The 72,089-nt window shown below is 49.0% G+C and overlaps 1 protein-coding gene across 1 annotated transcript; it reads left to right on the top strand.

Annotated features, from left to right (window-relative positions):
* The first annotated feature begins 32,348 nt into the window (after positions 1-32,348).
* On the top strand, positions 32,349-35,876 carry LOC147667166 (cerberus-like). The gene is made up of 2 exons (XM_086948878.1): positions 32,349-32,873; positions 35,497-35,876. Exons 1-2 carry the CDS (start codon positions 32,349-32,351, stop codon positions 35,773-35,775), a joined length of 804 nt encoding a protein of 267 aa, XP_086805004.1. The 3' UTR covers positions 35,776-35,876.
* Positions 35,877-72,089: the final 36,213 nt, after the last annotated feature.

The raw sequence follows: 72,089 nt of genomic DNA, 5'->3' as shown, positions 1-72,089 counted from the left end.
TGCTGGAGCAGCTGCAATACCCGCATTATCATCACGTTGTACTGCTTCGCGCCAAATTGGAGGAACTTCCCTCATAGGATATTGGCGACTTGGCTTCATTCTACCTTTCTCTAAATCTCTCGGCGAACGAAGAGATGGATCATTCCTAAAACTCAAAATGAGTTCCATCGCTTCCTTTATATTATCGCCCACTATCATTCCAGCAGCAAACTCTTTTTGAATCTTAATTAAATCTTCCAAATCTGATTCGACATCGTCTTCTTCTATCTCTTCACGTAACAACGAGCACATCTCGTCGAAGACGTATCGTTGCGTTGGCTCTCCCCATTGCATAAATGTCTCTAACACATCTCTCGTACTATATCTTCTAACTTTTGTAATCCATCTGAGAGCTGTGGAGTCTAAAACTCCCCGTTCCTCAGTACTTGGAAGCTGACTCCGTCTCTGAACAGAGTCAGGAGTAGGAGTCTTAATCAAGGTTTTATATATAGGAGACAGCATATTAGTAACGGAATCAGTAATTCTTCGACGAACAGAAAGTGGAGTTAGTACACTCGCAGACATAGAGAACGCAGTAGAGGTAGGAATAGATGACGAAACAGTAGGAGTATCGAGGAAAATAGTTTGAGGACCAATAGGTACAGTGGTAGGTATAGGAGCGGGCAGTGCGGGAAGAGGAGGAGCTGTAGGAACATTTACATTCACCACAGGAGGTATAGGAACTTGATTCTGAGGGACAAGAACACCAGGTTGTCCAGCAACCGGCAATTGAACATTCGGGACGAGTGGAGCCGTAGCACCTTGTGCATACGGTGGAGGCGACCGTAACAGATAAGATAGCAGAGGATCGTTTTCGGAGTCCTCCAGTATCTTAGCCATTTTCGATGGCAAGGCAGGATAGCACTTGTCAATTGCTAGGTTATGCTCTCTAATGGCTACATCTATGACCTTCTCACACTCGTTAGCCTGCAACTGTTTAGTCGCTTGCTCTAGAGTTAACTCTTCTAGTTCTTTTTGCTCTTATTTCAACCTTTTCATTTCTCTCTGTTTGGATTCTTTCCGCCAATAACGAAAAGAGTCAAACATTGCCGGCCGGGCTTTCTTCCTAAACAATTTCGCTTCTAAGTTGTCGAGAATCTCTTGCTCAAAACTACCATGCAGTGGCCAACTAAGGACACCATCCTTCTTACAATAACGGACCCATATCTCATTATAAGTTATAGGACCCACGCCATACTTACAATATAGGTCATATAGGGGAGTCCCAATCGGAGGAACCAGACAGGAATCCTCTAATTGTGAGTCACTGTTGCAACTAAAACAAGACAACATTTTCCGACTTACCATTTTCAGTCTGGAACACAAAACAAACAAACACGAAACAAATATGTGCACTCGAACCAAGAACTTAGGCCTACCAAAACGAACTGATGTATCGATACCCAAAACTGAACCAAAATAGATTATCGTAACTAGAACAACCAATGATAATCTTACAAAACCAAACCAAACCAAGAACCGATCAAGGATTTTTAACAATCCTCACAAAAGTAACCAGCTAGCTATCACTAAATACTTAACTGAGGCACTGAAGACGTCACCAAGGAGAAACCCGTCACGTTTCGCCGTACTAAGGACTGCACCACTTCGGGTCCAAGACAGGGCGACGGTCAAGGCAACGGCCCACTGCAGCCGTCCTGAACGGGAAACCCTCGTGGAAGAGAACTTCAGGGCCACTTTTGCGATATGCCGGGATCGATGAAGTGGGGCGCCTCCCTCAGGAATCTTCACACGAAGCTTCTCGAACTCTTCAGGCTTTTGGACCGGTACCGAATGACGTCGCCCCACGTTGGGCGCCAATTGGAGTTCTGGACTTTTTGGTTCCGTCCAGAGGTGTCAGGGTACAACACCCAAAGACCCCGGAGTCCCACCTGCCTTGGTGCACAAATGAACAGAAACACGGGCTTCTCGATGGTGGCGTCAAAGACCAAAGGTTTATTACTGCAGGGACACAGAAGTCACAGAATCTACACACGGGCAGAATCTAGGAGACTGTTTCATTTGTACAAAGTGGGTTGCTCCTTATATACTAAAAATTGTGCTCTAGGCAAATATTTCACATGTCGGTACATTCCCAAACCTTTGTGTCTCTAAACAATAAATATTTGGCGTTACACAGGAACTGTCGATAAAATCTGATACCAAACATCTACGAAGAGGGGTTCCCACTAGTTCATCACAATCCCCTGTCAATATTGCATTCAGGACCCGGACCGCCTCATCGTAAAGTTCGTTACCTCCCCCTAATAAAGGCCCAGAAGGAAAGGAGCAGAGCCAGGTGCAGAAGATAGAAAACGGGATAAGAGATGTTTGTGGGTTGTAAATGGGCAAGGCTACCGGCTTCGGCCGCCTAATCATGATCAGGTACAATGGACAGGAAAACCAGTTCAGGTGGGCTGGCCTCGGGCAGAGGAGGCAGCCTTTGTCGAGTCATGCAGCTTCAGCGTGATCTGGTTTAAGGTGCACGTGTCATGTAAGAGGTGAATCTCCGGCTAAGGCTACGTGTCCTTAATCAAAGTGAAGTGAATGAAATGATCAGAGGCTATTGCATATGTGAGGGCAAGGAACCACAAAATGGCGGCCACGATCTAAGATGGATGCCGTGGGTATATCAGAAATGTGTCAGTGGAAGGAGTGCTCTTGCTCGTAGCGTAGCGAAAACACTAGGATATACTAAATGGATCATTTGCGGTTCGCTGATAACCGTCACGGAACCTCAAGGGTCTCAGAACAGTCTGGCAGATGCCTTGTCTTGTCGTTATCCAGATGTCCAACTCTACAACAACAAAACATAATCGAGCCACAACAAATCATTGGCACAGTTCAATCATTCCTAGACAGCATCCAATCAGAGTATACCTCCCAAAACCAAGAAGAATGGAAGAAGCTGAATGACCAGATTAAGCGATATGATAGATACTGTTACTATGGAAGAGCATTATTCCTCCCAACCCGAAAAGTACAACTTGAAGCCTTGCAGATGTGTCATGATTCTCCTGTTACTGGTCATCGTGCTTTCAAAAATACTCTAGAGGTATTACTTCTCTCTTTTTGGTGGCCATAAATAAGAAAGGATACTGAGATCTATGTATCCTTCTGTACTGTCTGTACCCAAGCCAAACTACCTCACACTAAACCTATGGAGTTACTCCAGCCCCTACCTGTTCCACCTGCACCATGGCTCACTGTGTACACTGATTTTATTTCCTCTCTACCTCCTTCTGCAGGTAACCAAGTCCAGTTCAGAAAATGCTTTATTCGATTTTTGCATACAAGTTAAAAAAAATCATAAAAGCAGCATTAAAATGTAAGCAAAATTCATACTTAATCCCATTTTTATAAATTATTCCAAGTACTTGTAAAACTTTTCCCCCTCAACAATAATTAACATATCATAGCGTTCCATTTCCTCATGATACTGTTTAAAAAACAAATCATGGTACCAATACAATATTCGTTCTCCAACTGTTGCAAAAATAAGAACGCTGGACGGTATTGCCGCCATGCTCCCTGTTTCAAAAGTGGCTTAATCCATCTTCTGCGTTCCTTTACATATATTTTACAAAATAATACCACGTGGATGGTAGTTTGCAGGGACAGATTATCACATGGGCATAGCACCAAATTTCTCGACCAGTCATTTTTAGTTGGAAATGTTACCAGGCGATGAAAGATCTCAAATCTCAGCCTGGTAAGGACAAATCTATCAAAGCCCCTTATGCAAAAAGCCAGATAAGGTTGGATGGTATAACACGTTAGGCTCATTTGATGTTGTGTCACGGTTTTCTTATTGACTTCCCCAGATAACCTAAGTAATTCAAACTGGCTAATACATGCAGTTTTCAATTATTTTCTGGATAGAGAAGAAATTGTCTCTGGGTTTGCATAAAATTCTGGTCTGTTTAGGTCATTTACTAAGTTTTTATATAGTTTAGCCACGGTATTTTTCTGGCAAAATCCAGAAGCATTATGTCTGATGATTTCTTGGTTTAAGACCAGGGAGGGCGAAGACCAGACTCTCTGCCATAGTAAGATTGTTTGTGTTTTAATGAGATCTGTGATATGCTCAAGACCCAGTTCGCTATGGCAATTAAAAACTGAGGTGCTCTGGGGGACCGCTAAAATAAACCATAAAAATGCATTTTCAACGACTTGTAGAGAGCCTACATTATAAAAACCCCAAATACCTGCCCCATAGATTGCTATGCTTCTGCATTTTGCTATGTACATTTTTAGTAAAATCTCTGGGGGTCCTTTTCCAAGTTTTTGAGCGTAATTCATTAGCGCAGTGGTGGAACGTTTAAACAGGAGAGTCCTGCTCTTGACCGCGGCGCCCATGATCCTGATTCCTCGATAAGTATTCCAAGATAGGAAAATGCATTAGTGGAACCAATTCTGTTGTCACCTACTACCAGATTTTTACATTTGTTCCCGCCTTTCCCACACGTCATCATGACGGTTTTCTTGGCATTGAGCTTTAGGCCCCTACTGGCCATGAACTCTATGTAGGTGGAAAGTGCTCTCTGTAAAGCAATCTTAGTTCTGGCCATTAGCACAGCATCATCCGCGTAGAGAAGGGAGACCATCTCCTTGCTGTTGTATCTTGGTGAGTCTCTTACTTTTGCCCCCAGTTCCTTTTCCAAAGCATTGGTGTAAATGGAGAAGAGGAACGGGGCCAAGACGCAGCCTTGCCTTACACCCTTCTCCACGCTGAATGACTTGGTACACTCTCCCATAAGGCCATATCTAACCTTCGCGGTAGGTCCCATATATAATTGTTTTAAATATTGCACGATTGCGGGTTCTACCCTTATCTCGTCCAGGGTTTTCCATAGCTTGTTGTGATCTACGCAATCGAAGGCGGCTGTGAGGTCAGCAAATACTGCGTACATGCGACCTGGTTTTGCTTGGGTGTATTTTCCTTGTATTAAGATAAAATTTAACACCTGTTCTACGGTGCCCATCCCTTCCCTAAAGCCATACTGGACAGGGCTCAGAATGTTATTGTCCTCTGCCCAGTTATGGAGTTTATTTAACACCACCCTTCCTGCAACTTTCATTAAGGAATCCAAGAGCGATATTGGTCTATGGCTAGTGGGGCTGTCCCGGTCGCCTTTTTTAAAGATCGGTATAATAATTGATTCCGACCAGGTTTTTAAAAATCCTGTTGAGCAACATGCCTCAAGGACACGAGTAAGGAGAGGGGCCCAGAGATCGGTGGTCATTTTAAATAGATCAATAGGAATCCCGCCCGGGCCCGGGGCTTTACTTCCTTTGCTCAGATTAATAGCCATCAGTACTTCCTCATGGGAAATCTCGATGTCGATCGGGAAATGAGCTAGTTGGCCTCCATGCTCCTCCACAGGGTCTTGGTTGCTTATGGAATCGTCCACCTCAATGCTATAGACTTTAGAGAAGAAGTTGACCCAAGTATTATCGTCAATTACAACTTCTACCCTCGCCCTCTCCTTATTAAAAAGGAAAGGGGCATTCACTGCCTGCCACAAAGACTGTGAGTCTCTACGCTGAGCGGCCTCATAAAGATTATCCCATGCCTGCACCTTTATTTCCTTTTTGCGGTTTTTCCTGGCTTGGCTATAGGCCTTTCTGCAGTTTTTAATTTCTACATAATCCCTTAATGGCTTGCTGAGGGCGATCTTAAGGCGGGTGTGGGTCTTTGTACATTTTCTGTCAAACCACCCATTACTCCTATTTTGCGGCTTCTTATTTGGTTTGGACAATATATTCTGTACCTCATTAGTGATCTGTTTGAAAGCTTTTAGGGTGACATCATAGGGAGTATCTTCTCCTAAACACGTTAAGATCGGGGTTAGGGCCCTGGATATGATTTTACTATTTAAAACTCTTGGATCTTTTTTCCCCCACCGTAAGGAATAGCCATTTTGGCGGGCCAACACTATCTTTTGAGTCCATACCAGGCTCTCTATAGTGGTAGGGGCGTTTTCATCAAATACTATTAAGTTCATACTAAGTGGGAGATGATCACTTAGGCCATTTGGATGAATCATAAAGTTTGTCACCCTATCTGCATATCGTGTAGGAATTATAATAAAATCGATCACTGATTTAAATCCTATTCCTATATATGTGGGATCAAAGTTCACCATTGGGGAGCACATCAAATTTGCAAAGCCCAGGTCATATATGGCCATGATTTCATAAAACTTTTCCCCTCTAACAGTGTGGATAAAGTGCTTTGAGTGGCCGTTTTCTTCTCGTTCGTTGTCCTCATAGCCACAATCAGTGTTATTACAAACACTAGTATTAAAGTACCCCCCCCCCATATCAAAATCATATCACTCCCTTTAGAAAGACTCTGGCTATTTAGATCCACATTAAAACTGTTCATGACATTCACAAAGTTAACTTTATCAATGTTATTGTAGAAATTTACTACCAGCAGCTTTACCAATGAGGGCAAATAGATGGTATCCATTTCATAATAAGCAGTACTTTTCACCATCTTAATATCCATTACCCTCAGCATGTTAGATATGTATACACAGATGTCCCCCTTGTGTCTGTTTACATCTGGAGGGATATGGAATGTTTTATATCCCTCCAGATGTATCTTGTTTATTGAACACGTCTCTTGGAGACAGAATATGTCAAAGTTATGGATAAAATCGCCCCATGTTTCATCCGTAACCTTTGAAGCAAGGCCACAAATATTCCAGGAGGCAATTCTAACCACACCTAACAATAAGGCTGATTGACAGGCTGTCTCATGCATTTTGTCTTACAAAGCAATGGGTGCCATCGCCTGTAACAGATTTTCCCCACAATCTTCAACTACAGATAGAAAGTCAACAGGTTCTCTAATTTCACTGTTTGTCTTTCCAGGCGAATAGTTACCATGGTTGCTATAGAGGGTGGGTCAATCTCACTCTGTGGTTCTGGGTAGCTATTTAATTTTTGCTGTTTAAATGGTACTACACTTAGTGATTCTCTACTCGTCAGATCTTCAAGGTCTTGAAGAGTTCCCTTAGTGATAGCCCCAATACATGAGCATCGATCATTATTAGACTCCCTCTCCAGGTTTCGAACAATGGGATTCCCCACCTCCTCTGCTGCATTAACTATACATCGATTACCATCAGATACATCCCCCATTCCATCACTGTGCCCTAGATGGTGGTTTATAGCCTCGCACCCTAGCACGCTTGTAGAACCGCACATTTGCATGGGCACTATTGTAACAATAGATGTTATAGCCCCAGCTCTCCTGTTTCAACATACGGTTGTTTATGGGTTACAGGGAAACTAGTAGCTGTGGATGTCAGTCAGTCCACCATATCCAACACACTAAATCTGTTACTGAGGGGTACAGTTGATAACAACTCTCTACTCCCCCACCTTTCTCTATCAGTATGCAGTACAGTCCTGCTGGGCCTACCCATGGTCATTCCTTGATGGCCAAAATTAGACATTCGGTCTGTGGGAGTATAAAAGTAACTTAGGTCCCGGATCTGGATAGTGGATCTCAAATTATTCGTGGGACCCCCACAGACGTATTCCACTGCCCTGCAATCATTGAAACTAATGACAATAGAATTGCCTAAAGTGTTTTTGAGTCTACATGCTACCCAACTCACTCTACGTACGAACAGGATCTGGCATTGGGCTTCTAGTTGGAGTGGTCTATTTTTATTTAACCAGTAAATCGTTTTGTTTTTTAGTTCCTCATAATATTTAACTTTGCCATTTCCCAATTCTGGAACACCAGTCAAAACCACAACATAAGGTGCACAATCAGGGGTTAGGTCGAAATGGGGCAATAACTTTTTTACATTATTGCCATGGCAGTTCCCCTTGGGAGCAGTTTTTACATTTTGCTGCTGATCCTCTCCCAGCAGTTGTTTTGCTTCTCTTCCCTCACAGTTATGCACACTATTACGCCGGGCCTCTACGCCATCTGTATTGCTCGTACTCTTTACTTCAACCCTAGGCGTTATAGAGTTAGGTTGATGTGCTTCAATGCCTAAGGTCGATGGAACATTAGGGGCGGTGGAGAACGTAAGACCCTGTAATCCATCCCTTACCAGTTCAAGGGTCTGTCCAGAGTTCACCATTTTGTTATTAGAGGATCCCAAGGTTGACACCATCTGTTCTTCAAATTTTTCCAGCCTATTCTCTATTAATAGGAGTCTTTGTAGTAAGGACTGGAGGTACGATGTTATGAGGCCTCCTATTTTTTGCCAGTAGACTTCTTCAAACTGAGGAAATAAGGCAACAGAATCATCCATGCTCGTGCTGTTTAAGGCTGACATACTCTCCTGTGGAGCTTAAATAATAAAATGTTCATTCTTTCCCTGGTCAGTAGCCTTATTAAGTTTCGGTATCTTAGGCTTTTTCCCCCTCATGGCGGCACCCCTTCGTTTCCTCTTAGAGGTCGCCCCCTGCGTGGGCTCCTTAACTTGCGTAGAATCTGTACAGGCCGGATATATGTCCCCTGTATCTTGTAATGATTGGCGAGGGCTCTGACTCGGAGACCCAACAACAGGGGCAATCTGTAAGCCTTTTTCCGGGGAACGTGAGTTTACCAGGCACCCCAGGGACGAACGTTTAGCAAAGGCAGGGACCAGGGAAAGACGGCGCTCAGTGATGGCAATCTTGTGCGCCAGGACCGATGTAGCTCTCATTATAAATTGGTCCAGGGTCCCCGCTACATAATCACCCTCAGCAGCTTTCTTCACCTTTCCATCTGGCCCAGACATTTCACAAGCAAAAAAATGGATCCGATAAGTAGTTGCTTTCAACACTTACAGAAAGAACAGCCGATATGATCGTAAAATAGTCGTTAGAGGGAGGGCCCAGCCCAGCCTCCCCCAGGTTCCAACGGGCTCAAACAGGCCCACCCTTGGGCAGGGCTTCGCCCGGCGCGGCCCGCGCGCGTCCCGCAAAGCGGGGGCCGCGAGGAGTAATATAGCAGTTGTGGGCGGGCGGGCACAGGTGTTCGCACTTCCCGTGCTCCTGGACCGTGTAGTCCTCAGCAGCGGCACAAAACGGCTGAAGAAAGCCCAGCAAAGTCCTCTCCTACGAGCGGCTCCCGCAAAGCGGGGGCCGCGAGGAGTAATATAGCAGTTGTGGGCGGGCGGGCACAGGTGTTTGCACTCCCCGTGCTCCTGGACCTTGTAGTCCTCAGCAGCGGCACAAAACGGCAGAAGAACGCCCAGCAAAGTCCTCTCCTATGAGCGGCTTGCTACTCATTTTTAGGTATTACAGAAGTATTTTGAATCTCAGGCACTGTGCGAAGCCTGCATCCCACCAGCCGGAAAAAAAAAATCGAGTTACAACAGGCAATAATAACAATGTCGCGTTTTGTACATGTTATGGAGCACTAATGAGAAAGAGAACATAAAACCGTCACAGCCTGGAACGACCCTTCTGCACCCAAGTCATTATGGTGACAGTGGACTCCTTTTCCAAGGTGGCAAATTTGACTGCTTTGAGGAACTACTGCAAAAGAATTTGGGAAAATCTTCATACAGGAGATTAACCGCCCTCATGGTCTTCCATGGCCCTCAGTATATATCCCGTTTTTAGAAACACTTTTGCAAATTCCTTCATATTGAAGTAACCTTATCTTCAGGGTTTTTAACCCTAGACAAATGTTCAAACTGAACGTTTAAAATAGGGACTAGAAAAATACCTTTGTTTCTTTTGCAACTTTACCCAAAGCTACTGATCCTCATATGTATCCTTAGCAGAATATTCCTATAACAACACTGTCCTAAGTGCCGCCAAGACTACCCCATTTTTCATCCTATCTGGTTACCATCCTAGGACATTTCCATCAGTTTTACAAGACACTACAGTTTCAGAAGCAGCCTCTTTATCCAACATCTCCGAGTGGTCAGATAAAAAGTACACATTAATCTTCAGGAAGCCAAAAAGAAAATGAAAGACACCGCTGACGTCCTCTGACATCAGTCTCCATTATATCAGGTTAATTGTGAAGTTTAGCTTTCCTCAACATTTTTACCTCACCACTTGTCCCTTTGTAAATTCAAGCCATGCTTTTATGGACGCATTTACGGACCCTTTAAAATCACTCAAGTGGTGAACCCAGTGTCTTTTGATCTACCACAATCATGTTCTTGGAAAATACACCCTGTTTTCCATACTTCACAACTAAAACCGTATGTTATAGATCCCTGCAAGAGGGTTTTTTCTCGACCGCCTCCTGTTTTGGTTAATAATGTTCCTGAATATGAGGTCCAGGAACCTTGTGATTCCCGGGTCTTTAGGAACCACTAGCAGTTCCTAATCCATTGGAAAGATTATCCTCCCAGTGATAGGTCTTTTTTTTAAATATTTCTTTTTATTAGAAAAAAAACAAGCAAAGCAGCAACAAATTACATGAAGTGCTTAGACTGCGCAAAGGCGGAACATTATTATATCGACAATGGAATAATTGACACATTGACGGGGGAGGAGAGGAGGGAGCATCAAAAGCCTTAAAGCAATCAAGAAGTAATGCGGGGTCAGGGGGAAAGGGGGACATCAAGGACAAGCGTCGCTGGTGGTACACATATGTCACCTCTATACCGGTTCCAAGGACCCCATACTTTGTGCCACTTCCGGGGACGACCCCGAGCCAGGTATACAGTTTTTTCCCTAAACATACACCAATCCATGTTTTCCATCCACACCTCGAGGGTAGGGGGCCTCTGGGATCCCCATAACTGTGGAATATTACGTTTGGAGATCATAGCCCCTAGGGTCATCCATTGAGTTTGAGCCACGTTATTGTTGATGGGCTCCCAGACATTTAGCAAGCAGCGCCTGGCTTCTGGCGAGAGAGCCACCCCGAGACCTCCTGAATGACCTTGTGAACCTTCCTCCAATAAACAGCAACTTCCCTGCATTCCCAGATAATGTGGAGAAACGTACCCAGCTGCCCGCAACCCCGTTGGCACAGACCCTCTTCAGAAAACCCATGCGAACCAGACGGGGACCCGTGACATATACTCTGTGTAATATTTTGAGTTGAACTAATCTGAGTCGTGCCGGAATCGCGACCTCCTTGGGGGAGATCGCCGACTGCCAGTCCTCATCATCAAGCTCAAGGCCGTCACGGGTCCACTGATCTCGCAATTTCAACAGTAGGTCTGCCCTATGATTGATCAATTTTTTATACACCAGGGAGATGGTACTGTCCGGTATATGACCATCCAACACTCGGTCCTCCAGTGGGGTAGATTCCGGTATCTCCTCCCCAACCAGGAAGACCGAAATCAATGCATGACGAACCTGAGCATAACGGAAATACTCAGACCCACCCAATTCAAACTCAACCTGCAGGGCCGCAAACGAGTTTACCTGTCCCTTGGCCCAGAGGTCTCCCACCTTAATAATGCCAATAAGATCCCACTTGTCGAACCCCCTTGTGTTCCACAATTTGCCAAACCTATCAGATCCGAAAAGCGGGGTCGCCAAGGTCAAGCGATCTTTCCAGCCTAACGCACTAGTGGCATCCTGCCAGACCCGAACGGCTGCCCTCGTCGGATCTGACAAAAACCTCACCACCGATTTAGTATATAGCGCCCTATAATAGTTGCCCCCGGGAAGTAACCACCGATCCATGGCGAAACCAGGGTTTAACTCGGGGCCATACATACCATGGCTGATGGCCCCTAACTGCGATGCCCAATAGTACCTTTTGATGTCGGGAAGAGCAATACCCCCGTCGTACCACGGAAGTGTCAATTTGACAATCGCGATACGGGGCCTGCCATCCCACAATAGTTTCCTCTGTAAACCCTCAACTATCCGAAAGTAACTAGCAGGAACTATGTCAAGCGTGTTCTGAAGGGCATACAAAAAACGAGGAAGAGACATCATCTTAAAAAGGGCAGCTCGCCCAAGCAAGGAAAACGGAAGCTTCCGCCAGCTCGCAACATCTCGCTTCAACAAATTCAAGGGAGGGAGAAGGTTTTGCTCATATCGAACCCGGGGGTCCATCGAAACATAAATGCCAAGATATTTAAACCCCTCTTGCACTATCTGAATGGGACAGTTATGCGGCAAAACAGGAATGTCACCACAGAGGACGTAGAGATAGGATTTAGCCCCGTTGATAATCAGGCCCGAGTTTTTACCGAAGGAAGTCAAAACGTCACACAAAACTATCAAAGACTTCCTAGGGGAAGTCAAGTAAAGCAGGATATCGTCTGCATATAGGGAGATGCGATCTTCGTACTCCGGTGACCAGTAAATACCCCTCATGGAGGGCTCCCAACGGATCCAGGCAGCGAGGGGCTCCAGGGCCAGTGCAAACAAAAGGGGGGAGAGCGGGCAACCCTGACGGGTACCCCAATCGAGACAAAACAGAGCTGAAACAGGACCATTAACCACAATCTGTGCGAGGGGTCCGCATAAAGAAGCCAAACCCAGCTGATAAAATCCGATCCAAAACCCAATTTAGCAAGCACCGCCCACAAATACGGCCATTCCACAGTATCGAACGCCATAGTGGCGTCCAAAGACGCCAAAATGGCCGGCTCACGCAACGTCGCGGCCCTCACGAGAACTCCGTGCAGACGCCGAAGGTTCAACGCTTTGTTTCTATGCGGGATTAAACCAGACTGATCCCGATGGATTAGAGCACTAATGGTTTTGATCAATCTATTAGCCAGTAGCTTGGCAAGAATTTTAGGTTTGGCATTTAACAGAGAAATTGGTCTGTTCGAGGCACACCTATTCCTCGGTTTCCCTTCCTTGTGTATTACAACTATCGTCGCTACCCTCTGGTCGCGTGGGAGAAAACCACGGTCCCGGGACTCTAGGAACATGTCCCTTAAATATAGAGCAATCTTGTCAGGTTGGAGCTTGTACAATTCTATCGGTAGACCATTGGGACCCATTGCTTTACCGGAACGTAGGGAATGTATAGCTAACGCCACCTCATCGGCAGTAATTGTAAGGCTGACGCCAAAGCTAGGCAGAAACCACCATTCTAATCAGGGCAAGGGAGTCACACGCCAAGATAACCCCTGCTCACCCCCTGGCAGCTTGGCACGAGCAGTAAGGCTAAACTCGGAGGCAATGTGTAAAGCAGTTGCGCCAGCACACAACAGCAACAACATACTAGGCACACCACAAAAGGAACTCCACACAAGGTTATTATAAAACAACTTTCGTATTGTAAAAAACACATCAGATAGTATCACACAAACCACATGGTGCCAACTGGCACGGGCAATATTCACAAGGGATTATGTACACAAGACAGGGCCACGTGGGCCACTGTCAGAATCAGAAATAGCACTTCTAGAATAAATAATAAAGAATAAAAATCATAGTAGCACAAATTAGCAACTATAGGCACACAACCAGTAACCACTGGTAACAGGAAACAGGCCTTCACTAGGACCACCTGTACTAAAAAGAACAACCACCTAAGTATCACACAGCACCTAGGGGTATAAACAAGAACACATTACCCATGATGCATGAAACACATTCAGAGGAGTAATAAAGGAGAAACACATGATGCCTAAAAACATTCAGAGGTGTAAGACAAGGGAAACACATGATGCATAAACCTACACATTCAGCGGTGTTCAGAACAAAGCACATGATGCAATAAAATGCATTCAGAGGTGCAGCGCAAGAAGACACATGATGCCTAAAACATTCAGAGGTGCAGCTCAGGGAAAAGGAAGACACATGATGCCTAAAAACATTCAGAGGTGCCAGAACAACACAATAGCGCAAAAACACACAGTAGGCAATTACTATTAAAAACATAGAAATCACATTGCGCAGAAATCACACACCAGCCCCCATCTAATAAAGGGACTAAAAGAGCCCTGTGTCCAGAATGTCAGGGCCCGCTGCCATGCAGCGCCAGTCAGGGGTGCGCCACTGGCGCAAAACCTAAATGTAGCAGGTGCCCCCTACTTGCTGGGCACCTGGGAACACTCACAAGGGCCTAAACGCTGCAGCTGCCCACTAATTGCTGGGCAGCTGTGAATCCAAACTGCAACAGGGTCCTCACTGACCCTTAGGCGCAAACTGAGCCAACTGTGGGAGCCACACAGGCTCTTGCCCCACACTGCGGCCAACTGCAGGAGCCACACAGGCTCTGGACACCACCCATGTCGCAAACGTTGGAGCCACACAGGCTCTGAAACAAATATGCCCCATGGAGCCCTCAGGCTCAGACTACAAATGCTCCTCGAGGGTTTCGCACAACTGCTCCCGATCGTTGGAGCCACACAGGCTCTTAAACAACTATGGCCCGTTGTTGGAGCCATCTGGGCTCGGGAAACACACCTTCCCTCAGGGAGCCTCTCTGGGCTCTACAATGTTGGGGCGACCCGCTGCCAATCGGGGCCGCCCTGACTCTGCCTCTCAACCGGCACCCCTGGGCTTCTTCTGCTCACACGGGGAGCGAAAACAGATCTGTCCCATTCTGCCCAGCCCCCACATGGCTGCTCACACTGCTGGAGGAGGGGGCGGGCACCGGCAATGTGCCCCGACGCCCCCCCTCGGCCATCTCAAGGGAGCCCCACTCACCGGGAGTTTTGTCGCGCCGGTCTCTTCTTCGCCGCCGGCCTCCTCTCGCGGACACGGGTTCTCCTCCTCAACCCGGGGCTCCCTCAGCATAAGGGAGCCCCGCAACAGGCCGCGCTACCTCTTCTCTTCCCGGGGCACCCTCCAGGTCACGGGAGCCCCGGGCGGCCATCCCTCCTCTCCGCCTCTTCTCCCAGCCGCCCTTCCTCTCCCTCGGGTTGCGGGGGCGGGACTTCCGGCCGGCCGCGCTGCAATTGGCCGGCCGGCCAACCACTTCCGGGTCGCTGCGGGCAGCGCAGCGGCCCCGCTTAGGCAGGCAGGCGGGGAATCACTTCACCGAGGGGTGGCCACCCTCGAGGTGAATCAAAAATTCAAGACCAGCGGCATGGCCGCGGGGCAAATGCCGGGTGGGCACCGGCTTCGCGGATCAAAGGACTAAGAGCCGCACAACGCAGGGTGGGCACCTGCCATTCCCCACGCAAAATGCGGGGCGGGGAAGCGCGGAAACGAAGCAAAAAGCGCTCCCCAGCGTTATAAAGACAAATCAAGCGCTCCTAAACACTAGGGACAACGTGCAAGCGCATTCAGGAGCTAGAAACTACGAGTCAAGCGCTCCCAAGCGCTAGCAGACAAAAAGAAGGTCCAAATAAAAATAAAGCGCTCCCAGGCGCTAGGGGGGATCAGGAAAAGTCCAGCAAAGTCATGGGGGGATAGGAAGGAGGTCCAAAGGATCCCAGGGCAAAGCAAAGTCCCCCCCATCAGCCCAGGCAAGGCAGAGGGGTCCCCCAGAAGTCCTCCAGGCATCCAGGGGCTGGGCAGCGCCCGCCCCTGGTATATTCAAGTCAGAAACAAGAACAAATTGGAAGGGGACACAGCCCCTTCTTATACAGAGAAAAGTATTTGAAGTCTTTGTGCCAGCAGTGTGAGAAGCAGCTAGAACTGGTTTTAAGGAACTCTCTTTAGTGTCAGGGACAGAGGTGACAGTCGCCCAGCGGGAGGTGGAGCCAGCATTGTGGTCAGGCAGGCACAGCCCTAGTCACTCCCAGGTGCCATCTCCTCCCACTTCCCTGGCAGCAGATGCAGCCTTTCATCCACGGGCTGACTCAGACAACGTCCTGGGGCTCCCCAGCCCCTGTCACCCTCAAACCAGACAGTCAATCAACAAGCAGGCCCAGGCACTCCTGGACCATGCTCACCAGCCAATCACACGCCAGACACAAATTACACAAATATGCCAACTTCTAAAAGTGGCACTTCTACACTAGACACAGTCATGCCGCATATATCATTTCGCAGCATTCAATCTCACGAGTTCGTACATATCAAACTCGACCCTGCACTCCCCACACATCAGGAACTACCATGGCATACATATTCCCCATTCATTCCTATGGAAAGGCAGGTCACTCACCACACATACACAGAGAGCTCAAGCACTTTACACTGTACCACAGTGAAAAAGAGCGCAGAGGCCTAAAATCACCAACACCAGGTCACAGAAACAGGCTAGGAAAAAGGAAAAAGTCTCTGGGGGAACCTGCCAAAAGGGCCGGGTCCAACACCATCCATAAGTTCCCTGTCTTCCACAGAGAGACACGGTAGGGCAATATCTCGTAACAATAAGCACGAGTCCTCCTCCGGCCTATCAGACACGAAAGAGTACACAGTATGAAAATGATCCGCAAAACACGCCACTGTCTCTTGAGGGTCGGTCACAATAGCTCCACTCTGTCACAATCTCCGGTACCACACGACTCGCTCTATCCTTTCTATCCAACCATGCTATCAACTTGCCTGCCTTGTCTCCAACATCATAAAGACGCCCCTGTTGTTCCCGACTAAGAGCTTTCGCAGCCTCCGTCACCAACATCTTATATTCCAGCTGCTTCAATTGCAGAACATGCAATCCAAAACGGGTCACCTCCCGTTCTAGCGCAAGTTCCAAGTCAGCGATCTCAGTCTCTATCTTTACCACTTCTTCCTCTTTCTGCTTCTTGACTCCAGCAATCAATGATAGGGCTTGACCCCTAATAACAGCCTTAAATGCTTCCCATAAGGAGACCGCGGAGGAAACCGAACCTTCATTCTCCCGAAAATAGTGATCCAAAGCCTTTACAAGTTCACTGCGGGTCTTGGGATTGCGAAGATACCAAGGGTTAATCGGGGCCACCTGCCCCTCGGCACCCGATGTTAATTCCAACCGAAGCCACAGCGGGGAGTGATCGGAAATACCCCGGGCCATATGCCTGATCTCTTTAATACCAAACGCCTGTGCAGCCGGCACCAACACATAATCAATCCTAGAGAGGCTACAATGGGCGCCCGAGTGAAACGTATACTGCCGCTGATCAGAGTGAAGCAATCTCCAGCAGTCCACCATTCCTAGAGTGTCTATGAAGTCAGGTAGCCATCCAAGTGCCCCCCATAGATCCCTAGGGGGGTGTCTATCGAGCAAGCCAGAAACCACAGCGTTGAAATCCCCACCAAGTATCAGAGACCCCCCTGGGGAGATCAAGCAAAACCTGTCCCAAATCAGCAGAGGTAGTGGATTGTAGGCCAGGAGGGACATAGACAGAGACCAGGGAAAGCGTGAGGCCCTCCCACCATCCCGAAATAGCCGCATAGCGTCCCCTATCATCAAGGACCGTGGAGTCTATCTCAAGTGGGAAAGCGTTCTTAATAAGAATTCCAACACCCCTGGACCCAGAGGAGAACCCGGCATGGGCAACTAGACGATAACCCTTCCTGTTCATGGCATGACAGGTATTCCCTACCAAGTGGGTCTCCTGCAGGAGAACAATATCAGGGGAGTGACGTTTCAGGAGCTGCAGTACTACCCCACGCTTAATCTTATCCCCCAGCCCGTTAACATTCCAACTCATCAACCTCAACCCCCTAGCCCCCATCATGAAAGAGAAAGAGGATCCAGCCCCAAGCAGAGTCCAGCACATCAATAAAAAAGTCCAGCAATAGAGCGCCTTGCAAAAACAGCAACCAAAAAAACAAACACCCCCCCACCCCCACTAAAACAACCCATTACAACACCCCCCACCCTGCACCCCTGCATACGACTAGAGAGCCACCCCAACTCGCAGTGTGCCTGTCGCCCCTACATCTAAACTAAACTACAAGAAGTGAAGCTGAGGAGGAGAAAGACCCACCGATATTCCCGCAACCCCCCGTTCAAACCACAGTCAGATACACATCATTAATAGGATCCATCACAGTAGCAATCCCACAAATGTCCCCAGAAACCCGACAAATGGCACTCATTCCTGCATCCCAAGTCCTCCCTCTGCTCCACCAGGCTGACTCTCTGGTTCCTGTTGGGCCGGCAGAGTGTCCAACCAGTAGGCTACCACCTTGGGCTTATCAAAGAAGTGAACCCGTTCATTATATTCGATCCTCAGCTTGGCCGGGAAAAGCATGGCATATTTGAGTCCCATATCTCGTAGTCTTCTTTTTACTCCCAGAAAACTGAGCCTCTGTTTCTGGACCGCCTGCGTGAAGTCCGGGTAGAAGCTGATAGAAGAGTTCTCAAACTTCAAGGGTCCACCCGCCCTCGAAGCCTGTAGGATAGCATCTCTGTCCCGAAAATTGAAAATCTGTGCTATCATAGGCCTCGGCGGGGCTTCAACCTTCAGTCTGCCACCCGGGATCCTATGGGCCCGTTCCACAGTAAAAAACTTGCTCAGTCCCTTGGGAGCTAGATGTTTGATGATAAGGTCCTCAACAAAAAGATCAGCCGCTTGTTCCTCCGCCTGTTCCGGAACACCAATTATGCGGACATTGTTCCGCCGAGCCCTCCCTTCAAATTCCTCCAGGCGACGGATAGCAAAGTCATTGGAGGATTTCAGGGTACGGACCTCGGTCTGCAGATCGACGACATCAGCGGTTAAGCTCGAAATTTTTATGTCCAAAGATTTGACCTTTTCATTGGTTTTTGTAAGGTCCGTACGGATCAGCTTAACGTCGATCGCCACTGTATCCAACTTATGAGCAAGGGTCTCCATTTGCTTTCCGAGGGAAGACTTGATACCATCGATGGCGGCCATCACATCCTGCAAAGTCGGTTCCGTTGCTGGAGTCGATGAACCCCCCGCTTCCTCCAGCGATTGGCTAGGTCCACTGGGCGACCCCTTAACGTGAGCGTAGCGATCCATCACGTTGGTTTGGGTATAGCCACCTCGTCTGGTGGTTTTCAACCTCTGTTTGTCCCCCTCCGATTTATTCGCCATTTCGGGATAATCCCAGGTATTATCCAGATCAAGAGCAGGGGGGGGACACAAGCAGGCCAACCAGAAAGAGGTAGACAGCACCCAACTGTAAGGGATTTCGATCAAGATGCTAGAGCAGCATGGAGTCGAGAAAGCGAAAGTCTAAAATGGCTATCAGGCGAAGGAACAAAAATGGACAAAAAGACAATTTATGGTGCAGTCCAAGGCCAAAACTCCAAATATTATTCGGCACGCCCAAGTACCGCTCAGGATACAAGCTTTCGAAGCGATTGAGGCGTCCTAAGGCCCGGGATCCAACCCAGATGACAAAAACGAAAGCGAAAGTGGAATCAGACCGACTGCCTCAGTTGCCTTAGACCTTTGTTGTTCAACTGCGCCCTGGGCACCGTGCCAACTCGGGCGCCGGGGATCCAAGAGGCGAAGGCCGCAAACTTTCCAGCGCCACAACTCCTGTCTCCGTGGTCCGATCGGGAAATAAATTTCAGTTTTCGCTTCTCCTGTGGTTCATCCACACGAAGACGTCAACAGCGAACAGGATCAGTGACAGGATATCTTAGGGAGGTTACGTGGGTTTCGGGAGCCCTGTGCTCACGCGACCATCTTGGTTGAGTGCGAAGCTCCTCCTCACAGGGTCTTGAGAGTATGCTGACTCAGTGCACGCTCCTGTTCTTGTCCGCAGATTTTTTTGGCTTTTTCCCAAAAAACCTGGGGCTTCAGGAGGGGGATTTACTGGTATGTTGCGAGCCATAGTTTTTTTTTTTTAAAAGACCTTTATTGTTGATATCGCCAACCGTCAGCATAAATTGACATTGCATTTCAAGTGTACAGTTCACAAAAATTCGCGAAGGCCCAGTGGGCAGTTCTGTAGAGCATTATACACAGCCTGAGTACCGGCATCCCGGAGGCCCGGCGGCGCAAGGTGATGGAACAAATCAATATATGCCAGTCTTATCGTACCCTGAAAGGCTGCAGCTGAGCAGTGAGACAGTCGGCAATCATACAATGCAAGTGTAGTAGTGCGGTCTTGCAACAACAAGAAAGGGGAAGGAAAGAAAGGGAAAAAACGAGAAAGAAACTACCCCTAAACAACCCCAAGGCCCTCCCCGTTTGCTATCGAGTACATTGATGGAGTCTCTGTAATGCATCCTATGTGAATGATGTCATTTGTGTCTTAAGTGTGTGCAGCCCCCACCCCCCACCCAAGCTGTCCTCTAGTTCGTATTGCACCCAACCCACCCTCCCCGTGTACCGTCTGCGCCCTCCCTTGTCCCGCTCCCTAAAAAAAAAGCTTCAGTGCTCCTCCTGTGGGGGTTGTCCCAGTTCCAAATCATTCTCCAACTCCTCAGCCTGAAGTTCGTCTACCTCCGACGAGTCAGTGTCGTCCCCCTCCCCCTTTAGTAGGTGTTCCTTGTAGAGGTCCCAGAAGGACTTCGGCCTGCTTTTGGGCGGCAGCAGCTCGCTGTACAATTCCGTTTGGGTGCAGCAGTATCGGAGGTCCCTAAGCCATCTCGTTTTGGTGGGGAGTGGCCCGCGCATCCAGCACGTCGCCACGACCCTTCTGGCCAACAGCAACGCTACATCCACTATCCTGCGCAACGAAGGGGCCAGCGGTTTTGAGAAGCCCAGCAGTGCGAGCGATGGGGATCTCTGCAGTGGCTCCCCCAAAATCCTGCCCAGCTCCGCAAAGACCTCCTCCCAGAAGGAGCTCACCCCCGGGCATAGCCAGGCCAAATGAAAGAAATCAGCGATCCGTGCCCGACAGCGCTCACACTCCGAGGAGCCACGTAGGGCATAGCGGTGTAGACGCTCAGGGGTATAATATACCCTCTGCAGAAATTTAAAGTGCACTAATCGGTGCCTGCCGTTAAGAGAAACTTTACGGGAGTTGGCGCAGCAATAGCGCCACATAGCGTCATCGATGGGGGCTTGAAGATCCGATTCCCACGCCGCTCTAGGAGCAGAGGTAGGTAACGTTTGGTGCGAGGTACCTAGTTTGTTGACCATAGAGACCAGTTTTGTAGGAGTTTTGGTCTTAATAATATATGTCAATTCAGGGACCTCCTCAGGCTCCTGTAGCGAGGGGCCCAGAATTTCTCGGCAGGCTGACCGGATCCTGTGATACTGGAACCTTTGTAGCAGCGAGAGAGCCGGGGTGATAGGGGGGAGTTGTTCCCAGGTTTTCAGGGTACCGTCCAAGAACAAGTCCTCCATATTCTGTACGCCAAGGGCTTTTAGGGCCTCTGTTACCCCCTTCTCATTGAGCGGGTCTAGCCATAGGGCCCAGGCCACCGGCAGCTGTGGGGAGTACATCAAGTCACATCCCCGCTCTCTCATCAGTGCGTGCCATGCATGGTTGGTCGCTTTGAGCGAGTCCATCTGTCCGACCGCTCTGTCCGATGGGAGACAGATCGTGGCCGGCAGGGGAAGTGGGTCAGCGAACAGCCGCTCTAGGATGAGATGTGGTGTACGTGCATCTCCATGGATCCATGAGTGTAAGTGTATCGCCTGTGCCACTCGATAGTAGCGCTCCAAGTCTGGCGCCCCCAGTCCCCCCATTTCGCAAGGGAGTGTCAGCGTCGCCCATTTGACTCGAGGTTGTTTCCCGCCCCAGGCGAGCCTGACTAGGACCTGTGTTAATCGCTTAAAGAAGACCCTCGACAGTACAACCGGAATGTTAACAAAGAGGAAGAGGAACCGGGGAAGCACTATCATTTTCATGAGGGCAATCCTGCCCAACAAGGAGAGGGGGAGTCTGATCCAGCTCTCCACATCATCCACCAGTTTGTTGAATGCGACCCCGTAGTTGTCTCGGATCAGGATCTCAGGGTCCGTGTGGAGGCGGATGCCCAGGTATCGCACCGAGTCGTCAGTCCACTGTAGGGGATATTCCATCTCGAACGGCTTCGTGACTGGGGTCAGGGGGAAAGCAATGGACTTGTCCCAGTTCACTTTGAGTCCAGAAAGCGTTCCAAATCGGACCACTTCCCTGAGTATCGAGGTCAAATTGGTTTCTGGGTCCCGGACATACAGTAAGGTGTCATCTGCATATGTCGAGATGCCAATCTTGTAGGTGGGGAAACTGACTCCTTCCAGGCTATGGTATTCCCGCATGGCACATGCTAGTGGTTCCGCCACCAGCGCGTACAGCAGGGGTGACAAGGGGCATCCCTGTCGGGTTCCCCTACTGATGTGTATCGGGTCCGAAACCCTGTCACCCAGGCGCAGACGGGCCGAGGGGTGGTGGTAGAGTGCCCCTATCCTCTGCAAAAACGGTTCTCCCAGTCCTAATTTTCGCAACACCCTGATCATGAACGGCCATTCGACGGAGTCGAACGCCTTTTCCATATCTAGGAAAATCGCCAACGCGGGATTCTCCTGTTTAACATGCTGAATCGTACCCAGGACCGTGCGGATGTTATAAGTCAGGTTCCGACTAGGCACGAAACCAGATTGCTCCGGTGCCACCAGTTCCGGGACCAGTAGCGCCAGCCTGTTGGCCAGCACCTTAGCATACAGCTTCGCGTCTACGTTCAGCAAGCTTAGCGGCCTGTATGATCCACAGAGATCCGGAGATTTCCCCGGTTTCGGGATCGTAACCAGCAAGGCTTCCCGCATGGAGGGTGGCATCTCTCCATCTTCGCAGATGGTGTCAAAGAGTGCGATCAGGTGCGGGAGCAGGAGGTCTTTAAATGCTTTGTAAAAGCCTACCGTGAGACCGTCAGAGCCCGGGGCGCCCCCCGACCGGATGCTGCCCAGTGCATCTAAAATCTCGTCTTCGTGGAAGGGGGCCATAAGAAATTCCCTGTCTGAGTTCTTGAGGAACGGCATTGAGATGTAGTCCAGGTAATCGTCAATTTCCGTTTCTGCACCCCCCGCCTTGGAACGATAGAGTTCCGTGTAATAACGCCGGAACGTCTCCAGTATCTGGTCTTCCTCAACTACCCTGTCGCCCTCCGGGGTCTGCAGTTCTTCTATCACTAAGGGTCTCCGGGAGCCCTTGACCATGCGGGCCAGCAACGCCCCCGGCCTCTCTCCCTCCCCGTAAGCTCGGGCAGTGGCGTACTTTCCCATGTAAAGGACTTCTCTGTCCGCAAGCGCGTTGTAGTCCGCCAGCAGGGGCTGGAGCGCCTGTCCTGCGTCGCCTTCAGAGTCCGCCAGCTGTCGCCTCTCCAAGGCTGCCAGTTTGTTTTCCAAGTCGGAGAGTTCCCTCCTAATGGAGCGCAGGACGCTGGAGTGTTTGGACATGGCCATTCCTCTAATATATACTTTGAAGGCTTCCCACACAGTGAAGAAGCTATCAACCGAATTAATATTGGTGGCGAAGTAGCGTTCTATGTCTTCCGCCATCTCCCCTCGGAAGACGTCGTCTAGCAGCGCATAGGGCGGGAAACGCCAAGTGTAAGGCGGGATCCCCTTTCTGGCGGTGGAAAGATTGATCAGGACTGGGGAATGGTCCGATAGCGTGCGTGGGAGAACTGTACACGAGCTGATGCCGCCAAGCACTGAAGAGGAGGCTAGCCAGTAGTCTATCCTAGTGTGTATGTTGTGATAGGCCGAGTAATGCGTGAATCCGCCCTGCATAGGGTGTTTTTCCCGCCATACATCCACTAGGTCCAGCTTTGTCATTTCCGCTCTCATATAGACAGCAGATGCCACTGGCCTTCGAGCAGGGCCCGCGGAACGATCCCTGTCAGGGTCAAATACAAAGTTGAAGTCCCCCCCCCATAGCATTTTGGAGTGTGTGTGTGCCCTACAGGTGGCCGACAGGGCTGCATAAAACTCCGGATTATCATGATTGGGACCATAAACGTTCACTAATAACAGGTCTAGCCCCCTCCCCGCACACCTAGCCACTACATATCTACCCTCTGTGTCTACATATATCGGGGTCAGTTTCAATCTCGAGGAGGGGTTAGCCCAGGTAATCACGCCACGCGCGTGAGTGGTGAAGCCCGCTGCCACTATATTTCCCGCCAACCCTCTAGTCTGCAACATCTTACTATGGACAGGTAGGTGTGTTTCCTGCAGCAGGGCCACATCCACGTGATGTCTGTGGAGAAAGCTCATAACCTTCCTCAGCTTGCGGTGGTCGTTTAGCCCTCGTACATTCCAGGTCAGCAGGGTTAGCGTGCGCCGGGCCTGTGGGTGCTCAGACATTACAGCAGCAGACATCGCAGATCACAACGTGTCATAGTGACGCCAGAGGCGGGTGGCATGCCCCAGCCCAGGGCACCCGTACCCAAGGCGGGCAGACATTCACTCCATTCACATGCACTCATTCCAAGCCAGATTCTCATAGCAAACCACGGACCCTTCAACTTCAGAACAATAACGAACCCCCCAAACCAGGTTCCAGAACTCGCCCCCCTGTCCCCTCCCCACCCACAGCTGACCACCCCCAACCCGGCCAGACAGAACCCCCCACAAATCCCCATCAACTCAAGAACCTCAAAGTGTTAGGCAACACAAGTCCCAACTCCCTGGGGAGTGTCTCGACCAAAAGCACAGGGGCAAAGCGTGCCAAGACTGCATAGAACCACTAACGGTTTCAAAGTTTATCTCCAGTTCTGCACCTCTGCCTAGCCCCAAAGCGGTCCAATGCCTAACACTGAGCTCACCCATCCCCCCCGTTCCCCCCTAACCCGTCCCTGATGTCAATACTGTGAACGCCTCTCCGGCACTTGTAGTCTGTCCCTGCAAAAACCGGGCAGCGCGCACCGCGGTGCGGATACTCCTCCCTTCTCACATCAAGTGTCCCAAAATGAATCCGATGTACAGCTCACCTTATGGGGTCGCACATTGTCCTTGTGGCAGCGTGTCAAACGGCACTACCCGCCGAGGGGAGCAATACATACCGGGTGCTCCGCCTTAGTCCTGTTCCTCCAAGGTCGATGCTGCCCCCGAGTCCTCTCCGTGCTGCTGTCGGTGTTCCTTCCGTTCTCTGGCCCACGTTTTCAGCGACTTCTGCAGCTCCTTAGGGTCTGTGAAGAAGTACGATTTCCCACCAGTGTTCATCCTCAGTTTGGCCGGGTAAAGCATCGCATAGTCAAGTCCCAACTCGCGGAGCTGTTTCTTATGCGGTATAAATTGACGGCGCTCCTCCTGCACTTTGGCCGTGAAGTCGGGGTACAGCGATATGTTCATGCCTTCCATCTGGAGCCGTCCTTTTTCCCTAGCCAGCCGCAAGGCCGTGTCCCTGTCCCTGTAGTTCAGTAGCTTTGCTATGATGGGTCGGGGAGGCGCGCCAGGTTGAGGTTGAGGGCCCAGAGTGCGATGCGCCCTCTCCACGATGAACATTGGGGAGAAGGCCTCCTCCCCAAGCAGCACTTTCAGCATGTTCTCTACGTAGAGCTCCATCTTACCAGTCCGAGTCGATTCCGCTACTCCCGTTATGCGAATGTTCGATCTGCGGGAGCGCGCTTCTAAGTCCTCGGCCTTGTCACGGATCACTTGGAGCAGTCTGCCGAATTGCCGACGGTCCTTGTCCCACTCGGCCTGCGCCTCCTCTGCCTCCGTGAGGCGCCGTTCCGCCATATCTAGGCGCTCCGCATGCTTGTCTACTCGCTCCGCCATGCGGTCCATGCGGTACGACAAAGCGTCTATCTTGGAGCCCACCGCCTCGATGCTGTTCTGGATGCCCTTCTCCATCGCCGCCAGCAGGTCTCGAAGTTCCGCAGGTGCCGTTGTCGCCGCAGCCCCTTTAGGGGAGGCCTCCGGTGCTGGTGGCTCAGACCCCTTCGGTCTTCGGCATTCAAACAAAAGTTTGGCCTGCGCTGCATCGTTTTTCCCCATGATGTCCTCCCAGTACAAGGGGGGGCTCTGTCTCTGACAAACCTCCTCGTCGCAGTCTAGGCAGGGCCGCGAGAGTAGTGCTCCGCACACTCCGTCACCACTCCTGGCTGCCGCACCAGCGTTGGTGGAGCGGGTGGGCCAAAATGGCGGCTATGTCGAGAGCGTCACCTCTGGCGAGCTTCTTGTGTAGGCCGCCGCAGTCTGCGGTTTTTATGCTGACCCCTCCGGTTTTGCTGACGACAGTGTCCTTTCAGCGGTGATGCCGCGGTGCGTGGGCGCCCAGGTGAACTAAGGTGCACACGCGGCCGGCGCGTCTCCCAAGCCCCCGCAGCCCGTGTTCGTTCGTCACCGTGCTCGTCCGCTTCGTTGAGTTGTGGCTGAGAGGGGGTGTCGTTGCGTTAGCCCTGGGGAGGTGCGGTGTGGTTGGGAGGGGGCCTCCCGTGCGTCCAGGTGTCAGGGCGCTGATCCCAGCACCGCTCGCCCCGTCTCCACCAGTGTTCGGGGCCGCACGTCGGGTGACGTCGTGCGGTCTACTCCGCAGGGCAGGTCGCGGCTTCAGGCCTGGTCCGCCACCACTCTCCTTCGCAGATCTTCTCCGAGTTTTCTCCGCTGCTATCGGCCGCTCCGGTTCACTCAATCGGGTCTGGGGGTACCAGTGGTCTCCAGGTACCGAACACAGCTACTCCGGCATGCAGTAGGATAGTTTATCAGGATATTTTAGGGGCTTAGGCGAGGAGCCGAAAGCTCACACGTCCGCCATCGACGCTGGCTAGCTCCGCCCCCCGCGAGCCATAGTTCAGCATGCAGCGCTGCCCGCTTCACCACTGCCAGCCGAAATGCAGCCATCGACGCTACCCGGGGCGCCTCCTTCTTCTAGGGTGTGTTGCGGTGCTGCACGGCGGCCCGCTGTCCCAGCATTGCCGTTACACTCCACGATGCTTATATCTAGACGGGCACGATGCAGCACCACGCGGCAGACTGTTAATTCTAATTAAAACACAGTAGGAACACCACAGCTCCAGTTTTGGAGCAGCATCTTCCAGTACTTCTATGGGGCATATTTTCACTCACCTTTTGTTTTGCACATTTCTCTGCGCTTCCAGTATTTTTCCTGATGACATCTTGTTACTTCTTCCCAAGAGTCCTTAGTCCTGTTCCCCAGAGGACCTTGGGAAGGTTTTTTGTTTTATCCTTTCCAAGATGGCGACCTTTCCTATTCTTTACGTTTGCTTTCCCTATCCAAGATGGCAACTGCTTATTTCCTGCTAAGTCACTTCCTGCCTATGGGTATTTAAGGGGCTGAATCCTTCATTTCCTTGTGTTGCAACACTCCTTGCTTCTGGTGTGTCCTGGCTCTTGGTGACCTTTGCTCCTGCTTGGTGTATTTTTGCTTCCTGTTGGCGTACTTTTGTCTCCGATTTGCGCTTCCTGTTCCAGTTTGGATTCCTTGAAGCCTTCTACTCCTAATTTGAATTCTTGCCTTCTATTCTCCACTCCTTGCTTGTTTTTGCTCTTATATGTGGTTTCTTTACTTCTTTACCATTCCTGGAGTCTCCACCCTCAACAGAGGTTTTTCCCTACAGGGTTTTTTCCTCTTGGTACTCCTTTTGGAGGGCACAGTCTGCTCTGGCTTTTCATTGTTGACAGCACTGTGGCTACCAAAAAGGGTTGCCCTTACCTCGGACAGACCAGAAACCTCAAGAACCGAAGTCTAGAACCTCTCCAACACGCCAGAGCTGGTAAGAACAATACAAGTTGTGACAGCCGGTGCTGTCAGCGGTCCTCAGCAGCCATTTGTGGTGACTCGTAATAAGGCGGTCGGAACCGCCGGACAAACTGCCGTCACTACACCACCACCGGCATGAAGATCTATGGACCACCAAACTTGTAATTGGCTCCTTAGTGGTATCTGTGTGGCACAATACTACTAAAAGTAGCAAAGAAGCCCAAAACATAAACTAGACTGTTTATGTAAACTTTCAAATTTACTACATGAACAACAAAAAGAGCAATTATGATCACATGCTAATGGAAACATATAAACAAATGCATAATAAATAGAAACCATTTTATTCTACATTAAGTTTTATTTTTATTCTCTCTGGCTGACAGAGTCAGCCCAGCTAAGTACCATACATTAGGGGTATCACCACATTAAAATACATTAGTCACACACTTATAGCGCCCCAGAGACCACCCTGTGGCATGCATTAAAACAGTGAGCACACAGTAATCTTAATTTATTAATTTTCACTAGATTGTATTATTTAGGCAACGTACAATGCCGCAGGTCGAAAAACCAATTATCTGCCATTTACTAGGCAGTTGAAGTTGAGCTGCCCCGCCCAGCAAAAATGAGCGTACCACATGGTCTCTATCAGTGCTGAAACAATCTGCCAGTGTCATGTGGTCTCTTATCAGTGCTGAAAAGAAACAATCCGGACCTGTCGGCAGAGATTGGCCCCTCGCATGGATCCGGGAACAGGGCATTGCATGTTGTTGTTTTCCATTAATTCAGTTTTAATAATTTCAGCTTTTTATGGGTGTTGTATTCAAACACCTTTGCAAACCTACAAAACATTAAGGGCCCCATTAGGATGACGGGCGGACATTGTCCGTCCTCCACCCTATCGGAGAACGGGACCGCCCGCCATAAGGGCAGGGGTCCAGTGGGGGCAATTAGGATGTGCCCGCCACAGTGGTGGGCACATCCTGTAGTTTTAGCATTGTGGCGGGCGGTGCACTCTGCACCGCCCGCCACAATGCTAAAAGTGCTTTTTCACATTTGCATATGCAAAGCGGCAGGCACCGCGCGGTGCCTGCCGCTTTGCATATGCAAATGTGGGGGGGGGTACCATATGTAACCCCTGTCCTCCCCCACCTCTGCCTACACAAGGGGGGCCCGCAGGGGGCCCCTGCAGCAAACACCGCCTGCCTTTCCGTGGCACGGAAAGGCACCTATAGCTGTGCATCGTAATATGGCTGGCGATGTCCATTGGACACCGCCACCATATTATTCCCTTTCCGCCGCGGTCGCAAGGCGACCGGGGCGGAAAACAGGCGGGCGGTGTTTTTCACCTCCGCCATCCCCCCGCCATCCTAATATGGCGGGGGCATTTGTGCTTGCGATGTCGGGCGGATTGCCTCCGCCAGGCCGGCGGTGGCCACCGCCAGCCTGGCGGAGGCAATCCGCCCGACATCGTAATGGACCCCTTAGTTTTGAATAATAACTTAAGGGAATGTCTGCCAGTCTTCGTTCTTGCAGAGGCCGCCGCACCCCCCCCCCCCCGAAGGGGGGGGGGCTGAAGGGCCGGTGCCATAACCCACGCCGTCCCTACGTGGAGAACCGGTTCTGGGCGCTTCAAGGCGCCCAGAAGCCAAAGGGAGGAGAAACTCGCACCTAAGCCGCCCGGAAGTGGACAGTGCCCAGTGGCGCCAAATAGGCAGCCAATGGGTACGCGGCGCAACCTTTGAACCCCCCAATCAGGGGGGCTCACCTGCAACCTCATGGACAAAATTGGCAATATAAGGCACCGCTCTCCAGGGCAGCTCAGCAACTTTGGCGGGAGCAGGGAGAGCGGCGCACCAACGGACAGTTTTCAGACCCACCCACCCACACCTAAGGAACAGCAGTGTCGCAGGGCTGAGCAAGTGGCAGGGTGATTGTGGAAAGTGATACAATGGTTGGATAAGGAAACACACCGGAGGGCGCTGTGTAGGAGGAGGGCCACTCACTTTTGGATGCCGCACGGCAGGGTGAGGTGGCCGCACCAAGGAGGGGAGTAGCAGGAGGAGACGGCACTCGCGGCCCAGACCCGGCCGGGCGCAAAAGGTAGCGAGCTGGGGGACCTAACTCCAGAAGGAAAAGCTCCCCTCCACCACACGCAAAAGGCGTGGGTGACCAACGAATGGTGATCCCGGAAATAACCTAAAGAGAGGACCACCAAGGACTAACAAGGGAGCTGGTTGTTGGTACCATTTACGAACTGATGATTAACACCATCCTGTTATATTTTATTACATGTATGATTTATGATCAATATTATTCAGTTCGCTAATGACCAAAGCATAACCAGCATGTGTAATTTTAATATTTTAATAAAACTGCGGCCAACAACAAACACCACATGGACACGCATTGTTGGCTATCTTTACAAGAGGGAGGGCAGACGGGCGGTAGGGAGGGCGGGGAGATGTCTCCACGGGACGGGCATGTGTGAGGGTTATAGGAAAAGCTGACTGTAATAACAGCCACAACATTTTATGAAAGAGCTTCTGATTTTCTGTTAACTGTACCAAGTATGTTGCTGCTTTTCACAATTGTGAAGCACCTTGTCCAGATTACAGAATCACAGTACTTATTGTTCATGTGGGTAAATAGGCCATATCTGTACTAAGGATATTCCCCCTCCCCTTCCCCATAAAGACAATAATGTGGCCCTACCCTGAGTTAAATGTGGCGGAGAAAAAAGCTGACATCTTTCCCTGGGAAAAATACTAGTGATTTCTTCATGTTTCAAGATTCTGTAAAGGAGTGGACATGAGCCTTAAATAGAACTTTACATATACCAATCTGAATTCATTTTTAGCCTAGCTTTTCTGTCTTTGTTTACTTTAATTATCAGTTTATGATCATATAGGCAGCCCCAGAACACATTATAAAGAGATCTCTCCTTATATTTACTGTAAAAGTATGTACAGGCAGGGGGTACACCAGTTTATGGAGATTTTGCTAATTTTTGTTCCAGCCAAGACGTTAAGGGGTAGTAGGTTAGTGACTTTTCATTGCAGGTGTTTTGCAGCAGTTTCAAAATATATATAGAGCTTAGCATTGCTCAAAAGCGTGCAATTTCTGCTACCTCTCACCTTCCAAGCACTTTGTTGCTTGATTTTACTCACTGGAAAGTGTCACTCTAAGTGTCACAAATGTGGTCGTTGGATGTCACTCATAAGTACACTGAAACCATGGAAATGACATGCATAAGCATTCTGAATACTTGGCAGCTCTGCAAAATAAAACTTTGCCCAACAAGCCAAACAAAGTCAATCTTCCTTATGCTTTCCTTTGCAATAAAATGGACAGGTGAGCTACAGGAACTACTAAATAGAGAATATAATAATTAGTCACTAGGAAAAAAATAATTATCTTGATTTGTATAACTTTATTCACTTTTGGTTTGATATGTAGCACAATCCTATTAAAAGTAGGTAGGGAGCCCCAAAAAAAACTAGGCTGTATATGTAAAGTTTCTGAATTACTAAATGAACAACTAAAAGACACATTTATGGTCGCATGATTATGTAAATCAGTAAACAAATACATAAATACAATAGATAAAAAGAAAGAAATCCCATTAAGTAGGGTTGCCCCTCTGTAGTTTTAGAAATGATTCCCATAAGTAGGAATTCCTTGGATTTTTCCTCCCTAATACATTTCCACCAGTTTCACGAATTACTACACACCTTTTCAGACCTGTAGCATTTTCTACGTTCGTTTTGTGATTATGTGTATTTTCGTGGTGAGTCGTTAAAGGGGTATAAAGATAAAAGGGGGTCCCAAAACGTGTTTTCCATCAATGCATTTTCGATAGACTGATGTATTTGATGTAGCACAAAAACGGCTGAATGAATTTCCTTGAAATTTGATAGGATTATACATTATGGAGTGCAGATGATCCTTTTTGGGTATTGCAGTTAAGTAGGGTAAGTATTTATTTGAGTTATAAGTCATTTAAACTTATTGATATCTATTGCGAGTTACTGTTGTATTTCTGCGAGTTGAACAGTTCTTGTCATGAGGTGCTCTACTTATATTAATTTGAAGGTGCTGGATAAGTTGCAAATGAAAGCTATAGCTATTACTTTAGAATTTTTGGAGTTTGGTTTATATAGGGGGAAAAAAGGTTTTATTATAACTGAGCTTTAACATTTGTTTTTTTTCATTGGAAAAAAATATATATATATATATATACATATACATTAACGCACACACACACACATATAGTTGTTCTGAACAGGTCCCTCAAGAACTGTCTGGCCCTGGGCCCCAAAGATTCTTAAGACGACACTGGTTGGTCCTGCTACTGAAATTCCTTAGAAAGAATGTAAGTGCTTTGATAGAGCTGTGTATGGTTAACAGTACTGGGTTAATACTGGGTTCAGCAGGACAGGGGTCGATTCCAAAGCGCAGACAGGGCCTTGTGTGGGTTACAGCACTATCAGTAGAGTTTGCTGCTGACTACAGATGTCCTGCATTGTAAAGTCGCTGCTCCTTTAGTGCCAAAGATGCGCGGCCGCTCAGACAACACTTCAAACATGGGATTTGTAAACAAGTCATTGACTCGGGCCCCGTAAAATGGGCCCTTTCTTCCCAGCCAGGTCCAATACACATCCCAGTCTAGCCTGCCAGCCTCCAGACATCATTAGCATCCTCTTCAGCTGTTGTCCTTTGGCCTTTGGAATGTAGATTTAATTAGGGTCTTTCACACCCCTCTTTCAGAAGCCGGGCAGTCGCTAAAGATGTGCTAATACCTTGGGTAGCCCCCTCCCATCAATATTAGCCATGGAAGCGCAGTAGTATATATATAGGTAGCTTCACGCACTCAAAGCACAGCTGACTGCAGGGTTATCAGGTCATAACCTTGGACTATAATATATTTTCGATAAAATTAAGCTGAAACCTCGACGCAGGCTAATTTGGCGCTTTCGATAGAGATGCTGATGTTTCGGGCTGCGGTTCTGCTGGCGTTCTCATACCTCACGGTTTTGGGGTTCCCTGGGATCCCCCTGACTGAGTACGAAGAAGAGGAAGCGTCCACGTCTACCTTGGGGGTGGACATCGAAGCAGAAGCGGAGAACGTGGAGCCAGTGCGGGGGAATGTGCGCGTGGTGCGGGTGCTGCCTGGGGCCTTTGCAGAGTCCCTGCTCTTCAGAAGGGCCAGGGCCGACCTCCCCTCACCATCGCTGGGGCTCCCTTCTGTCCTGCATCGAGCGGCTCAGGGTACAGCCTTCCGGTCACCGTTCATTATCCCGAGCAGGGCGGCTGCACCGGGCCACGCCCTGGGGGCGATCGGTAGACTCCATTCTCCTGCGAGGGTAGAAGAGCTGCAAAGGGAGCAGAAGAATGCCCCGGACCTGTGGCGGAGGGTCATCCAAAAAGGCAACCGCGCACAGACAGTGCTGCCTCTTACCCAAAGCGACATCTCCAAATCCTCCTGCAAGGCCATACCCTTCACACAGGTGAGTGAGGAAAGCACCGGCCCAGTGGTAGTTGGGCTCTTAAACGAGGTATCATCGTCACTGCTTATTCTTTTTTTTACCAGTCCTCTGATTTCCCCACTCTTTGTTTTGTTGTTTTTGGTCCTTGTGACCTCAGCCCTCTGAAATCTCCCTATCTAGTCAAACCCGGTCATATTAAAGTTGTTTCAAGCAGGTCTCCCATTATTTGACCTACCTTCACTTTCTCATCTTTTTTCTCCTGCTCATTTCATCCAATTATGATTTACTTCTAGGTTGAACTCCCTTGTTAAATTAAAACCCTGGTCTATGGTTTTCTTTTGTCATACTCTTCAAATGTTGCCTTTAAATTCTCACTGTCCTGTCATATCGTGCAATGCATGGAGCCTTTTGAAGCAGACCCAACTTTCCACACAAGCCTCAATTTGTATTATGTACCCTAGTTCTTTGCTCCTACTACTCCCTACCACGCTTTTCTGTTGCCGTCTGATTACACGTATCATCTCAAAGCTATAGTGTTTTTTTCTTTTTTCTAACATATTTCAACTCAGCCATCAGTAACTCTGTCCTGGTAGTTCCTGGAATGACTGGAACGGGTTTAAAGCCGGACTGTCTAAAAAGTGAAATAAATGAATGTGTGTCTGCGGGCTCCTGCTCTCTTCTCTGCCTCCCCCAGTCTCCTTCAGGACCTTCTTTGGTTAGGCTTTCGTTCGTCACTCATATGCTTTTCTTTGTATGAAAGTTGTTATTGACTTGTGGTTCCCATAACACTTCTGGTGCCTGCCAGTGTTAGGTTTGGGTTGGAAGAGCAGTAACCGAGAGTAACAGAGGTTTGTCGTACTGCCCCCTTCAATATTTAAACATTTTAGAAAACGGAATGACCGGCTGTTCCCCGATAACGCTTCCATCTCAGAGCTCCCTCTGAGATGCTTCATTGACTAATTATACACTGAGAGAGGCGCTGCAGGGGGCAACGTAATGGATGAGCACTCCCATCCTTGACACAGCCACGTAATACGCCCGTGCTGGCCATACAGGCCCAGCACTAAAAGAGCAGATGTCGTCGGGATAGAGGTGCACTGGCAGAATTCACGGTGCGCGTAGGCAGCGCAGAATAGCAGGGGGGAGGGGGAGGGGGCAGGAGTTATGTTTCAGGTGCACGTGCAGAATGAGCTGCGTTCGTGGCATACACGCGAACAGCAAATAGTGTTGCAGGACAGGATTGACCTGAACAGGGTATGGTGTTTGAGGGTACCAGCGGCGGAGTAACAAGCGCAGCTGCAGAGCAGGGCTGAGCCTGAGCACCTATGCGCTCATGAATCCGAGCACGCAGGCCGGTCGCGTTCTCAGGACTGCACAAGCCTGCTAACACCCCTGCCTGAAGGAGTCCGAACCATGGACTGGCGCTCGGACACGCAAGTGGGGCAGCCAGGGCTGCGCGCGGTACCTGAGCGCTCTCACTGCATCCTTTGACAGTGACAAGTATGTTTCTCTTTGATTAGAGATCTGAAGCTCTAGGTGTGAGTAATTCAATCTGTCAAGAGATCAGAGCAGAAACACAATGTACCAGGTGGGAGTAATTTACCCTGTCCACAGATAATGCTGTCCCCTGTGGGATGAGGGTAGCGCAAACAGTTTGTGGATCTCAAGCTGCCCCGTGATGGGTTTTTGAAACTGAGTCACTCCGGAGACGCCAATCTATCTCACACCAGTGTGTAAATAGTTCACTCAGTTCACATTTCTTAAGCTTTTCTGTGTCAGTGTGTATGGCCGCCGGTCCCATCCAGGCATGTCAGGCGGTGCCGGGTGTGAGTAGCTGATCCCATCCAGGCATGTCAGGCGGTGCCGGGTGTGAGTAGCTGATCCCATCCAGGGATGCCAGGCTGTACTCTGTCAGGGTCGAGCAGTTCACCGTTCCTAGATAGTGCAGTCCGATTCATGTCAAGTAAGTGTGAGTGGCTCTCGCAGTACACATATCTCACACCGTCGCTCGTCAGGTGTGAAGATCTTATCCACGGAACTCGATGTGTCAGGTGTGATTATTTCTCAGACCCCAGCCGATCTTAAGCTGTCCCACGTGGGTGCGAGATGCTCACCCTGACAAACATTTGAAGCCCTGCCTTGACAGGTGTGGGTGGCTCACCCCAGTGATCCATGTCAGGTGCCAGGTGCGCATCTAGTCTTGTTTTTTGATACGTGCAGCCTTCAACTTGTGAAAGCGAACAAGAACCAGAATGTAAAGAAACAGACAGAGCTGGTTCACCAGCACGTGCCTGGCATTGGTGGGGGTGGGGGACTTAGGTGCCTGGATGTTTCACCGCGCACGGCCAAAGCACAATTAGTGGGGTGCCCGGGGTATCTTTCTAGCTCTGTGTATGCCAGTTGGGTAGAGCGACAGCGCTACTTTCTGATCAGATCTTGGGGGTCACAGATGTGAGTGTCGATGCTTGTTTGCGAGTGTGATTGTCCTATAATATCTAGATCTAAAAGTATAATGTAAAGAACTTTGGATATGAATGCTTAGAAGGTTGAAACGTTATCACCCTGGCTCTCTTCGCCATATAGTTAGAGCTTCTATGTGTCTCCACATGCACACTTCATGTCGGTATCTTTTTTCCCTAAACAGACAATCTCCAGAGAGAGCTGTGCCCCCGCCAAGATCCAGAACAGATTCTGCTTCGGCCAGTGCAGCTCCTTCTACGTCCCGGGCACTCTGACGGGCGCATCTCGGCCGTGCTCCGGCTGCGCCCCCAGCCGCATCCGCAGAATCACCGTCCCCCTGCATTGCGAGAATGAGGTGCTGGTGCGGGAGGAGGTGGTGCCACTGGTTGAAGAGTGCCAGTGCGAGGCCCAGGGAGAGACGGATGCCCTGCGCCACCTGAGCGCCCTGAGCCTCCAGAGCTGAGGGTCGGGGCTGTGATGTCGCCACGTAACGTCTGCTGCGCCTGGGCTGGGTGACCCAGCAACCACCGGGGCGTCGGAAGTTGGAACTATGCTCCCAAAGACGCGTTTGACACCTTTTAACCCTTTGTGACATTTTAGTATTTACTGTCTCTTCCTCTGAAACCCTCTGAATACCCGCCGTTTTGTAATATGTTTTAAGTTATGTTTGTCCCACTGACATTGCTCTCCAGTGTGCGTCCCCGCAGCGACCAGCTCATTCTTTCCAAAAAAAGGTTATTTAGTTATTCTTCAGACCTGACCGATAAATGCAGAATGTTCGCTTTTCCAACAATTTTTGTGGCAAACGTTAAAAAAAACCACATTACGCGTCAATGCACTTTACCACTTAAGTGGAACGTCCGTTTGCAGCTTCAGGAAACAATTCCCAAGTCAAAATCAGAAGCTTGACTTGTCACAATTATTCATTGTTGAGAAATGCCGAGTGTTAATGTTCAAACATGTCTGCTTACTTTTCTGGTTAGCTGGAAACATCAAATATGTAAAAATTACACGATTTTTTCACACTTTTAATTATTAGGAAATTTGACCATACTAACTTTCCGTTTTCGCCTACAGACATTCAGTCAACTGCCAGCAAAGCTGAATATCAAATATTTTAAAACGTTTTTTAATTGTGGGATCAAAGACTTTTGATGTGGTTAGTTCTGCTGCTGATGTATTTTCCCGGTTTCATACATGTCTCCCAGCGTAGCCGAGTCTGTAGTTCTTTTTGAGGATCGGTTCTTGGGAGGGGGTTGCCTTCCAAAGCTTTTTTCTCTACAAGTCTCTTCTCTAAGTGTTTTTTCGGAACACTGGTGGAAGGCGTACTATGAGGAACTGATCCTTAGCACATATTGACGACGAGCACACAAGGTTGCTTTAGGTACACTTGTACATATTTTATCGACACAGGGCCTTGATTCAAGTCCTCAAGAATTCCGACAATTCTCTTCCTGGCCGGGGAGGTGGAACTCCCAAGTGCGGAAGGAGAACCTGGGTTAGGCTGTGTTTTTTCCCCAACTGTCAATCGCTGGAAATTTGGCCAGGGACTGTTTATTTCTTACATTTACTTCCTACTTCTTCTGCAACACAATGCTAACCTTGTGGTTGGTACAAGGAGGGTAGAGTTATGCCCGTATAGCTCCACCCTGGCGGCTTCACTCATATTCTTTATGGACAGCACACACACAGCTCTATTCTTTGTTAGTGTGGCAGGCGCAGTGGAATCAGTGCATGAAGTGTGTGGCGTCCATTGCACAGTTATCGTTCACTTATACTTTCACTCCAGGGTCAGAGAGGCCCATTTTCTGACTTGCCGTAGGGCTCTTGATACTCCTGCAACGCCATTGCACATGCACAAAGGCGTCTCTGACCTGCAATGCACTATTTCTGTCTTTCTAGGCCCCATATACAACTAATCCAATGCCATTAAATGTTTACCTGCAGCCAACATGATTTTTCTGCCAGCCGCTCACCTGCTTTGCCCTTGGGTGTATTTATGTGTTTAACACCTTATTAAAGAATTCTTCCCTAGCAGAATATCTTTCCACAGGTTTTAGATCATGTGTCTGTGGCTGGACAAGCGATGGTACAAATCTGACTTGCAGATTATTATGAGACTTAGAGATAATATATTTGCATTCACATGTGCCACCAGAATATCATTTGTGCTGCTTATTGCATGATGAATTTCCCAACCAAGCTCTCATCTTGTGGGTGGTCCAGGGTACTACTGCCTCTGTATCCTTCCATCACCTTCGTCATGTCTAAGGATTTCTTTTTGTATAAAATTGTGACGCCACATATTTGTTTACTGTAAATGAGAGATTAATATATTGTACATATAACAAAATATTGTTTATTTGTAACAACTACTGCATTCTTAGCGGTAGGCCTGAACCAGACTGACTAGATTATGGTCAATAAACATGTACAAATATATTTTGCTGTCTGTGTCTTTTATTTTGTTTTTCATTTTTCAGTATTCAGTTATTGTTCAGCATTTTGCATGAATTCTCATATTGTGCCATTTTCAGATATGACGCTGAAGCATTGTTTTTCTAAGAGTGAACACTTTGAACCAGGCGAAAGATACTGGCCTAAATACAGAAGTAGACCGGTTTGTAGAGTTATCAGTGCCTCTAAAAGTCTGTAGGCCTTTCACTCCATTAAATTCTCCAATTAAACATGATGGGGGATATATTCACAATGGTAAAATTATAGATGAGTAGATCTTACACTTTTGAATGGCTTTACTACTTTTGGCTGTACACCTTGTATTCGTGTAAAGTTATTCAAAAGTATAGGCTTACATGTCTCCATCTCCTTAATTCAGGGATTTGGGCCTAATTTGCAAGGGTAAAGTTACTACCTGTAACTTTCACACATAGGCTGAGGTCTCTGCCACTGGGGCGGAGATCTCCCTATGTTAATGGATTGGGAAAAGTTCAAACGTTTACTAAATGTACAAAATAAACTAGTAAACATATTTTATTGTTAAATATTAATGTAAATTAATTTAAAATATTTGAGATGTAGAGCAAATCGTTAGGCAAGCAAATACCTACTTTGTAAAAGTGGTATTTGCAAACAGAATATTAAAATAAACTTTACTAAAATATGTATTTTATTATCCTGAGTCCAGACATACTAAACTCGAAATTCTACCATGTTCTCTGGGTCTGCTAGGATTATAAACATGTAACAATCCAGCAGCCCATTCTATCCTATGGGGAACAGGTAGCCTTGCAATAGTGAAAAACGAAAATGGCTGTAATTCACTATTAGGACATGCCACACACATCAGGGCTTGTCCTACCTTTATACTTACAATGCACCCTGCCCTTGGGCCTACCATAGGGGTGACTAATATGAAGACAAGGGAAGGTTTAGGGACTGGCAAGTGGGTGCACTTGCCCAGTCAGCATGACAGTACCAGACTGCACGCAGGCTCTGCAATGGCAGACCTTAGAAACATTTTACAAGGCTGCTTCTGTGGGTGGCACAACCAGTGCTGCAAGCCCACTGGCAGCATTTGGATTTACATGCCCTGGGCACACTCAGTGCACTGTACTAGGGGCTGACAAGTAAACCAAATATCCAATCATGGAACCACTAATCAATCCATCAATTTACAGTAGGGAGCACTCACACTGTGGCACTGGACAGCAGTGGCACAGTGCCCAAAGCATCTAACACCAGAAAAACACATGAGGCAACAGCAAAAATGGAAGGGAGACCCACGCCAATGGTGCCAGGTCTAACACGTGTCCCCTCCAGCTAAAATGAGGGGAGAACTACCCTACCTCCTGGGAGTTCTCATCACTAAGGCGGAAAAATCTGGACAGACCATCAGCGTTTGCGTATTATGTACCAGGGCGGTGTTCCACTGTTGAGTCCATACCCTGTAGGGAAATGGACCACCTCAACAGCTTTGGATTCTCACCCCTCATCTGCATCAACCATCTGAGGGGCCTGGGTCTGTCTGAACCCGTAAGTGAGTTCCAAACAGGTATGGTCTCAGCTTCTTCAGTGCCCAGACCACAGCAAATGCCTCACGCTCAATAGCACTCCACCTCTGTTCCCGTGGAAGTAACCTCCTACTGATGAAGGCTACAGGTTGATCTAGGCACTCCTCATTAATCTGTGACAAAACAGCCCCCACACCATGCTCTGAAGCATCTGTTTGAACGATGAACTCTTTGGAGAAGTTGGGTGCCAGGAGCACGGGCGCCATGCACATGGCAGCTTTCAGGGCCTCAAAAGCTTTCTGACAGATGTCAGTCCAAATCACTTTCTTGGGCTGCTTCTTGAAAGTCAGCTCTGTCAAGGGTGCAACCATGTTGCCATACCCCTTGACAAACCTCCTGTAGTACCCAGTGAGTCCTAAGAAGGCCCTCACCTCTGTCTGGGTTTTGGGGGGTTCCCAAGCCAGGATGGTTTCAATCTTCCGATGTAGGGGCGCCACCTGGCTGCTTCCAACTTGGTGTCCCAAGTACACCACAGAACCCTGCCCGATCTGGCACTTACTCGTCTTGATTGTGAGGCCTGCCTTCCGCAGTACCAACAACACTTCCCAGAGGTGGCGTAAATGTTCTTCCCAAGTGGCACTGAACACTGCAATGTCATCCAGGTAGGCGGCACTGAACTCACCCAGTCCAACCAACACCTGGTTGACCAACCTCTGAAAGGTGGCATGGGAATTCTTCATCCCAAAGGGCATAACACGGAACTGGAAATGCCCATCTGGTGTGGAGAATGCTGACCTCTCCTTTGCTCCATCAGTCAAGGCGATCTGCCAATACCCAGACATCAAGTCAAACGTGCTGAGGTACTGTGCATCCCCTAACCGATCAATGAGCTCATCAGCTCTGGGGATGGGGTGCGCGTTGGTCTTCGTGACCGAATTGAGTCTTCGGTAGTCCACACAGAACCGGAGTTCGGGTGTGGCACCCGGCGGTGCTGCCTTCAGGACCAAGACCACTGGGCTGGCCCAAGGACTGCTGGAGGACTCAATCACCCCAAGTGCAAGCATCTTTGAGACCTCCTCTTTGATGCAAGACCTTACCCTGTCAGATTACCCTGTAAGACGTGTGCTTCACAGGTAAGCTGTCTCCTGTATCCACATCATGGACGCACCAATCTGTGATACTAGGAACCAGGGAGAACCGATCAGAAAACCGTCCCAGCAACTGGCGGCAGTCATTCTGATGCTCAGGGTTCAGGGTGGAAGATAGGTTAACACCATCCACTGACCCATCTTGCTCTGAGGCTGACAGGAGGTCAGGAAGAGGCTCAGTCTCCTCTTCCATTCCAGCATCTGTCGCCAAGAGCATGCCCACTTCAGACCTCTCTAAGTGGGGCTTAAGGTGGTTGACATGCAGGACCCTCAAGGGGTTCCTGGGAGACCGCAAGACAACCAAGTAGGTAACTGGAGTCTTGCGCTCCACAACCTCAAATGGTCCGGTCCACTTATCTTGGGGCGCGCAGGGCTCCACTGGGGCCATGACCCACACTTTCTGGCCAGGTTGAAGCTCCACCAGAGTGGCATTCTGGTCGTACCACCGCTTCATCTCCTCCTGGCTGGCTTCCAGATTCGCCTTAGCAAGGTGACTGAAACGCCTACTCTGGTTCCTGAAGGCCAGCATGTAGCTATATACACCCTTGGGAGGTTTCCTGGGAGATTGCTCCCAGCCTTCCTTGACCAGACTCAGAGATCCTCTGACTGGGTGTCCATAGAGAAGCTCAAAGGGACTGACCCTAGAGATTTCTGAGGCACCTCCTGGTATGCAAACAACAGGCATTGTAAGAGGATGTTCCACTTACGCCTCATGGGTTCCTCAAGACCCATAATCATGCCCTTCAGGGTTCGGTTGAACCTTTCAACCAACCCATTTCCTTGGGGGTGGTAAGGAGTGGTGAACTTGTAGGTTACCCCACACTCCTGCCACAGGGACTTCATATACTTAGAAATGAAGTTGGTGCCCCGGTCAGACACAACCTCTCCAGGGAATCCTACTCGTGAGAAAATTCCCATCTGTGCTCGTCCCACCTTGGGGTCCGTCACTGTCCTCAGAGGTATGGCTTCTGGGTACCGGGTGGCATGGTCCACCAAGACCAGGATGTACCTGTTGCCCATGGCTGTCTTGGGGCCCAGTTGCCCCACAATTTCAATCCTCACCCGCTCAAAGGTGGTACTGACCATAGGGAATGCCTGGAGAGGAGCCTTCTGCTTCCTCCCACTCTTTCCAATTGCCTGGCAAGTCTGACAGGTCCTGCAATGAGTGTCTGAACTCTTGCACATTTCGGGCCAATGAAAGTGGGTGACAAACCTCTAAAATGTATTGTCCTGCCCCAAATGTCCTGCCAATGGCACATCCTGAGACAGCCCCAGTAGTAAGGCTCTGTAGCTCTGGGGTACCACCAGCACACGGGCTGACCCAGGCTCTGCAACCTTAGGCAACTATACAGGAGGCCATTCTCCCAATAGATCCAATATGACCCAGACTGATCACCTGCTGCCTGGCTTGCAGTCTGCTGCCGCAAGCCCTCAAGAGAAGGGCATTCTCTCTGCTCCCTGCAGAATTCCTCTCTGGAGGGGCCTCTTTCTTGCTGCCAATGGGTCAGCTCAGGCAGGTCTCCCAGTTCAGCTACTTGTTCCCCGGTAGGCTCCAGGGCATCCCCCTCAGGGTCTACCTCCTCCTGGGCCGTGGGAACTTCAGGGGCCGGTTTCCTGCGCCCACTGCCACTTCTCTCTAAGGCAGGTTCCTGGGCCTCCCTCTCAGGTTCCAGGTCCTCTTGAGCACCCCTACTGGCTGCCATTGACCGGGTGGTCACGCACGTCCAGTCAGGCAGACCCACCATCCTCAGGTGAGTACTCTTCTCCATCTTCTTCCAAGGTGAGCTCTCCAAATCGTTCCCAAACAAATAGTCAACAGGCATGGCGGGCCTCACAGCTACCTGAAGAATACCAGAGACCCCCCCCACTCAAAGGGAACCTGAGCCATTGGACAATGACTCTCTGTGTTGCCGGCGTTAACAACTCGGCAGAATACATGTGGGCCAACCTGCTCTTGAGATACCAGGTGACACCTGACAGCTGTCACACTGGCTCCTGTGTCTCTAAGAGCCTCCACCTTTTGGCCATTGATGGTCACCCACTGCCCATATTTCTTAGTGTTGTTGGGCAGTTGTTTTTCTGGGACCACCTCACAGTCTCTTAAAGAGACAAGGGACATCTCTGCGAGCCCCCACCCACCTTGGACTTCTACCTCTTCCCCAAAGGCTACACTAGCCATCTGCCGGGGCGGAGCACCAGTGGTTGCTGGTTTACCCAACAGGCGGCACCTGGGATCAGTCGCCTTATGACTCAGGTCCCCACATTGGTAACATTTCACGGGTCCCTGTGGAACAGGATTACCTGTCGGGACCACTGGCGTTCTCTCAGGGGAAGGCTGGGAACCCTTCCCTTGTTTCCCTTGGGAATTACTTTGGGGCCCTCTGCGGAACTCCCTCTGTTTACCCTTGTCCCCCCCCCACTCTTCTGCTCGGGACCCTGCCCACCTTTGGCTGAGTCTCCCATGTGACCTTTGTGGACCCTGGAACTGACCCAGCGGTCCGCCTCCTCAGCAAGCTTCCTAGGGTTAGTCAGCTTGCTATCAATCCGGTGCTGGCACAGCTGGGGAAAACAATTATCAGACAAGTGCTCCCATGCAATCAAATCCAAGAGACCTTGAAAATCATTAACTTTGCTGCCCTTTACCCAACCATCCAATGCTCTGAAAAAGAAAGTGATATACTCTACCCAGGTACTACTTTCTATCTTCTTGCACTTCCTGAACCTCTGCATATAGAGTTCAGGGGTCAAACCAAACCTAGTCATGAGTTCCTCTTTCATGTGGCTATAGGAGTTATGGACTTCAGAAGGCAAGTCCAACAGTGTGTCCCGCCCCAAACTAAGGAACCTTCCCCACAACCCTGCTCCCCAATCTCTCCCAGGGACCAGGTGGGAAGACATGGCTACCTCATAGGCTCTGAACCACTGCCCAATATCATCATTCTTAAAAAACTCCTTTACCACGTCTTTGGGGATGTACACTCTACCTTCCCCATGCGCTGGCGGTGTGCTGCTTCCAGAGGAAGTGCTCTCTAGGCTCATGGCTTTCAGATCCAACTCCCTCAAAACTTGGTCATGCTCCAATTGCAATATTTTCTTTCAGAGCCAATTTATTGCTCTATAGCTCCACTTCTAGAGCCGTTTTCTTGCTTTCTAGCTCCAGTTGCCCATTTAATTTGAGCTCGGCCATCTCTATTTTGTGCATCCTGTTTTCTTTTCTGTCTGCCAACGCTTATGGGGACAGCCCTCGGGCAGACAAACTGCTACTCACTGGGGAGGGCGCACCCCTCCTCTCAAGACCTAGTGGGTCACCAAGCTGCTGCTCTGCATCCTCGTAATCTCCCAAATAACCAGGGGTATTCCTTGCTTCCACCCAGGCCCTCAGCGCCTTGTGGTATTGCTCCTTTTTGGTGATTGCAGCTGCTGAAATTTTAAACTTTTTGCAGAAGCTCTTGAGCTGGTTGTTGGTGTAGCTTTCTAGTCTCTCTTTCTCCCAATCACAGTCAACAGATGCAATGGACGCTGCCTTTTCTATTCTGACTGAACCAGGCATGATTTAAAAAAAAATGGAGATTCTGGCACAAACAAGTGTCAGAAGTACGTGGTTGCGTTATGGTCTGCACTCACTAAGTAGTGTTCACCAATCACTGTACATGCGTCACAAATGTGGCATCCTTCCGCTGCTTCCAATGATAGAATTGGGGGTCTCTGGTTGGCACAGGTAGGTACTTGTACCAAGCAGGGACCCTCTCCTCAAGTCAGGGCAAGGGAATTACCCTCTTAAAATAACCCCTGCTCACCCTCTAGGTGGTGTGGCGCGAGCAGTCAAGGCTAGTTCAGAGGCGATGTAAGTTAAGCATTTGTGACTACATAGAGTAACCCAGTGACAACACTACAAATGGACACCACACAAGGTTTTGTATCAAAGATAAGTTATACTTTACATAGAGTTACCACAAGACCAATACATGACAAAAAGAATCCACAGTACTATCATTTCATTTCATTTCAAAATGCTTTATTCGGTTTGTACAAGTACAACCATATAGCAACATTCATGAATGCAGTTGAAGTCACATTTGTAAAAGGGGGAAGAATAATGAAACTTTTCTAAAAACAATTACATTGATCCAAGCCAATCAAGTTAAAACCTGCAATATATATCACATTTGTATACAGTAGAAAATAATCTCTATATGTAGCAGCAATTTAAACGTTTGGTGCAAAGCATGCCAAGTGGAATGGTACTAAACAAAAAGGCCTATGCTGGGCATAAAGTGCAATAGTATGTGCAAAATATGCAAAAATTGAACATTGTATTTAGCAGCAATTTAGAAATTTAGTGCAAAACATGCCAAGTGAGGTAGTACAAATCAGAGAAAGGCCTGCGCTGGGCATAAAGTGCAATAGTATGTGCAAAATATGCAGTGATATGACTAAAGTGCAATGTCTATATAATCTCTTACGTATTTTAGCAGCAATTTGTATACAAGAAATTTAAAAAGGCGTTAGTCCAAAAGGGTACAGAGCCGGGGGACAATCATTACCCGGATACAAAATATAAAGTACAAAATAACCAAAGGTCATGTATAAGAGAAATGCATGTGGTTTAACAGTAGCTCACAGTTGATCAATAGGTGTCTTTACCAACGGGGATCATATAATGATTGATTTCCTGTGCCCGATGCATTTAAGAACATAGATGGCTACGCGGTAACACACATTCGGGGACGACAGGTCAAACAACAGTTGCATTGCAGCTCTTATATTACGCGTACTGTATTCTAAAAATAATTGCTTTAAATAAAACTTTCTAAAACCAGTATAAAAATTACAAAATAGTAAAAAGTGGCAGATACTCTGTTTAGATTTCCCGTCGCATGGGCACGGGCAAGACCCGGGCTTTTTTACAGTAGGGAAAGCCACCAAATGGTGAACTATGCCCAGCCTCAGGCGTGCCAGAACGAAGCGATGGGAGTTAATATTGACAAATGTAAGATAAGATGGGAATCCTGTGCTTAGATTATATTCCAGGTACAATTTAAATGTACTTTGTGTAGCATACCCCTTCATTCTAATCCCTTTTGCATGATCCATATAGGTGGTTTTGAGGTCACGCTTCGTTAAAACGAATTCTGTTGGGATATCTTTAAAAATATCCTGACCAAAAAGGGTATTGTACCAATGGAAAATGTGTTTTAGTCAAGGGATTTTTGAGTGCTGATCCAATTTAATACAGTCTAAAATTACTTCCTGAGTAAACTTGGTTTCATCTTTAGCCCAAATGGATCGCCAGAGGGAAAGGGGACGTAGTGCAATCAAATCTGTGGCATGATGTATGCCCAGCTCCCTATGGGTGATCTCGTTTGATGCTGAAGCAGGAAGACATAATAAGCGTTTAAGGTACTTGTTTTCTTCCTGCTGAATGGATAGGGCAATCTGCGAGTTATATCCCCATATCCCTGCTCCGTATAGAGCAGAGGACATGCACCTGGAATTATAGATGAGATCATCTCTCTTATTCTACGCCCCCCCAGTTTGGAAGCGAATCTGAAGATACAGTTTGTATTTCTAGTCATCTTCATGCCTACACAGGATTGCTCGTTTACCCATCTCCCATCCCCTGAGAAAGTAATACCTAAATAACAGAAGTGTTGCACAGACTCAAGTTTATCCCCATCAAGGAAGAATGACTTACTTTTCTTTAATTTCTTTCCACAGGTCATGGTCATAGTCTTACCCTTGTTAATTTTAAGCTTTCTGCCCTTAATAAAAATATTAAATTTGTCAATTAGCTTTTGGAGCCCATTCGCGGTCCTGGAAATCAGGACCGCGTCGTCCGCATATAAGAGGACGGGTATTTGTTTACCATTAATCATGGGGGCGTCAGCAAAAGATTCTTGTAGGGACTGGTCGACCTGGTTTATAAAAAGGGAGAACAACAAGGGGGCGAGAACACACCCTTGCCTAATCCCTCTGCCAATTTTAAAAAAGGGGGTGCATTCTCCATTCGGTCCGAATCTGACTTTACTTGATAAGCTGCTATACATTCTGGCCAGCAAATGAATAATTTCAGGGGGTGCGCCCATAGCAAATAATGTTGGCCAGAGCAGTGTGTGTTCCACTAGATCGAACGCTGAGCTTAGATCGGCAAAGCACATGAACAAATTCCCTTCCTTGGCTTTTGTGTACTTGCCGATGATAAGCTCAAGGTTCACACACTGCTCCATGGTTCCTATGCCCCTACGGAACCCGTACTGAATTGGTGACAGGACATTTTTGTCCTCGACCCAGGACTCTAATCTTCCCAGAAGCACGCGACTCAGTATCTTTAGTGACGGGTCCAAGAGGGAAATTGGGCGATAGTTTCGTGCTTCAGCCCTTGAACCTTTTTTAAAAAGTGGCACCAAAATAGATTGACCCCATGAGGTAGGTAGCTCGTCCTCAATAGCAGCATTAAAGTAGCGTGTTAAAATAGGGGCCCATAAATCAATCTTGGATTTAAAAAAGTCCACAGGGACCCCATCTGGGCCCGGGGCTTTCCCCCCTTGCTTTTCGTCCCGCACCTCATTTAAAGATACCGAAAACAATAATTTCTCCCATTTAAAACAGGTTGGCATTACAGTTAAAACATTAAGATCTGGAGCCGGAATAGAATCAAAGGTACAATCAGAGTTAAAAATCCCAGTGAAGTGTACAATCCAGGCTTGGCAACTGACATGCGAGGTTAGTTCGGGAATGTTGTCGTTCTTTAAGAACGGGCTGTTTACAGTGTCCCAGAAAAGTTTATGATCTTTTGTTTCTGCAGCCTGATCTAATTTAGCCCATGCCTCATCCTGTAGTTCTCTCTTCCGAGTGGCTAGTGCAATTTTGTAGTTATAACGCTCTTCCCTGATCTTACAAGGGTCTCTTGGTTTGGCATCAAGCGAAATTTTTAACCTTTTTAATGACTGGGCACAATTGTCATCAAACCACGCTGTCTTAACTTTTCTTGGCTCCCTTGTTTTGCGTGTCAATGATTTCTCGATGGCTTGCGTAATAATTAGAAATTTAGACAGCAAGATTTCTGGGCATGGTGTTGGGGATAGACAGTACTCCACCTCTCCATAGCAGTTTGTGATTACATTAGTGACAATTTTAGCAGGGTCGGCTTTTGTCCATTTCACCCTTGTCCCGTTTGGCCTTTCTACGGAGATGTCCTGAATGGGTTGACCATAGGAGTTCATTTTTGACCCCCAGCCCAGTAATTCGACAGATACACTGTTGTGGTCACTGACCATTTGTTCAATTACCCAGACATTAATTTAGGTTACAGAACAGGATACGATGATATGGTCAATAAAGGATTGGCTATTCCTTCCATGGAATGTTGGACATCTGGCATTGTTTGCATTCATATTACATTCAAGAAGTTCCAGGTCATGGGGGTCTCTGGTTGGCACAGGTAGGTACTTGTACCAAGCAGGGACCCTCTCCTCAAGTCAGGGCAAGGGAATTACCCTCTTAAAATAACCCCTGCTCACCCTCTAGGTGGTGTGGCGCGAGCAGTCAAGGCTAGTTCAGAGGCGATGTAAGTTAAGCATTTGTGACTACATAGAGTAACCCAGTGACAACACTACAAATGGACACCACACAAGGTTTTGTATCAAAGATAAGTTATACTGTACATAGAGTTACCACAAGACCAATACATGACAAAAAGAATCCACAGTACTATCAAATTTCAAGAGTTCTGGTTAAAACGGTGTAAATCAAAGTTCTGTGCGAGTCGGTAGCCTTGTCCGGCTACAGCGTGCTGAAAGAACACAGAGTCTAACAAATCCAGCGGACCTCGGCGGTCCGGGCCCACTCAAATGTCGACAGACTCAAACATAGTACTTTTTCCTTGGGGCGGCCGGCACGGATGTGCGAGCCGGTTCTGGTGATCGTCGCGGTGCAGGAAAAGAAAGAGTTGCAGGTCACGGTGTCTCTTCCGGTGCAGGCTACGGCTCGTTGACGGTGTCGGTGAGCTCAGAGCTTGCGTTGGTCGGGCGGTCGTTGCTCGTTCCGGTGCTTACAGCTTTACGGTGCGGCCTTCGAGCCGGAGTTCGGGAGCTGGCGTCGGTCAGTCCGGACAGCGGTGCAAGTCGTGCGGTGCGTTGCGAAGTGTGCGAGGCGGTGCTTGACTCCGGTGCGGTCACAGGACTTGAAGTCAGCAGCAGTGACCACGTCGTTCAGACTTGTTCGATTTGGTGTAGTGAGGCGTTGCACGTTGCGGTGTCCTTCCAGTCGCGGTGCAGGCTACAGCTCGTGGACGGTGTCATGACGGAGTCGGTGAGCGCAGAGCTTGTGTTGTTCGAGGCGGACGTTGCTCAGTGCTGTGAAAACAGGGCACCGAGCCGGTCGTGAGAGTCGGTCACAGCTCCCTGCCTCTGTAGCCACTGGAATAGTAGCAATTCACAAAGGCTGGTGAAGTCCACTGGTCCTGGGACTTCGGTCAGAGGGCAAGCTCTCTTCTAAGCCCTTGGAGATCTTTTTAGCACAAGTTGAAAGGCAAAGGTAACATCCACAAAGTCCTTTCTACTCTCTAGGCAGCCAGGCAACCACTGCAGGCCAATCCCCCAAGCAGCACGTCAGCTTTGGAATAGTCTCTCCTCAGTTTTTTCAGGTTCCTTCTCCTCAGCAGAGGTTTCCTCTTGTCAGTTCCATGAGTGATCTAATTTCATAGGCTCAGGGTCCCAATAATTATACCCCAAAATCCTTTGTTCTCTGAGGGGAGAGGGGCCTGTGCCCAGTTCAAGCCAGTTCTGAAGCACTCTGTTTACCAGACTTCTCCTTTCCTTTCACAGCACAGGGCAGGCACATCAGACGCCCCACAGGAGATGGAGCCAGCATTGTGGAAGGCAAGTACAGGACAGGAGCACTTTGTTGACAGTCTTCCTTCTCTTCTTTCAGTGTGCAGGGCAGAGACATCCGACACACCACAGGGGGTTGAGCCAGCATTGTAGAGGGAAGGCCCAGCCCTATTCAGGTCCCAGGTGCAACTCCTCCCTCCCATCTTGGATGCAGATGTCCCTATTCACCACTGGGCAGCCTCAGCCTGTCTCCTGGAATTCCCCAGTCCTGTCAAACACAAACCCAGACAAGGAATCCACAACCTAGCAGAGGCGGGCTCAAATGGCTAGGCAAGCAAATACCTACTTTCTAAAAGTGGTATTTGCAAACACAGAATATTAAAATAAACTTTACTAAAAAGATGTATTTTATTATTCTGAGTCCAGGCATACTAAACTCGAATTTCTACCATGTTCTCTAGGTCTCCTAGGATTATAAACATGTAACAATCCAGCAGCCCATTCTATCCTATTGCCTTGCAATAGTGAAAAACGAAAATGGCTGTAATTCACTATTAGAACATGCCACACACATCAGGGCTTGTCCTACCTTATACTTACAATCCACCAAGCCCTTGGGCCTACCATAGGGGTGACTAATATGAAGACAAGGGAAGGTTTAGGGACTGGCAAGTGGGTGCACTTGCCCAGTCAGCATGACAGTACCAGACTGCACGCAGGCTCTGCAATGGCAGACCTTAGACACATTTTACAAGGCTGCTTCTGCGGGTGGCACAACCAGTGCTGCAAGCCCACTAGCAACATTTGGATTTACACACCCTGGGCACACTCAGTGCACTGTACTAGGGTCTGAAAAGTAAACCAAATATCTAATCATGGAACCACTAATCAATCCATCAATTTAAAGTAGGGGGCACTCGCACTGTGGCACTGGACAGCAGTGGCACAGTGCCCAAAGCATCTAACACCAGAAAAACACATGAAGCAACAGCAAAAATGGAAGGGAGACCCACTCCAATGGTGCCAGGTCTAACAGGCACCTTCCTCCCCTAACACAATCTTGGCTAGGCCAACATCTAGCCTACCCAAAGAGGTTATGCAGTAGTACAGTAACCCCACCATGACCAACAGGGTCTGGGGGCCTACCTTACGTCTTGTCTTGGTGTCTGACCTCATTGCTAGAGACAGTGCTGCCGTAAAGGCCAACACCAACAGAGGCTACTGACAACAGTCAGAGCCCAGAACCACACCCTTAGCTCTCCACTGACAGGTGGATGTGCTCCCATAGGGTACATTGTTGGGTGTTTGGAGCCCTTCTTCTTTTTCCGAGTGGGGGGCTATCACTTCATGTGGCAGACACCCTACTTCCACTCCTCCTTCTGTCATTTCTGCTGATGAACAGTTTGATGACACTTCAGGACTTCTTGAGGGAGAGGAAAGGCCTTACTAGTGCCAACTTTGGGGTTCTTCCCTACTGGGTTAGAAGTCCCTTGGCTCACTGGATCTCTTTTTTTTGCAATTTTATATAGCACAAACTCAACCCAAAGGTATCAGATCGCTTTGCACAAGCACCAGTTGCATTACAGACGGACACGTTCATTTTTAGGCACGTGGAGATGAAGTGATTCGCCCAGAATCACAGGATGTTTGGCCATCCTGCCAGACTCGAATCTGGTTCCCCAACTTCAAAGTTGGCCTGTTATATTTCATAACGGTTCCCTGATATAGGTACAGGGAACATCGTACACTTTCCCTATATCATCTCCCTGTCATTTCATATGAACAAGCCTTATAAGGACATAACACCAAATAAGGACACTGCCTTGTATGGACATAATGCCTTATAAGGTCTGCAGCCTTTTATAGACTAAACCTTTCACCTAGTTCATGACGAGGGTGGGTTCTGCCCGATCGATATTGCTAAGACGTCATCCTTAGCACATATGATTAATTTATGAGTACACTCTACAGGAGGTCCACTTCACCTCTCCCATCGACGCACAAGGTTTAATCCCCAACTTCATCCTCATACTAAACAATGGGGAACATACACACATAGACTGTATAAATACAGCACCTCCTGCTATCAGAAATGGATCTGGTCAGAGAGAAAGTTGGTGACAAAAAGACATTTGAGTAGGCATGGGCGGAAAATCCGTTCCGCTCGCGGATTTTGCGGATTTTCGGGAAATCCGCAATCCGCGAGATTTGCGAATCTCCCGCAAAATCCGCAAATCCGCGAGCAGCGGATTTTGCTCGCACTGCTCGCACTGTTCGCGTGAGTTCGCGTGAGTTCGCGTGAGTTCGCGCCCCGCGAATAAGTGCAAAATTGCAGAAATACGATCTTAGCAAAACTGAAAGTAACTACTTACCAGGTTCAAAAGTTCAGGCTCATCATTAGTAGCCATTTCCTGTAGTGCTTCCTGAGGGGCCCCTCCAGAGTTCAGTTGCCAGTTGAAACTATTATGTGACCCTGCTCTGAACCTCAGAATAGTTACACATATGCCACAAAGGTCCTGAATTACAGCTAAGGGAGACAAGCAGGAGCCAGGCTGGAAGTTAAAATCCATTAATCAGCCCCTAATTCATTATTGTCAGTTGGGGCAGGGCAGGTGTTGTAACTAATTTTGCAACAATGAAAGCACTTAGCAAGTGCAAAAGATCACTAATCAGGGCGCACTAAGGAAGCAGGTGCCAGCTAAAAAAATATTCTGTGACACATTAATCAGCCCCAAATTAATTCAGGTCACTTGAGGCAGGGAAGGTGTGATTTGCTTTGCGGAAAATAATGTACACTGGACAACCAGAGGGTGTGGTGATGAAACAGAGGGTGGCATGGGTGGGCCAGAGGGTGGCATGAGTAGTCAGAGAGTGGCAGTGGTGACAGAGAGTGGCAGTGATGAAGAAGAGTGTCCCAAACAGGCTGGACACGTAGAAACAACAAGTTCGCGAAACTTGCGACCCGACAGGTAAGTTCGCAATTTGCGAAAGTGTACAAAACCCTCGCGAACTGGCAGAAACACGGGCGAACACAAAAAAAAATCCGCAAATTCGCGGGAATTCGCGGATTTTGCGGATTGCGAATCCGCAAATCCGCAAAATTCGCGAACGCGAGATCCGCAAAATTCGCTCATGCTTACATTTGAGCCTTCTTACAGAAAACCTATACCAGTCCTTGCAGTACACGGAACAAGAACTGTGCTGCTGCCGCCTCTTGCCAGAAAAAAAGAGAAAACATTTGTCTCAATTGACTTAATCAAACCACACTATGTGGCCGATACTAAACAGTAGGCCCAGTGGACTCTGATGTAGCAGACGTCCTCCTCTAGTTACAATCCAAGAAGTTCAAACAGAAAGACTCTTCACGTTTTAAGAGCCACTTGTAAGGAATGAAGGAACAAGCAACATTGCTATGGAACTTGTTCCACTTGAACCGAACATTAAAATTCATCATGAAAATCAAAATAATTCACAAGTTGCAATTAGACCTAACTCAGATGTGTACATCAACACGCCTCATCGAGAGGAAAATAACAGTTCAACCAATTGATCGAACAGCTTCTTGCTATTTCATTAACTTTGATACATTTTCACTGGATCCAAACGAGCCAGAAACGACGCCAGCCAAAACACCATTCAAGCAAAAATTAAAGAACTTTGGGGCATATTATCAAGCACGGTGTTAACATTATCGCCGCTTTAGCCGCCAGAAAACTGCAGCTAAAGCGGCGATAATGGGCTTGATAATACGCCGTCGAGAATTCCCATAGAAGCCCATGTTCACACCAGAACATGGGCTTCTATGGGAATTCACAAGGGTGATAAAGCGGTGATAATGTTAACGCTGTTTCCTGATAAAATGCCCCTTTCTTCTCTTTCTTCAAAAGACTTACCTGGTATCACCTTGGATTGAACTTTAGGTAATTTCTGGGATAATGTTTCTTCTTTTCTGGCTAGGGTTAGAATTGACGTTTAGCATGCTTATTAATGGACATAATGGACATTATCTTCAACAAGATTCCACAGCCAGAAAGGTCAACATCCTCCTAAAGCCACACACATCGTCACATTGTGAACAAAGAGACTTGTCATCAGTGAACATCACAGCCGTTCCTATAGCTCAGTGTATAGTGTGGGACAAGGTTGATTTTAACATATTCGACCCGACCAAACTTTTAAAAATTAATCATGTATTTAAAATCCCATTAAGTGATTTCATTACCTCCAGTACATTTTCAAATGGTTGGGACACTGAAACAGTTAATAACATGTTATCTGATCTAGAAAAAACTGCTGCATTTTCTAATACTGAAATGTTAGAGGATTCATCGGACTTTGACAAATTGTACTTTTATCAACATTTTGGTCATCATTTTCTGCACAAATCCATTTCACCTAGGAATGTATTTGAATACAATCAGCGGGAACATTGCCCCACACCACCAAAAAGTAGTTCACAAATGTTTGCACAAAAATGTGCTTACTTTTCAGGGTTTGACACCACAGATCCAGCCTCATTTTGTTATAAGTTTGCACCATCATCATCAATGAAAATTATGTTAACTAATACTAAACAGATTTACTCTGTTTCCTTTTTGGCCCAATTGTCTGAACAGGATTTCAACCTATGGAAATACAATATTGACACAAAATCTTGATTCAGTAGTTAAGGTCGTGGGCCGTATTCTCCTAGATAGACTATCCTCCTGGGCGGAGGAGCAAAAGATCTTGTTTAATGTCCGGTTCGGATTTTGCCCAGGGAGATCAACTGTGGCTCAATGTCTCAATCTAACCATGTTAATGAGCAAATACACAATTGCGCGCCCAGGTACTATCTATCTTGCCTTCATAGACTTGTCCTCCGCATTCGATTGCGTGAATAGGGTCAAACTGTGGCAGTCCATGAGGGCAATGGGGGTGAAGAACAACATTGTTAATTTTTTAGAGGACCTTCACAAGTCAACCAAGGCCAATGTTATATTTTCCCAGGGCCTCCATGTCTGTAGGGATTTTGAGATAAAGAGGGCATTATGGCAAGGCTGTATCCTGGCTCCATGTTTAACTTCTATATTAATGAAGTGGACAGAGTTTTAAGAGCTACCGGGGTAGACTATCCATTTGTAGGGCGGCGTGGTATTCCCGTGCTACTTTATGCGGACGATGCCGTCCTCTTATCTAGGACAGCTATTGGCTTGCAATCCCTGTTAGACGCATTCTCTAACTTCATGGTGGACCTGGAACTATCAATTAACAACTCAACATCATATATAATGCTGGTGGGGTCTCGTCCCCAAAAAAGTTTTGAATTTTGAGTTGGCCCTGCTAGAGGCCCCCATGCTAAGCTCTTCTCCTATCTTGGGGTCCTTTTGGATGATCAAATTCAATGGGGGCCTCTAATCACTACAAAAAGGGGGGACTTGGCCCAGGTGAATGCAGCTATTTTTAACTTTGCATCTAAACTAGGGGAGAGACCAATTGCAGCTTTGCTGAAGGTTTACCAAGCGAAAAGTGTGGCCATTGCTAGTTATGGAAGCAAAATCTGGGGGTATGTTGCAGTGGCCTCTTCAGGTGACTGAGAATAAATTTTTTAAGCACTTGATGTGTGCGCCGCGTGGACTGTCGAATCTGGCGGCCCATGAGGAATTGGGGTCCCTTTTTTAAGCGATGCCCTGGTACCAATCCCACTTGTGTTCTGGTTGAATTGTTGGTTGAACCAGGAGTTAACACTTAATCATATGATTCTAAAAGAGTGTATGTCCCTAGATAATGCATCTTGTATACCGTAGCTTAAGTAAATTAGGAGTGGCTTTGAAGGACTGGGGCGTGCTAACTTATACTCTGATCCCGAAACTATTGATAAAAAGGATGTGGTGTTAATCAGGGAATCCTTCCTCACACTCAGGAAAATGGAAAGGGACAAGTGGGAACTTCTTAAACCAAGTGTTCACACTTTTTTTAATACTCAAAGCAACTCCTTATACCAAGCCTTATCTTTTGGGGTCTTTATCCTTACATGAGCGTTTTTTACTGATGAGGTTCATCATGAATCTTTTTCACCTTCTGCTAGCCAGGCCTAAAGGATGCAGCAGAGGAGTGTTAGCACCCTGTGGTTCTGCTACACTTTCATGCTTTTCGGTAAACTTTTTTGCGATCCCCCAGAGATATTTTTAGTCCCTATTTTAAAAAGGATGAATTTTACTCAGGCTCGTCCCGCCCTCCTGTGTCTTCAAATTTTAAAGTAGGATTGTATTTCTTTTATCTTGGGTTGTTTAAAATCCACAGTGAAGAAGATGGCGGCGGAGTAGGACGTGTTTTGAGTCCCTCCGGCGCCGGGCCCTACATAGCTTTGCTTAGCACCTGACCCCGGGCATATCTGCGGGCCTCTGGGCGCTCCTGCACCCCCTGGGGGCAGTGTCCAGCTGTCGGCCGCAGTCCAGCAGGGGCGGCACCCGAGAACTGCGAACCCGAGACGCGGACCGGTCTGGAGTGGCGTGTTGCGGATCTGGCCGGCAGCGCTGTGCGCCCCAGGGCCTCGTGGAGGCTAGCGGAGAAAAAGTGATCTGAGGCGGCCTGAAGGAGCAGCGGGGGCCCGACGGACGAAGCGGAGGCCCCGGAGGCGGCTGCGGCCTCTGGCATCGGAAAGGTGGTGGGGCCTGCTGCCCGCAGTCCACAGGCGTTGTCGTTCGGACTGCGATCTACGCAACACCGAGTCTTGTGGCCTAGTGCAGAAGGTGGGAGGAGCTGCATCAGGGGTCCGCGCTGCTGGGCTGGGACACTGGCTACTGCCTGGCACTGAGGAGACCCACAGGGGAGGCTCCGGTGATCCCTGGAGGAGGGAGTGAGGCGCGGCGACTGTGGTGAGGGCCACGACATCCAGCTTTGCGGCCCGCACAGGTGCACAAAGTCAGGCCTGGCTGCCACGCGGAAGGAGGAGCGAGTGCTGCGGCTGTTCGAGCGCCTGGGCCCCCGGTGACTGTGTAGTGCTGCAGTGGGGAGCGGGCGCCGGACGACGCTGAGCACGTGGAGGTGAAGCAGGTAACGCGGGTGCCTCGCGGAGGGGCCCCTGATCCATGTGGGGACGGCTGGTGGCACGGACGGGGCCCTGGGGCGAGCTTGGTCCCCCCCCTCTGAAGACGGAGAGCCGGATTTGGAGCTGGGACGCTGCTATTCGGAGGAGGCGAGCGGGGCCGGGCTGTGGTGTGTGGCTGTGAGGCCACAGGAGTCGGGCCCTTTGTTGGGTAGTGGAGAGATCCTGAGCTGGTGACCCCGGGTGGAGTGGAGACTCTCTGGACACTTTGCCTCTTCATTGCCCCTGCACTTTGCTGTCGCGGGAACAATTGCACCACTGGGAACTGGGATATTGACCGGAGACAGGGGGGCCACCTCCACCGGGCCCGGACTAACTAAGCCTCCAGTGAAGGGCTGGTGAAATAACCTGTGGGCAACATCCGGGTCAGGGGAGTGGTGCAGCTGCATCGACGAAGTTCCATTCAGACGTAAAAAAGAGATCCTCCGCAGTGTCTTCCAGACGAACGAGGGGGGCCACGATGTCCAACGTGTCGCGCAAAGGGAAGCCCGGCAAGGATGGCCAACCCAAGAGCACCCAACAGCCGGCATCCCCTGGCTCTAGCGCTTCGCCCAGGAAGTCTAATGATGAAGCCCCTGCGACCAAGGCTTTCATGACAGATCTCTTTAAGTCTATATAGGAGGATATCTCTGAACTCCGAGCGCAACTGGCGTCCGATCTCCGCGAGGTGCGTAGGGACGTGGACGGAATCGGGGAGCGAGTGGCCACTTTAGAAGATCATGATCTCAGCATGGCAAATGATGTCCACCAATTGCAGCAGGACGTGCTTAGGCTCACGGAGCAGAACTTGGACCTGCAGTCCCACGCGGAAGATCTGGAGAACCGTTCCCGTAGGAACAACATCCGCATACGGGCGGTGCCGTGGGATGGCGAAGCGGGCGACCTACGTGGATATGTGCAGGCGCTTTTCCTGCAGGTCCTGGGCGAGGAGGATTTGCATGAGATCAGGATGGACAGAGTCCACAGAGTGGGCCTACCACGGCGAGGTGGAGGGCCGTCCCCTGATATACTAGTCTGCGTGCAAGACTTCCAGTTGAAGGAGCGGATCCTCAGGAAGGCACGGGACATTCCATCCCTGCAGTTCCGTGAGCACCGCCCTCAGCTTTATCAGGACTTGGCGGCAACGACCCTTCAGAAGAGGCGGGAGTTTCGACCGGTGACGGCCTTTTTGAGAGACCATAACATTCCCTACTCGTGGGGTCACCCCTTCCGCATAGTCTTCCGGTGGCAAAATAAACTGGTGCAGATCCGCTCTCTTCAGGTGGCGAAAGAACTTCTGGGCATCGAGGACACGACCCCTGCTTCTGGGGCTGGCAGCCCTTCATCGAGGAGGCGGCGACGATCCTCGTCTTGGCACAGAGTGGGGTCGGAGACAGATCGCGGGCGGCCTGACCGCGCGACTAGCTTGCAGGAGAGGGGGGACGCGGTGGCCTCAGTTGCTTCAGCCACATTGATGTCTTCGCAGCAGAGCTCCGGGGCGGCCTGATTTGCGGGCTGATGGCCAGACGGCGCCGGAGGGGCCTGTGCACTCAGGTACCGTGGATATGGTTGTACTTTTTGAGAAAACACCCCGGACCGAGGCCTTGGGAGACCCCTCGGTGGTTTCCCGTCCCCTTCCCAGTGACTGTTCTGCGATCTGCACCAATCTGGGACTGTTAAGTATTCCTTTCTTGTTTGCTGGCTTGTTGGGGGGGTGGGGGATGGGGGAATGTGGGGGTGGACTGCACGGGGGGTAGTTCGGGGTTGGGGTGGGGGTGGGCAGGGGGGTGGTGGCGACCAATGGATGATTGTGGTGCGTGTTGTCCTCACAGGCAGAGCGAAATGTGGGCCCTGGGAGGCGGTCTTCAGGGGCAGTTGCTGTCAATGATCTTTGTTATGACTGGGGCCCTCTTCCTATTGCTGTACGATTGGACTTTGGAAACCTTCGGAGCTTGGGACTGGAGATGGGAGAGGGGGATGGGAGTCCCAGGTGGGAGCTCAGGGGGATGAATGGATTTTGGGAGAATGTCTGTTTGCCCGAGGGGGGGGGGGGGTGTCAAGTCATCTTACCAAGTGTACAGCGTTGGGGCCTGTTGACACCTCATGCCTCTTAGTATTGGCACATGGAATGTGAAAGGTCTCAACTCCCCACAGAAGCGCCAGAAAGTGTGGAAATATTTGTCTGACCATCATCTGGATGTGGTGGGCCTCCAGGAGACCCACCAGGCTAGAAGAGACGAACTTCGGCTCCGGCACAAACACTTTCCTCTCATCTACAGGTACTCTGCCTCCACCAAACACAGGGGGGTAGCTCTTCTCTTTTGGGCGTCCCTTCATTTCCAGCCTATAGGGGTGTGTAGTGATAAGGATGGCCGTTGGCTGATGGTGAAAGGGTTGTTGTATGGCCGATTGTGCACTTTTGTGGTGGTGTATGATCCCAATGCAGAACAGAATAGCTTTTTTCAGGGCTTGTTGGATAAGGTGGGGGACTTTCTGGAAGGGCACTTGTTCTTATTGGGGGATTTCAACATGGTGTGGGACAAGGACCTGGATAGCTCCACAACACAGAGGGCGGGGGCTGGGGTCTTCTCCGCCGATTCGCCGCGACAGGTGGGTGACTTGGGACTGATTGACAGCTGGCGCTTCCTGCACCCCCAGACCTGGGATTACACTTTCTTCTCCCACGTCCACCACTCCTACTCTCGCTTAGACCATATATTTGTGAGCCAGGGCCTTAGGGGGGGATCTCAGTGACTCCAGCGTTTTTCCACTCTCAGTGTCTGATCATAGCCTGCTGGTTCTCGGGCTGCATTGGCCGGTGGGAGGGGATGGCTGGCGGAAGTGGTATTTTCCGGCACCACTGGTCCGGAAGGCCATTAGGGAGTTCTTGACTCTTAACCCGCCGTCGGACACTTCGGTGTTTAACACGTGGGATGCTTGTAAGGCTGCGTTGAGGGGCACTTGCCTAGGCCTCAATGCGGGTCTCAATAAACTGAGGAGGAAGGAGCGTGAGGACCTAGAGGCAGAACTGGCGAGACTGGAACAGGCGCACAAATCGAATCCATCCAGAGTGACCCTCCGACCTCTGACAGTGGTACGGGGGAAACTGAAAGCCCATTATAACAATCGAGCAGAATTCACTCTTTTGCGACTGCGGCGGGCTTCCTACTCACAGGGGAATAAGGTGGGACGACACTTGGCCCGACAGCTTCGGGATAACCGAGAGAGGGACTACATTGGAGGGATACAGGACTCAGCGGGGTCCATGCAGCACTGAGACGCGGACAAGGCGGATATCTTTGGCCGCTTCTATGCCAAGCTTTATAAGGGCGACACTCTGGATCAAGATGCTCAAACTGGGTTTCTGGCTGGCCTTCCCATACCGCAGGTCTCCAAAGAGTGGAATGAATTGCTATCTGCCCCTATCTCTGATACGGAGGTACTGGACGCGATCAAGGCCTTAAAGCTTCACAAAGCTCCGGGCCCGGACGGCTACACTGCCCTGTTTTATAAAACGTTTGCGACGGAACTGTGTGATTGTCTAGTCTCCCTCTTTAATGAAATGGCGGCCACCGGGATGACCTCTGGGACTATGGCTGAGGCCATGATTACCGTGCTCCCCCAACCTGGGAAAGATCTTACCAGGTGCTCGTCATATCGCCCGATAGCTCTCCTCAATGTAGATGCTAAATTGTACTCCTCTATCATCGCGAGTAGAATTCAGGACTTGATGCCGGCCCTCATTCACCCGGACCAGTCCGGGTTCATAAAGGGGCGACAGACACATTACAACCTGAGGCGGGTAATACATCTGATAGAGAAGGCCAACAGGTTCCGTATACCAGCGATTCTGGTGGGGCTCGACGCGGAAAAAGCCTTTGACCGCGTGGATTGGGGCTTCTTGTTCCGCACCCTGGGCTCCTTTGGCTTTTCACAACAATTCATAAAAATGATCCGTGCCAATTACAGTAGTCCCACCTCTAGGGTAATGATCAATGGACATCGGTCTCCTTGCTTCAACCACTCACGTGGGACGAGGCAGGGCTGCCCTCTCTCCCCTCTCCTCTTTGCTTTGAGTATCGAGCCTTTGGTCCTCGCGATTCGGGAGAAGGAACCGATTAAGGGTCTTCCATTCACGGGTGAGCAGCACAAAATATCTCTTTTTGCTGACGATGTGCTATTGTCGGTGGGGGACCCGGCCAAATCATTGCCCCATATTCAAACGGTGCTCTCTGACTTTGAGGCGGTGGCAGGGTTTAAGGTCAACTTTGACAAATCGTAAATACTGAACCTCACTCTTCCCACGGCGGAAGTGGACCGGATACGCTCGCTCACGCCCTTATCGTGGGCATCTGGATCCCTGTTGTACCTGGGCATCCGGCTGACGCCTGCACTGTGTTCATTGTTCTCGGCTAACTTCCCCCCAATGCTATCGGCGGTCCGCGCTGACCTAGAGAGGTGGAAACTAAAATACATCTCATGGCTGGGTAGGATCCATGCTCTCAAGATGGTCCTACTCCCTAAATTCTTATACCTCTTCCAGGCTCTGCCCATACCGGTGGAGTTGGATTTTTTTCGGCGCCTTAAGACCCTGATGCTGAAGTTTGTGTGGCAGGGAGGCAGGGCGCGCTTTTCCTTCGCGTCCCTGAGGCGGCCGCAGAAGGAGGGAGGAGTGGGACTTCTGGACATGCACCTGTACTATAAGGCCGCGCAATTGCGGGTTCTGGTGGAATGGTCCCAGCAGCTCTCAGAGAAGCACTGGCTGCATATGGACAGAAGTGTGGCTGGGAGGTCAATATGGGACTTGGCCTGGAGGCCGAAGGCGGACCGGCCCAGGAATGCTTACATCAGCACGCCTACCAGCACGGCTCTGAAGGTGTGGGACACGGTCAGCGGTGATGACCGTTGGACCACGTTTCCGTCCCCCTTTACGCCCATCCATTTTAACCCGGCCTTCCCACCAGCTCTACGAGAGGGACCCTTTAGCATTTGGAGAGAGGGAGGATGTAGAGCCCTCACGCACCTGTTCCACGGCACTGCGCCTCTCACATTTCACAATTGTATGCGAGACTATGGGCTCCCTGCCACTGAACGCTTCCGCCACAACCAACTCCTGCACTGGGCAACCTCGGCGGGAGTGGTGGACGCCGCCACAAGGCCTTTGACACCGTTTGAGGCCTTTATTCTCCGCACTTCTACTATGAAGGGGATGATTTCCTTCTTGTATGGGCTGTTGCTGGACACGGCGGTGTCCCCACGTCCCCGCTATATGGAACATTGGGAGGCCCTTATAGGCAGAGATATTGCTGACAGTGAATGGAAAAGCCTTTGGCGGGATATAGCGGCGCATAATCACTCAGTGGACCTTAGAGAAGCCCACCTGAAAATTATATTTGATTGGTACCTCTACCCGTCCAAGCTACACCGGATGTTTCCCGCATCCTCGGACAAGTGCTGGAGAGGTTGCGGTTTGTTGGGGGACTTCCGCCATATTTGGTGGGACTGGCCGGCAATCCGCCCATTCTGGACTGAGATTTTGTCCCACATCAAGGACATTCTGGGGTATCCGATTCCAGAGTCAATGGATTTTGTCCTGTTGGGGCTCCGCGATCCGATGTTGGAACATCAAACTAAGGCGGACAAACGTATCCTCTGGCTCTGCCTTGGAGCTGCCAAGTTAACCCTGGCGGCGGCCAGGAAGAAACCGACTGCCCCGGCTATATCATTGTGGCACGCGAGACTATGGCGATTACTGAGCTTGGAGAGAATGTCGGATATATTTTTGGGCGATTTTAAATATTTCTTGTTCCGATGGGGCCCTCTGGTCCGCTTTCTATCTCGAGGCCTGCCTTCTGCGGTATGTCCATCCGCGCTTCGTGCTCTTCACCTATTCCAGATTTAATCGGATGGTTTGACTGTGGACCTGGAGTGCCTGTGGGGATGGTCGCCGCCACCGGGGGGGGGGGGGGGGGGGGGGGGGGGAGGGGGGGGGGGAGAAGGGTGGATAGGGAGGGGGACAATAGTTGGGGTTGTTGGTTATTTCTTGTTGCGACACCGCTTAGCCTACGGCGAAGAACAGCTGATTGAGTCTTAACACCTTGGCTGCTAGGGGTTTTCCCCTCCTGTGCTGAAACTGCCATTATACTATGATTTCATGACGAGCTCAGCTCGTCATAAGCACAGCTCAACTGTGCCTCATGACAAGCTGAGCTCGTCATGAGCATTGAAAGGGTTAAGTAGCGCTGTCCCCCGACTGGGGTTGCCGCTCCTTACAGCAGGACTTTTGCAGGTCGGTGGACCAGAAAGGGATTTGAGCCTTAATTTCCCTTTGCTCCAGATGAACAGTGACTCTAGAACCTGCACTTCAATGTTACGCTATGCTATCTATCCTTGCCGCCCTTGAGGGAACGTTCTCCAGCACCCCCTGTGTGGGGTTACTTGCGGATTGTCGCCTGTATTTTTTTCTTCTGCTTTCCTTTCTTCTTTTCTTTCCTGCAAATACTAAATAAAAAAATTTACAAAAAAAATCCACAGTGAAAACCAGGGCCTGCTTGGATATGTAGCCACTGGGTTAATAATTTATTAAGGCCTTAGAGGCGGAGGAGGGCCAGCTTATCCTCGCAGGTTAAATCTAACAGAGGGAGATGCTTTTACGATACCATGTTTTTAACTGTTTTCGATTATAATGGGAGGTTGTGCAATAGGTTCTCTTCATATTTTATAAAGCGTGTTATTTAATGAACTGTTGTTTTAATGTATTATGGTTTTTATGCAACTTTTGTGGTTTATTCTTGTGAAACCGAATAAAGTTTATTTGAATGGAATTGGAATTTACACTAAACCGATTTGGCGTACAAAGGACTGCCAAGTCCAGGGTACAGAGGCACTATTTAGAGCATGCCTCATTCCCCAGCAGATGATCTTTTTAAATGATACTGTGCAACAGACATCCTGTCTTGGGGTAGCCAAGATTAGGAACCTGAACCCACCAAAACTCCCTAAACCGTCACGGGTGGCAGAATTCTTCTTCAAAGGAAGGGGCAACGATTGATGACATTCTAAAGTACAGTAGATCAGACCCAATCTGGAAGGAGTGGGTGGTTTGGCCCTTAGACACAAACACATGCCATAAACGGTTCCTACATATCACCAAGGGACTTAGTGTACATAGGCCAGATCCACAAAATATACAGAGAGAACATCCAGGAGTAGTGACATCCTGTAGTGTTGGGAAGTTGTGCCTACAATGGCTAGAGACCTCAACACTTGCAGAAGTGAAACAACACTCACACAGGACATGGATCTTGGGACTTTTTACTAGGACCTAAGAAACAACATCCGAAACGTTTCATATATTCGCGGCCAAATCACTCACCTGGTCACTACCTTTCAGTTTCACTATTGCCTAGAGCAAAGGCAGGCAGGCAGGCAGATATGAAAGGTTGGTTAAAGAATACATTAAGAAATCCTGGGATTTACCATGTAAATTTCGATGCCAGGATGGGGATCAAGAAGTGTTTTTTAGTGGTACCAACTGCAAGAACGCTTTAAGTGGTCCTCTCATATTACAAGACATTGTTATGCACAGAGCCTGCAATGGTTCAATTTTGAATCTGTCTTGCCACATGAAAGGAACATCAGCTGCCGTTATATCGCCAGTGTTTGAGTTGCTTTCCAATGGGGGTTACTTGATGCTGAACGATCAAGGTTGTTGTTACATGCTTTCGGGCATTGCATATCTGGTCACTGTGAACACCAGGGTTACTTGCTGTATGCAATTATTGTTTCCTCTGACAAATTCAGTCAGGTAGGCGCTAGTATGACCTTCACTGAATGTTTTGTTGATACAGTTTGATGCCTTGAGCAGAATGAAAGCCATGCTTTTACAGCAAACTGTGCCGTTAACCTCCGCCCGAGAAACCTTTGAACTGCATGTTGAAAGGACTTTGACAGTGATAAAGGCACTAATTCACACCAACTGCCTCTTACATTTCGTAGAAATGGTGGGTCGTATCTTTAACATGTCTGATACGAGCGGCATTGTACACCTATTTAAGACCATAGTGTCCGCATTCCTTAGCACTTTCCAAACAATCCTCAGAGTTATTCCTAACTTCATGCACTCCGTGTTTGGAAGCATTTTCGGGGGTCTACCTCTGATACTGCTTGCTGTAGCTGGAATCCTGATTGTCGCTTACCTGCTTCGCAATGGACAGGCCATCCGCCAGCGAGATTGCAAAAGCTCTCCTGGAAATATATTACCTTGAACACATGGTACAACATTTGAGTGTGCTTCACATTCGAGAAATAAGTGCGTCTTGGTTCCTGTCCTTTAGACCAGTCTATGACGACTGCATTGTATCTGTGTTCCGATGCCTGTTCTGCGGAGGAGAATGCGAGTTCAACATCTGTCTGCCACCTCTAACAGAGACGAGAGTGCACTTAGACTCCAGGCTGGAACCACTGTGGTCCCATGCTTGACTCTGTCCCCAGCGTATTCCCATCTTAACGCACACATTTCCGCAGGTGCCCTTGAGTGAGTTGGATTTCAGCTCCAACCTTGGCACCGAGGTATCGAATACAGAACCGGCTGCCTCACCAACAACTGTTGGCAGCAATGAGGAATTTCATCTATGCACACTTGACATGCTATGCGAGGTACTACAATGTTTGTCCCCTTCGACAGCAGGCAGCGACAATGTTATGTCTCAGCCAGGACATTTAATCTAAATCTGGCTCACCATGTGCTGGGAACAAATATGGACGTTTTTCCTTTCCCTTCATTTTCTCTCAAAAGATTTTTTCAAATTGACACTTTCTATCTCAGAGCATGGCCTTCTAAATACGCTTAAGTAGTTCAACTTGTGTATCAAACTCATTTAAAGCAGTGATTTGCGGAACTTTACAACGATATCAAACATTACCAAATAAACTTTTCCTCATTTTTTATACATTATTTAAATGATTTTTTAACATTTTTAGAAATATTTTAAATGACTACTTGATAATTGTATACACTGACACTGTTATCAATGTGTATTTCAAAAATGTGTATTATCATTGTTAAGTATAAGGTGGAGTGGGTGTTATATTTCATATCGGTACCCTGATATAGGTCCAGGGAATATCGTACACTTTCCCTACATCATATCCCTGTAATTTTATATGAACAAGCCATATAAGGACTTAACTCCAAATAACGACAGACTGCCTTGTATGGACATAACGCATTATAAGGTCTGCAGCCTTTTATGGACTAAACCTTTCACTTAGTTCATTACGAGGGTGGGTTCTGCCCAATCGATATTGCTAAGACATCATCCTTAGCACATATGAATAATTTATGAGTACACTCTACAGGAGGTCCACTTCACCTCTCTCATCGACGCACAAGGTGTAATCCCCGACGTTATCCTCATACTAAACAATGGGGAACATACGCACATAGACTGTATAAATACAGCACCTCTTGCTATCAGAAAGCAGAAGGGACCCTAGACTTCAAGGCTGACACACTGACCAGAGACGTTACGGCTCCGACATGACATCGCTCCAGCTGACAGTTGTCTGATGATCCCTTGCTGGGTGTCCAACTCAAGTCCAGGACGAAGTCCCACACTCTCACTATTCAGGTATGGGGGTTTGACTAAAGCCTAGCGGGATTCTTGGCTCCTAGGCTTAGGTTCTTTAGCATCTACTCACATGCTAGTTACACTTAGATACATATAGCCAGGCATCTTAGGAGTACGCACTTATTTTTTATTTCTTTCTTTATTTTAAAGGTTTTATATAGCGCTGGCTAGTCCCGGAGGTATCAGAGCGCTTTACATGAGCATCAATCGTAGTTACAGGTTACATCGTTACAAAGGTTACACAGTTATTAGAGCATGGCAACATAGTTACTTGTAAGGTCAAGATAAAAAATAAACACAAATACGAAAGGGGAGAAGCAAGCTAGGGGAAAGATTCAGGGGAGGGGGAAGGAGCTGGGGAAGTAGATAGGTAATGAAGGCGGGAAAGAGGAGGAGAGGGTGAAGCACATCGCAAGGAAAGAGGAGGGGAAGGGCGACGGGGACACAAACCGATAGACGAGTAAAAACAACGTCCAAAGTCCAGTAAGCTGTGATCCCAGGGGAAGTGGTATCACTTCCCTATCTCTGTTGCGGGAGGCTCCCTTCACGCAGTGGACTCTCTCAGAGGGGTCTCTGAGACTCCAGGCCTACATACTGGATCCTTCCCCAAAAAGGGGAGAGGGAGTGCTTTGGCAAGGGGTGCCATACCATAACTCAGCTGTGAGTGGCTCCCTTGGCGCAGTGGACTCTCTCAGCAGGTACGCCGAGACTCCAGAGTATAAATATTGGATCTTTCCCCAACAAGGGGAGAAGGAGTGCTTAGTCAAAGGGCACAAAGGACAGGGGGCTAGGCAGACTAGCAGGTAAGGTGAGAGATTCAGGGGAGAGAGGATAGGAGCTAGGGAGGTAGACAGAGGGAGAAAGAGTACTAAATGGGAACAAATTTAATTAATGAGTTATTATATAGCACTGGCTAGACCTGATGGAATCAGAGCGCTTTACAAGAGGGACAATAATGTTGCAAATTACATCATTTAAAAGTTACAAAAGTATTTAAAGAACATAGGGGAACAAGGTGAATGGAGGAGGAAGGGTAAGGGTATAGGGTAAATGGGTAGGAGGAAGACAGGACGTAGAGACGAGGAAAAAATAGTTACAAAAGATACCAGAAAAAACTTTTTAGAAGCATAGAAGAAAAGGAAAACGGGGTGAGGAATGGAAAGGGGGTGAGGGCAAAAGGGGTAATCCAAGGTCCGGCTGGGTAGGTGATGGCCGAGGGGGAATCCTCGGTCCATCTCCTCTTCAGCTATCAGGTAGGTCCACCGGGCATTGATCAAATGGCTAGGTCTTAACAGAAAAACATTAAAGGGGAAGAGGGCGAGAAGAAGGGAGCGTAGAGGGGGAAGGGGGTGGGGTGAAAGGGTAGGAGGGGGAAACGACAGAGAGACAAAGGAAAGTCTGCCCAAAATCCGGCTGGGTAGGTGATGACCGAGGGGGAATCAACAACCCATCTCCTATTCAGCTAACAGGTAGCTCCACCGGACATCGGACAAATAGCAGGGTCTCTACGGTCGAGGGAAGGTTCAGAGTACATGTCAAGGAGGGAGAGCAGGATCAAGGTCAGGTGAGGGATGTGGTTAAGCTCAGGACGCTGACCAGTTCTATTGTCCGGGAGCATTAGAGCAACGTGGAGAGACCGACTGAGGCTGCCACTTTGAGGTCAGGCAGGGGGGTTGAGACCTTGGTGTTAAGTTTAGTCAGTCCCCAAAATTCCCAAAGCATAGGGGGTGTAATCTATGCTGTGAAGCGGCAGGAGGACAGGGCCAGTGTCTGCATGTCTTCAGAGGGGGTGAGTGGCAGGTCTGGCGTGGAGTCTCCAGAGTCATGCTGCAATAATCAGGGAGCCCTCCCGTTCTGCAGCCCCATCAAGCATACAAGCTCCTCACGTACATAATTACATCAAAGAACAGGCACAGTAGAGCATAAGGCAAGAACTCTATTCTGCTCCAACCTCATAAGCCTAAATCTAGTAGACTAATTAATCAATAGGGGGGGATTAGGGATTTGAATGTCTGTTTCATTCCCCAGGGTAAGTAGGATTTATCAAAAGAGAGACAGACACTTGTAACACCTTAGGCCATTGGTAACAAAAGTTTTTAGAGTAACCTCAAAAACCCTATGCCAATATGGTTGTTGCGGTATATTTGGTTCATCCGCCCCGCATATGGGTTGTTGGCCGTTATCATTGGTTACTCCAAATTTGTGGTGTTGCCAGCCTCAACCCGAGGCACCTCTGGCTTGTAGTGCAGTGTCCAGAGAAAGGAAAGAAGTGTGCAGAAATTAGAATCTCAAAAAAAGGAAAAAAGGTTTAAAAACTGAAAAATCACCCTGGATCATTTTAATTATTGGTGTGATTTTCAGATTAATTAAAAATAAATCGGTACTACCCAATTGATCGAGTTACCAGATCGTGGTAGTTAGGTACAGTTATCACACAAACGTCGACATGTTTCTGCTCCGTCGGCCCACAGGGGTCTATAGAGCATTCGTCAGGACTAACAATTAAACAAACAAGGTACGTATTACTCACACCATTTGTGTTGTATTTAGATAAGAACCTGTATACATTTCCAGGGATATCGACTCCTCCAGTTTCTTGTAACTGAGGAGTACTCGCTTGCGTCGGGGGAACCCTCTGGGCTCAGAGCCGCGTTAGATTGCAACCTCGTCTTGTGCTGACTCTGCCCCCGGAAGTAGTGTTTGTTTAATTGCCTAAGGTGTTACAAGTGTCTGTTTCTCTTTTGATAAATCCTAAATCTAGTAGACCACAACTCCTAAACATTACTTGCACTAGGAAATAAACTTAAACTTAGTTACATAACCTGCAGTAGGGAATATATCAAACCTAGACCACAGTAGAAAACATAAGACAGTAGGAACAACCTAGTAAGCATAAAAGCACATCTATAAGCATAAATCAAGGTGCATAAATCACACTACAAACATTACATTTCCTAGCGCCTATAGAAAGTACACTAGGGCCTTGCGCCCTACAAACCTGATAGTCCCCTGGGCCAACTATAAGGGGCTCAAATGCCCTCTGTCCAAAAAGTCAGGGCACGCTGCCAATGCAGCGACGGTCACGGGGGCGCACTTGGCGCAAACCTAAACTTGGCAGCTGCCCACTACTAGCTGGACAGCTGGGAATCTTCAATGAAGGGCCTTAACGTTGCAGCTGGCACTACGTGCCGCGCAGCTGTGCAGGCCAAGGTAGGGATGGCAAAAGAGTGTGTCTCACTCCTGGAGTAAAAAGACATGTCCCCTGAAATAAAGAAGAACCTAAACGATGCAGCTGCCCACTAATTGCTGGGCAGCTGTGAAAGTGAAAATGCAGCATGGGCTCTCACTGGCCCTCAAGACAAATGTGTCTCCCTTTGTTGGAGCCACTCGGGGCTCAGTAAATAATTATTAAAACGCTGGAGCCATCTGGCTATGACACTAATGTTGCAAACGTTGGAGCCACCTGGGCTCTGTAGAACAAATTATGCCCCCAAGAACGTGGAGTGCACTAGCGCTTTTTAAAATGAAGTATGCCCGAGCTGGGGCAATTACGGGAGAAAATCATGGGCCCCTCTGGGCCAGCCATAAGATAATAGTGCCATCGTTGGTGACACTTGGGCTCGAAAAGCGATTGTACCCCACGTTGAAGCCTCCGGGGGCTCTGTCACCAACTACGCCCCAATACACTATGAAAGAATGGGCTCCTCGGGGCCTGGGTAAGCGGGGGTTAACCAACGGTGGAGCGGCCCGCTCTCGTAGCGGGCCCGCTCGGAATCTGTCCTTTGATCAGAACCACCCAGTCCCCTTGAGCCCTCAATCACCAGCTCTGGGGGCAGTTTCTCCTTCCCCGGTCTCTTCTCCTGCGGCGGTGCTTGCGGGCTCTCTCTCTTCAGGAGAGCCCCGCTTACCCGAAGGTGTCAGAGCGCTTCACAATAGGAACAGTAATGATAAATGAGGAGAACATTACAAGTGAACAAATTACAAAAGCAAACGTTAAGTTACATGAGGCAAAATTGACAATTGTGAGCAAACAAAATACAAGAGGTAGCAAATGGTGCATTACAGGAGGAAAAAGTGACACGTGTGCAGGTCACAAAGGTCTACTAAGTACAAGTAGAGGTGTAATACTGCAATATATGGTAGACACTCAAGCGCAAGAACAAACGTTATGTAGGCAAGGGTGGCACTTGTGCAAGTATCTAAAGCAAACAAAATGAAGGAGGTAGCAAACAGTGTGTTACAAGAGAAAAGTGACGTGTGCATGTTACAAAAGAGTACCAGACACAGGTAGAAGGATAACACTGCAATGACTGGCAGAACACACTGGGAAGGCACTTCCATAATCATGGAGAAAAGGTTTCTCTATCATGGAGGGTCTTCCTTCAGATAATAGAGAGGGTGTGAATTACATTTGAAATTGTCTTTGAAGGAGGAGAGCTTTGAGGTCAGAAGTCGTTCCTACAAAGGTTTCTTTCTTTAGTTCACCAAGGCGGGCTGACAGGCCGGGGGCAGTGAAGGGCTCCACCTGAGAGTCATCCGCTGATGACTTATATGACTGATATTCTTATTGTAAACATGTTCGACTATTTCTTCTCTTTCTGTAGTAGGGGATCTCTGTGTATAGTCATAATCTAGTGAATAGTCCCGCCCATGTGCGTGGACCCCGGCAATCAAAAATAATCTCTTAAGTTGTCAAAATAATGCAGAAACTGCAAAGACACTTAAGAGAGAATTTAAAGACAAATAATGCAGCCTATAACCACAGGCTACACTGTCCAGTACTTCAACTAGAAATTCCACCAAAATTCACCACACACAGTACAGCCTGCTAGTTTCTACCATAGAGAAACCTGCCTCCCCCAGTCAAAGACTCAGGAATGATAGAGAGGAAGGCAGGGACAGACAAGCCCCATAGGCTGCCATTATGTGGCTTAAATAGGATACTGTGCCTTTAAGAGAACTTTCCAGAACTTCTCCCAGTATCCCAGAATGCATAGCAGGTCCCTCTTACTTCAGTTCTTTTTTCCGGCTCCTGCTTACAGGACCCTGGCATTGAGCTCTCCCTTTCTCAAGGGTTTATTGGAATTGTTTTTGCACTTTTGTCTTTTAAAAGTGTTACCAGTTTATTTCTTGGTGCTCTCCTCTCCCTTTTGTGCTGTTTTTAGGTGTTTTGGGGCTCCAAAATGCCTGGCCTTTTTGTGAAGTGCCCAGCATGTGAGAGGAAGAAGGCCAAGGGCGATCCCCATGAGGTCTGCATCGTGTGCCTTCCGGAAGATCATGTCCCTGAGGAGTGTGTAATCTGCCAGCAGCTTTCTGCTCGGACCTTGAGGGACAGATTGAAGATCAGGCTGGCTGGCCTGGAGGATAGGCGACTGCGGGCTGCAGGTGGGTCTAGGCAGCCTGGGAAGGTTCCCTCTGCCTCTGCTGAGGCCCCTGGGGGGCTCCCCGGGGGCAGGAAGTCCAGCAATCGGTCCCATTCTCCGTCGGCGTCGATGGCATCGACGACGACGTCGAGAGGGATGACGGCGGCGTGCTCCCCTTCTCCCCGGGGCTCCGGGTCGAGACGGCGGGATGGCTCGACGGCGAAGGAGAAGCCGACGTCGAAGCCGCCGTCGACGTCATCATCTTCGTCGACGTCAAGATCTTCCTACCGTCGACGAAGACACAGTGACGTGTATCGACGCTCGCCGTCGAAGCGGCGCCGACGCTCGCCGTCGAGGCGACGCCGTCGGTCGTCGTCGAGGCGACACCGTCGATCGCCGTCGAGGCGGCACCGCCGATCGACGTCGAGGGGCTCCTCGACGTCGGGAACATCAAGACGACGGCGGCGCTCGTCGTCGAGAGGACGGCGGGAGATGTCGCGGAAGAGGAGGTCGACGTCGAGGAGTCGGCGTTCGACGCCGAGAAGAGGGTCGACGCCGAGGAGACGGCGTTCGACGCCGGAGTCCAGGAGACGTCATTCGACGCCGGAGAAGCGTCGCTCTGCGTCCAGCAGACAGCGGTCAGCGTCGAGGAGTAGGTCACCCTCTCCTAAACGGCGGAAGAGGGACTCTAGTCCCAGGAGTCACGCTGCTTCCAGTGGAGGTCGCAAACGGAAGAGGTCGCCGGCTGATGGGGATGGCTCTCCGC

Source organism: Lissotriton vulgaris, unplaced genomic scaffold (genome assembly GCF_964263255.1).
Source record: "Lissotriton vulgaris unplaced genomic scaffold, aLisVul1.2 SCAFFOLD_1440, whole genome shotgun sequence".
Lineage (NCBI taxonomy): Eukaryota > Metazoa > Chordata > Amphibia > Caudata > Salamandridae > Lissotriton > Lissotriton vulgaris.
This window is presented reverse-complemented; position numbering and strand designations above follow the sequence as displayed.

Bases quoted from the DNA above. Each gene is read 5' to 3' on its own strand.
- LOC147667166 (XM_086948878.1), top strand. From the start codon at position 32,349: ATGCTGATGTTTCGGGCTGCGGTTCTGCTGGCGTTCTCATACCTCACG. The intron at 32,874-35,496 runs GTGAGTGAGGAA...TTCCCTAAACAG, and splicing joins AGGCCATACCCTTCACACAG to ACAATCTCCAGAGAGAGCTG.